The 72,089-nt window shown below is 33.6% G+C and overlaps 2 protein-coding genes, 1 long non-coding RNA gene and 2 pseudogenes across 7 annotated transcripts; 2 read left to right on the top strand and 3 right to left on the bottom strand.

Annotated features, from left to right (window-relative positions):
- The window catches only part of LOC148936385 (uncharacterized), a 4,239-nt pseudogene extending 36 nt beyond the window's left edge, over nucleotides 1-4,203 (top strand).
- Nucleotides 4,204-32,393: 28,190 nt separating this feature from the next.
- Nucleotides 32,394-42,592, bottom strand: LOC105429447 (uncharacterized). 4 transcript variants are annotated; one of them, XM_089078373.1, is made up of 13 exons: nucleotides 41,922-42,587; nucleotides 41,006-41,798; nucleotides 40,631-40,749; nucleotides 40,267-40,541; nucleotides 40,023-40,188; nucleotides 39,771-39,951; nucleotides 39,335-39,693; nucleotides 38,916-39,072; nucleotides 38,561-38,692; nucleotides 35,022-35,139; nucleotides 34,689-34,843; nucleotides 33,364-33,409; nucleotides 32,394-33,258 (listed from the first exon to the last, which is right to left on the bottom strand). In XM_089078373.1, the coding sequence occupies exons 2-13, from the start codon at nucleotides 41,629-41,631 to the stop codon at nucleotides 33,244-33,246; spliced, it is 2,349 nt and encodes a 782-aa protein (XP_088934499.1). In that variant the 5' UTR covers nucleotides 41,632-41,798; nucleotides 41,922-42,587; the 3' UTR covers nucleotides 32,394-33,243. The 4 variants fall into 4 exon arrangements, 3 of the variants coding, with proteins under 3 accessions (XP_088934499.1, XP_088934498.1, XP_088934500.1); XM_089078372.1 differs by having other exon boundaries at nucleotides 32,394-33,409; nucleotides 41,922-42,582; XM_089078374.1 differs by lacking the exons at nucleotides 32,394-33,258; nucleotides 33,364-33,409 and adding an exon at nucleotides 34,503-34,554 and having other exon boundaries at nucleotides 41,922-42,585.
- A 2,303-nt stretch (nucleotides 42,593-44,895) lies between these two features.
- On the bottom strand, nucleotides 44,896-47,092 carry Mpc1 (mitochondrial pyruvate carrier). Its single transcript, XM_089078375.1, has 3 exons — nucleotides 46,596-47,092; nucleotides 46,340-46,440; nucleotides 44,896-45,377 (listed from the first exon to the last, which is right to left on the bottom strand). Exons 1-3 carry the CDS (start codon nucleotides 46,649-46,651, stop codon nucleotides 45,220-45,222), a joined length of 315 nt encoding a protein of 104 aa, XP_088934501.1. The 5' UTR covers nucleotides 46,652-47,092; the 3' UTR covers nucleotides 44,896-45,219.
- A 319-nt stretch (nucleotides 47,093-47,411) lies between these two features.
- Nucleotides 47,412-49,291, top strand: LOC105425725 (uncharacterized; annotated as a pseudogene). The gene is made up of 4 exons (XR_016139573.1): nucleotides 47,412-47,505; nucleotides 47,738-48,155; nucleotides 48,318-48,429; nucleotides 48,513-49,291. The product of XR_016139573.1 is annotated as an uncharacterized LOC105425725 (transcript).
- A 7,268-nt stretch (nucleotides 49,292-56,559) lies between these two features.
- On the bottom strand, nucleotides 56,560-68,106 carry LOC148936384 (uncharacterized). The gene is made up of 2 exons (XR_016139574.1): nucleotides 58,053-68,106; nucleotides 56,560-57,503 (listed from the first exon to the last, which is right to left on the bottom strand). It is a non-coding gene; the product is annotated as an uncharacterized LOC148936384 (long non-coding RNA).
- Nucleotides 68,107-72,089: the final 3,983 nt, after the last annotated feature.

Genomic DNA, 72,089 nt, shown 5'->3' with positions numbered 1-72,089 from the left:
AAAACAAAGAATATATGCCAACTTATCGCGTTTGCGAATAAAGAAACATGCCTAAACCTTAATAAAATCATAAAAAAGGAACACGACAGATCAAATCGTTTAATAATCAGAATAATATCTGTGCATAATTCAGAAAAGAAAAAAAAAGGTTTAATTAATGCAATAGGCTCAATCTCAAAAACATTATTTGGTACGACGCAAATGACGAAAAGTTAATAAACGAACAACTGAACTATATTACATGACACACAACAGGTAACATTACACGCCGTAAAAAATCAAATAAAAGTATTACAAGCGACCATAGCCCATATAAACGACACTGAAAAAATGATACAGACAAACGAATACCTTCTCGCGAATATAATACTACAAAGAAATTGAGAACAATTATTAGCGAGTGAAAAGCGAACTGATATATACGAACAATTCACTATGATTAATACAGTTTTAGCCGACTTAACACGCTGAAGACATCTTAGAATATTTAATATCAATAAAAAAGGGAAATATTACATCCTCGACTAACGCCCGCTGATCATATACTAGAAACTCTTAGAGATGCAAGTTTATAATTATCAGAGGGATGGGACTTTACTTCCCATTTAGAATAAAAGAGAAGTATTGGTCGATAATAGAAAAATCAACTACCGTTTGTGCATACCACGATATGACAAATATATACACTATCCTACAATTTTCTTTAATTCGTTTCCAAAATATAAAATATAAAATATTAAACGTAATTCCATTACCCATTTCAGATCAGGGAAATTCTTTTGCGATTATAGGAATAAATAATCCACTATTAGTCATAAACACAGAGGGACATAGTTATGTAACACTTTCGTGGAGCGAATTACAAAAATGTGTAAAAATCAACGATGAATATTTATGCGCACAAAATTCTCCTATACATCGTGTCAATGCCGATCCAATTTGCGAAATTGAAATTTAATTGAAAACTAAAAAACATTATAACAACTGTAATGTAAAATGCATTATATCAAACAATACTGTATGGATAGCATTAAGCAATTTCCATTCATGATTATATTCTTCAGCGACAAAGCAAGTAATTACTATTCAATATAAAGACTACGAAAAAATAAAGAAAACAATTGAGAACACAGGCAAAATCATTAGAAAATAATTGCAAAGTAGTAACACCAGATACTATAATAAAATCGCAAAAAATATCGCATGAAGCAAAAATAAAATCATATTTGCCACAATATAACATTTTATGATTACAGAATAAATCAAATTTCGAAGATAATATAAATGTAACACCAATAAAAATACAAAAGATTATTCAAAATCCTTTGGAATTAAATAATTTACAAATAAAATTAAATGAAGTAAATGATGATAAAAACGAGAGTCTATTTTATCAATCAAAATTCTTTATTTATCCAATGGCAACTAGCGGATTTACTATGTTAGTTATTATAGGAATAATTATAAGCGTAACAATATTCATATTGCGGAAAAAGAAATGGAGCAAACCTACGAAATGTGTAACCTCAGAATTAGATACAGAAAATGAATATCATCTTCCTAGATCTATCTTCAGACGCAGTAATAGTATACGTTTCTAGCATAAAACAGTAGAAAAACTCTGTTCCTCCGTTTTTCTTTTCCAACGGAGGAGGGGTATTGTAGCTACCACGATAAGTCTTGCATTTCGGCATAGCAACGAATTCGCGCTACGCCAGAAATGCAAGTTTGTGAATTCCTGAACAGCGTGCGAACGAAGATCGATCGCTGCATTTTACCATATATGGCCCGAATGAGGGCTTTAGCGCGAAGCTATTCGAAACCGCGAATATTAACATAAAAACAGCTGACTAGTCGCCGACCGCGGGAGTTCGTTTCTAAATTTCTAACATATCATCTCGATCCGCGATTGAAATTATACTTTATTGCGAATGCGGAAACGTAATATATTATCTACGGGAAGTTATAATTACTATAAGAGAAATAATTTATAATACCGAGAAAATAAAGGGCATTTACAAGAATAGTGAGTTACTGCAAGTTTTTTGTGTACTCCTATCAGCGCTCTTCGTGGGTTTCAATCCTTCAGACGGACCGAATCCCAAATTTTTTCCTTGTTGCACCGAAAGGTACAACAAGGTATCTCCGTCGCGTCCCCGCAGATTCCCCGTATGGCCCATAGGCTGTGATTACTATCGCGATAATTAGAAAATTTATCGGCGCTTTTTGCATCTTTAAGTTGACGGGCGGTTTCATCCGCGGGATGGAGAATCGGAACGATACTAGAGAATGCATCGTTACAAAAGAAAATATAATTAATTGTATTCGTTCATGGATGTGGTAACAGAATTAAAATTAATTTCCATAAGCATAGCACAAACAGCTTTTTATGATGCGATTTCTTGGAAACCTATAAATCATAAGTTAAAGCAATATTTACGGAACCTTTCCATAATCATGATCATTTGTAAATCATTAGTAAAATGTCTTGACGAATAAGAACGTAAAAAACTAATTTACAAAAGATGCGCAATAAAAATCGGCGAGAGTAACAAAAACTTATCATAGACTTGAACAAGATTATTTTTGATCTACCATGAAATGTGACATCCAAAATTATATAAAAAATTGCAGACATTGCCAAATAAAAAAATTAACGTGCGTAAAACTCAAGAAGCTTGTGATAATTACGAATATCCCTGGGTCAGCATTCGACAAAGTTTCAATGGACATTATGATTCTTTGCCAATTACCAATAATATATATATATATTTCCGTTTTTGGAAATATATATATATTCCGTTATGGGAAATATATATTGAAAATACGAGACTTACTCACTAAATACATAGTTGCTGTTCTGTTATCACAAGCTGATTCGCTTTCTATAGCCAAAGATTTCTTAAAACATTTTATTTGTATGTATGTATCACCATAATCTTTATTTATAAATCAAGCCGCTACCTTTTTCACTGAAATAATGAAACAACTAGCTAACAAATTTAAAACCAAATAAGAAGGGAGAGTGTGCGTCACGGCAGGGCCCGACCACGAACCAGTCGTGAAAACTCGTAATTATTTTGCGAAAAAATACCACCTCAGCCAGGAATCGAACCTGGATCTCCTGTTTACCGAGTAGGCATCTTATCCTTTCGACTACCGAGGCATGTGATTATATTTATCGCAAATAACGTGTTTAGAATAACACATCAACAATATAATGATACACATATATACGTATATTACAATATACATATATACATGTATTCTCTCACTATTTAAAACAACTGCTTACTGACTACAATCAAATGATTCCAAACGGTCCCACCACGTAATTAATAAATATTTAAAAATGTATACTACTTCGAATTCTCATTGGAACGAACATCGCAATCGCAATATTTTTTTACATCTCTGTTCATGAAAGCACGGGTTATTCTCTACTTTGTTCAGTCTATGGACGAATTCCGCGGTTGCCCTCTTCAGCATCTCTAATAGAAGAATATACAGATGAGACTTATCAGAATTATCTTGCTAATTTATATTATTTATTAAAAAGGACTCAAGATTTGGCACGGAAAAATTTAATTAGATCAAAAGAAAGAAATAAAATTTACTACAATCGAAGAACAAACCCGTAAATTCTTAAAATCGGAGATCTCGTCTATTTATTAAAAGAATCTATTAGAGGCAAATTGTCCGATCAATATACAGGACCACATGAAATACTAGAAATATTATTTTTAAACATATAAAAATTAATTTAAAAGGAAAGCCTCGAGTCCATCGGAGTAAGGTGAAATTATCACGTTCGGCTCAATTTATTGATCCGAGAGAAGAAAAGCATTCCAAATTATTGTGTTCAAATGTACGGCGGCCCGGAATCCCGAATCATTCCAATATATATATATACACGTATACACATACACATATATATATTCTAATCACTCATTTATTTTCTAGATTATGCTACTTTTAATCTCAATCTCATATCTGTTTATTCAATTCGTCATCGTCAACGCTATTCTGATGTTGTACCCCGGATGGGCTACAACGATAATATTAGAGATAGTCGAGTTCGTTAAGCCTAAGGAATTGGGACTCCGAGCAGGATCAAAAGAATGGAAAGAAATCTTCTTGAATTCACTAACACACTTTCTTTATTTTAATTGGTTTATTTAATAAATGCACAAATTCTTGAGTTTAGTATTTCTTATTTTATTACTTTACACACGGTTAAACGTCAGCGGGCGACTCGGCGCGTATCGCGTTACTCTGGTGGCCGACGACCGAATATGTCACCTGAGACGCTGATAGTACGACTCGCGTGAACTTCGCCGCGCTCTTGTAATATCTTGCGCGATGTTTATAATAATGATTCCGAACGACACGTTATGCTTGATTCTTGACTCTTGACTCTTGACTCTGCTGATTCCGCCTTGTGTAACCGGTTATATAGTCTGATCGATGCCCGATCAGCATTCTGATCGATTGCGTCGATCGGTTGCGTGATATTGATTAATCAATATTACGCTCGATTTGATCATCAAATTTAGGCATTTGCTGATCAGCTTTTTCGCAATGTTCTCGCGATGCATTTCTGCGGTCTTTCGAACGACTGGTCGCAATTTCGGCGATCACACATTTGTGTCATCTTTCGAAAGACTTTTCGAGATTCATGCGACCTAATTTTGTTGCCATGCGGACTACTTTTATTATTGGTTGTAGACCTGGCTACAACACTGACATATGATTGCGGTGGAACTCATGTTAACACCGCAACCATCTCCTTATTGCAAACCGATGCGCGTGATCTAAGGCTGGACATGCCAGTTAGCACTATCGTTTATATACAACTATTGCAACTCTCTACGTATAATCATGCCGAGGTACTTCAATGTAAGATAGAAATATCCCGAACCGTGTATCATTGCGGTATGCATTCGCATGTCTTCATTGTACATAACGGCCAAACGAGCTATTTATTAATTATAGAAAATGTATACAAATACACAGCGAAGGAATGATTAGGAATGTCTGATATTGTCGATAATTTAAAGTCAAATCACACTCACTATAAAAGCGTTACATTAACCGGTAAGGTTGGTATAGATGGAACATGTAAAGGCGCGCAGTACTCTGATTTTTATGGAACATGAGAGGATATAATCGTTCAAACGCAGCTAATTATTTCATGGCGAACCGCTTATGTACTAGTAAATTTAAAATCCAGACGTATAATTCTTAAATCTGGAACAATTTGTAATTTAGCGGATGGACATTGTACAGATTCAAACGATGGTCATACCTTTTGGAATCCTACCCCAAATAATGCATGTAATTTTGATCAATACGATGTTTTATATGAGGGAACAACTGTAAAGTTGCAAGAAGAATTCAATTCCCAATCTGCTATTGTTTACACCCTGAATCCGACACCTAGGATACTTTGTCCTTACCATAATCAAACCTCATACCGTTTGCGGATATAACATTTTAGGAATTGAACATCCAAAACTCTTTATTTTTGAAACTCAGAAGGAAAGTACCTTTAAAACAAAAACAGAGATTGCTATCGATAACCTCGACATATTCGCGTATATAAATTCGAAGTTTATATACGTAGAAAAACATATAAGAAATCAAATTGCTCTCTATCACGATATATTAACACAGAAATGTGAACTGAAAGTTTCAAGTGTTGCAAAACACCTTTTTTCTAGCCACATATTATCTGATGAATTTGCTTATCAATTAATGAAACAACCAGGCTATAAGGCAGTCACCGCAGGAGAAGCAATCCATATTATAAAGTATTAGGTGTATAAAAAAGTTCTGAGCTTTAGATTTCATACAACCAAAATAACAATTTAAATTTTATATATCTCCCGCACTTTTGCGGTTTTAAAGCGTTGACCTTCTAAAATGCCATACGGTTTGACATTTGATGCACATAACCTCAAAAATCAGTAGTGTTCACGATGGCAATAACAAAAGAGCATATTCGATTTTCCATCCACTTCGCGTTTCATCTGAAGAAAAATGCTGCTGAAGCCACTGCAATGATTTGTGCTGCATATGGAGAGAATGCTGTAAGTCATACTACATGTAAAAGATGGTATCAAAAATTTCGCAAGATTTCTGTCTTGAAGAGGAACCGTGTGCTGGACGCCCTCAAAAGATTGAAACGGACGAATTGCAAGCACTGTTGGATATAACTCTGCGCAACTGAAAAGGAGCTTGCAGAACAGCTTGGCGTTACGCAGCAAACCATTTCGTACGTTTACATAATACGATGGGAAAGATTCAAAAGGAAGGCAGATGGGTTCCGCATGAATTGTCCGAAGACAACAAAAATCGGCGTGACACCGCACTCACTTTGCTTTCAAAGTTTCAGAAAAAAGATTTTCTGCACAAAATCATTATAGGCGATGAAAAGTGGATTCTTTATAATAATCCTAAACGTAGAAAATCATGGGTTCACCCTGGTCAATCTTTGACATCGACGCCAAATATCCACGCCAAGAAAGTTTTGCTCTGTATCTGGTGGGATTGGAAAGGTATGTTGTATTACGAGTTGTTACAACCGGGTGAAACAATCACGGCAGACCGCTACTAACAACAATTGACCAATTTGAGCGATGCATTAAAAGAAAAGAGGCCATTTACTGGCCAAGGATGTCGTAAAGTAATCTTGCTTCATGACAATGCTCGACCACATGTTGCGAAAGCGACTCAGGACCATATCTTTGCGTTAGGTTGGAAACTTCTCCCGCACGCGGCGGGAGAGTATAGCTCAGACATGGCGCCTTCCGATTACTACCTATTCCGGTCGCTGCAGCATCATTTGGCTGATACACATTTCGTGAGATTTGAAGAGATACGAAAATTGATGACTTTATCGCTTCGAAGCCGGTGAGCTTCTATCGTCAAGGAATTCGCAAGCTACCCGAAAGATGGCAAAAGATCGTTGATGCAAACGGGAAATATTTCGCTGATTAATATTTTTTTGTTTGTTTTTGAATAAAGATTGAATTTTACAAAAAAAAGCTCAGAACTTTTTTGTACACCTAATATATACTCGAAGCCGTAATACGACGAACAAATTCCTGTTACATTGAATTACCTATCACAGTCCGAAATGCTTCCTACTTTGTTACTCCTAAATCGCGAATCCTTCGTTATGGAACTGCCAAGGAATGTAATCCTTTATTGCCTATCCAATACAATATAGATAGGACCTAGATCCAAGTAAGCCCGGTTCCAATCGCTATGACATCTCCATAAATACTGAGACCCCTCACTACTCTTAGTTGGAAATAATTTTAAAAGTTGGAAATATTTAACTTCACAGTCACTCGCTACTAGTGAAATATACTCTGAACAAGAAATAGAAAAATTACGCGATCACATGTTTCCGGAAAAGTCAGCCGTATTACATACCATCACTCGAGGCTATCGAGTGTACCGCCACCCTTGAGGACAGTCTCGCGAAACGTAACTTGACAATAAGTTGGGCGCTAGGCACGAGCACGTGCTACTTAATCACTTGAGAAAATTGCAAGCATCGATTTTATATAATTAAATCCAAATTAGTGGACGCTAGTGATAATCCAGTAGCTCGGTTATAGATGGTAGACGGGAGAATTCACGGGACGGGACGCGAGAAAGAAAGGCGAAAATATTGTATCACAAGAATAGATTGCATTCACGAGAATGATTTTAATTTCGGCTCGAATAATTACACTCACTTGTCTCGTTCATTCTTTCATGACGCAATAATATCTCGACGCATCTCGAATCTCATAAGGTTAACGAATTATACAAAAAAATGTTTAAACTACGCAAGATATAGCGACGGTATATCTCCCTAAGAAAGACGCGCAAGATATTTTGGAACGGTGCCTTCGCCTAACGGTATCCGAACTCACATTGAACAACTTTAAGATGTTTACATTAAATGACTCGACACGGCAACGCAAAAACGATACATTTAGCTTACTATTACAGCATAGTGTTACGCGGAAACCGTACGTAAATTAGACAAGTAGAAAATTTATTTAGACTTTCCAAGAATGATGAGAGTGAGAGAAAAAACGCTGCAAACGACTCGATAATTATATCGCGAGAAAGACACGCGGCCTGATCGCCGGGCAAAACAACGGTGATGACGCAATAATCCTTGCAGTCGCGGGAAGCGCTTCCTTACGAAATTGTTGCGAGCCAGCCCCGTGCGATTCCTCTGATTCGCGGACGAAATTAACAATTTTACAAAGAACTTTATATAATTCGCCTCATCAAGCGGCAACTCTCACTCGATCCTTAGGTTCGCTCTTTATCGCTCTTGATAACAGGTTCCTGCGTCCACATCTTTTCACTATCGAATGGAAAGTGAAGATCGCTTCCTTGTGAATCCTCGCGACACGGTCACGATCGTCATCCCCTCTCTTAGTATCGATTAGCGCTGTGGCGTGATCAACCGATAAATCGTCGGTTCGCGCGCGGCTCCTAGAGGGCCCGCGTCTTCTTCGACCCCCGAGATTTGAAAGAGATGATCTCTTGGCCTCGAGCTTATGATCCTGGAAGATTCTTCTTAACTAATTCTTCCAATAGGAGGTGGCTATCTCCTCCGCCTCTTTAGTCGGCCTTTCTCGATTCGGGGTCTCCTCGCAACCTCGCGAGGAGTGGCGCCTCCCCTTTTGATTACTCTTTCGCCCCTGCGCTGTTGTGATCGGCAGCATTGTTCCTGTAACGGCGTTACTTAAGATAACGGGAGCCTGGCATATAGAAAAGTCGGCAACTAATTAGAAGAGTAGGACGTGATTAGTCTTTGCACCCGGTGGCGGCATCCTCTTCGTATCCGATTGCCGTTCGTTATTGGGAGGTATGCGGTGCACATGGGCCCTATAGTAGCCATCAACCTCGCCAATTCAGTCTAGTACCGTGAAAATCAGACTCGAAAATGATAATAATAAAAATAAAAACAAAGAGATTCACGCAATTATATATGTGGTTCGCGCTATTCGCAATTCGCCTGCACTCTCCTCCCTCAGAGTGAACGCAGGACCCAGTAATGCTCCCAATCGGAGCAGTCGCACCTTGCGGGCGATCTCAAGGCGTTACATACAGTTACGTCACAACAGAACATGTTCTAGAGAAACCAGGTTCACTAAACAATTTATTAAACGAAGAAGTCTTAAACACAATTTATGAAAATGCAGCATCTAAAATTTGGTCTGGATTTACAATATTCGGGACTGCAACTGCTGGTTTACTTGGCTTATTCATAATCTTCCGAATTGTGAAAACAGACTGGATACAATAGTTCACGGTTATACTATACATTCCGTTTACGGATGTAGTTTGCACTTTTTTGGAATAATTTGCAGTTCGATTGCATATTTATTATTACATTTTGCCAATAGACCCAAATCTACCGAAAGAAATAACGAACCCGATGAGATACAGATTCAATCACATTCTCAAGAACATGAAAACCAGGCGAAGGTCATCAGTCACAATCAACAATATCCATAATACACAATTCCTATGATTCACAATCACGTCTAAACGAAACTGAACGAACCCCTCAATTCAAATTGTAATTTCGGAATTCTTTTTTGGGGGGAGAAGGTGTAACAATCCCGTCGTTTTAATCTTGCTTTCCTTACTCTGTTTTATCGATCTTGAAATATTCTAACAAGAGGCCGATTTGTACAGTTTCCCGAGCAGGATGAGATGCGATAATTGTTATAATTCTAAAGAATTTACTTCTATCAGACATATTATCATATTATATTATATTATATTATATTTATTTTTATTATTGCTATTTTTATATTGTCGTGTTGGATTATATCATTTTTATTTTCATTTATATATAAATCCTATAAGAACTTATAGACACTCATTACAATAGATATAAAATAAAATTCATAATAATTCATCAAATTCAATAATTAAACCAAGGAGCTACGCGAAGAACTAAACATCGGACCTAAATTCGGTACATTAATAAAATATTTGTTAATGTACTGAATTAGCTTTTTTTGTTTTTGTTTTTTTTTTCTTTTTTCATTTTCGCAGATAGCGATTTCTTATTTATTGAACCTGCCATTCTAGATACATGCGCCAAAATGTTAATAATAATCCCGTGCGATAGATGGCCGTTCACCCGTTTTAGCGAGCGTCTTCTTCAGGCCGCGCGTTAGATGAAGAATCGCGAGAGTTTTGAAAATGTGCGGCTATGACTCCAAAAAAAGTAAAAGATTAATTTTTTTTAAGAGCTGTAATAAAGAGGAGTTTGCAGCAAACAGCAGATATATATAATCAATTGCCATACAACATTAGTGCTTCGAGCCGGCTAAGCTAATTACCGATACAATAAGGAATAACAGAGTTTGTAAAGATTAGCGTGACGCGAGAAACACAATGACGGACATCGGTCATTTATTTAAGGCACGAGGCTATGCGAAAGTCAAGATGACTAGACTAAGAACTCAAGTACTGCAAGTGATTGAAGGGGCTGGCGCTTCATTTGACAAACAGCAAGCGAAGATGCGGTTTGAAAAATTGGAAGAAATTCAACATGATTTCGAAATTATTCAAAGGAGATTGTTAGAGGAAATGAATGAATTTACGGAAGATGATACAGCCGAAGAAGAGCTTTTTGAAGAGTACTTTGAGGTAAAATCTTTATTGAACCGATTCATAAGCCAGTCCGCGACAAAGGCATCACTCCTCAAAATACAGATATGATCACGCAACTATTGCAACAGCAAACCGAACTGTTATAGCATATCGAGCAGGACACGGGAGATGCTGCGATCGCCATGATATTCGCAGGGGAGAACGAAGTGTTAACGATTATTCTTACTAAACAAACAGAAATTCTTGATCGCATAGTTAATACAGCGGGTTTCTGCTAACGTAAATGCTAGAATCAAATTGCCCACTATTAAATTTCCACATTTTGATGGGAAGATAGAAGAGTGGAAACGCTTTGCGGACAGTTTTCGTTTCATCATACACGATAAGCTGCATTTATCAAATACTAAAAAATTTCAATACCTAATTTCATCAATCTCGAGTGACGCCGCGAAAATAATCGAAGCTATAGAAATAATGGGGCAGAATTACATAAGCTGCATAGGAACTATTACAGCAAAGATACGACGATCTCCGATCGCTTAAGAAAAGTCATATCCAGTTTATTGGATTTACAATACCCATTGTGACGAGAGAGTCAGCAAGGGCTCTTTGTGATTTGATCGATACTGTCAGACATTTACAAATGTTAAAGATTCTAGGTTCGCCTACTGATACATGGAAACGAATTTATAATGTATGATGAAAACCAGGTTCGATGCAAAAACCTTTCGCGCATGGGAAGAAGAAATGGAGTCAAATGAAGGCGCTAGATTGACTGACATGATAGAATTTCTAAGGAAAAAATGTCAAACTCTAGAGCGCATCGAGTCGAGATCAATCGAAAAAGGCGAGAAGACCGGCAAGGAGAGTGATCCACGTGGTAAAGGCTGTCATATTACAAGTTCAAAGTCCCATTTTTTAACAAAGAATTCGGTAAGTCAAAAAGCAACTTCGTTAACAACTTCCTTGAATTCGAGTAAATCCCACCTTTGCAATGGCTCACACTTTATATATTTTTGTGAGAAATTTTTAGTCTTGTCAATAACTGATCGTATCAAGGAGGTTAAATGATTGAAATTATGTATGTTTGAACTGTTTTAAAAATGATCATTACGTGAAAACCTGTAAAATGGATTCCTGCAGAGAGTGCTCTGAAAGACATTCGAGAAGAGATCAAAGCCGATCCATTACTTAGCAATGTAGCGGTTCATCACGCATCAAACGTAGTTAAAAAAGCGTTTAATTCTTATGGCGATGTAAACGCTATTCATCGTAACGGTTCAAGCGTGCCAATTCATGTACTCCTCGATGGCGCGAGCGAGGCAACTTTTATTACTCAGGCATCTCATAATAAACTAAGTTTGAATCGAGATAGGGTTTCGGAAATAGTTACTGGATTAAATGAAACAGAAAACAAGATACACTATACTTGCGATATCCAAATCAAATCGAGATGTTCCAGTTTCAAAATTAGCGCTCAGTACTTTATCGTGCCTAAGATTACAAAAAATTTGCCATCCGCGCAGATAGATCGAGACAAATTGCAATTACCGCATAACATTGAACTGACAGATTCGGAATTTTACGAGATCGGTCCAATAGACATGTTAATAGACGCAGAATTCTTTTTCACAATTTGTTGGAAATAGGCAAATTAGAACTTGGCAAGAATCAATTAGTTGCGCAGAATTAAAATTCCGAATCTGTCAGTTCAATGTTATGCGGTAATTGCAATTTGTCTCGATCTATCTGCGCGGATGGCAAATTTTTTGTAATCTTAGGCACGATAAAGTACTGAGCGCTAATTTTGAAACTGGAACATCTCGATTTGATTTGGATATCGCAAGTATAGTGTATCTTGTTTTGGATGGATTTTGACAGGATCAATACTAATCCCGTTAAAAAATTTGATTTCTAAACAAAATCGCTTGCGCACTGACTTGTTCACTACAATTGTGCGATGCACTGAGCGATGATTTGAAGAGATTCTGAAAATTGGAACATTACGACAGAGACAAGCGAGCATTGTCGATCGATGATAGAAAATGTAAACAATTCTTCGAGCAAACAACTACGCGCACTAGTAACAGTAGATTTATAGTAAGACTTCCGTTTTGCGATGAAAAGATGCCCATTGGCGACAATAGGAACATAGCGCTCAGGAAACTATATCATTTAGAGCATATGTTTAAAGGTAACCAAATTCGCGACCAATATATTAATTTTATGCGTAAGTGTCTCGAATTAGGATGTCGCTTGTATACGACTCTTCTAATGACTCAAAGAGCATAGTGTATTTGCCCCACCATGGAGTAGTTAAAGAATCAAGTAATAGCACTAAATTACGAGTTGTATTCGATGCTTCGTCAAAGAATCATAAGGACGTGTCTTTAAACAATGCTCTCCAGGTCAGGCCAGTGTTGCAAGATAATTTAATCGACGTTGTCATGCGATTTCGATTCTTTAAAATTGCTTTAACTGATTTACAAAAAATGCTGATTTACAAAAAATGTACCAACAAGTTTTAATCCACCAGTCGAACGTGACTTTCAACGGATACTATGGCGATTTTCATTAGAAGAGTCTGTAAGAGAATATCATGTGAATATTGTTACATACGGACAATCGTGTGTTTCTTACTTAGCGAGTAGTGTTTAAAGTAATTGGCTAAAGAAGGCGTTGAACATTATCCAATCATACTTTGTTGAACGACATTTACGAAGGTCGATAAGTCAGGTAAAAAAGCAATAAAATCACCTATTTTCCCGAAAATTCTTTTTCACTTTTCGACGTAGTCTCCTTGGAGCTCTACATACTTAGTCCAGCGATCCAATTTTTTGAGCCCTTCGGAAAAGTAGGAAGTCTCGAGGCCTTCAAAATACGCATCCACAGCGATGACCTCTTCATCGGATGAAAATTTCTTTCCTCCGAGCCAGATCTTGAGATTTGGGAATAGAAAGAAGTCACAAGTGGCCAAATCAGGAGAATAGGGTGGATGGGACAGTAATTCGAATCTTCATGCAATTTTGCGACTGTGAATGTATGAGCTTTGTCATGGTGAAAGATAACTTTCTTGCGCGCCAATCTCGGCCGTTTCGTTTGCAGTTCTTCGTATAAACGATTCAGAAGTGTAAAATAATATGCTCCTGTTTGTCCTTTCTGTAAATAGTCAATGAAGATGATTCCTTGGGAATCCAAAAAAAAAAGTAGCCATTATCTTCCTGGCCGATAAAACAGTCTTCGCCTTCTTTGGCGCACATTCACCAGGCGCTGTCAACTGCTTCGATTGCTGTTTTGACTCGGGTGTATAGTGATGGATCCAATCTCGTCTACGGTCACGAATCGACGCCAAAGGTCTTGTGGATTGCATTTAAGCATCGATAAACATTGCTGCGAAATGTCTTTTCGCATGCGTTTTTGATCGATCAGCAATCGCGGCACCTATCGTGCACAAAGCTTTTTCATTTTTAATTCTTTGTGCAAGATATTATGTACCCTATCTACTGAGATGCCTACAATCTCAGCTGTCATGCATCTTCATTCGGCGATCTTCCATGACGATACGATGGATTTTTTCAATCATTTTTGGCGTAGTGACTTCAACTGGACGTCCGGGACGTGTTTCATCTTTGGTTGATGTCCGGTTTCTTTTGAATTCATTAATCCAAAAATAAACGGTCTTCAACGCTGGTCCCCATGAACTTCGTCCAATTTTTAATCTGCGCAGCTGTCCACTTCTTTAAATAAAAATGTTTAATCACTGCACGGAATTCATTTTTCTCCATTTTTACAACTTATGTTAGGGTTCTGCCGTCATGCTCACTTCCAACATCTGCTACATGTAAACTAAGCGTCGCTTTTGACTGAAACTTAATATGAGGCAGTTTGAATAGTGTTACTTCCTGGCCATATACTACACAGTTCATTGTGGCGCTATCTCACAAAAATTTATCTGACTTATCGAACAACTCTTGTATATAGATGATATAATTTTTGGAATGGATTCAATTGAACAAGCGCGTATTTTACAAAGACAGTTGACTTTATTTACGTATGATTTAGTTGACTGAATTTATTGCAAACAGATGGCTTTGAAGCTTACAAATGGTGCTCGAATTCCGAAAACGTTCTAGATGAAGTGTCTTTAGATCTGCGCGAATCTAATCTGATTGTAAATATTGATGATAGTATTAGAACATTAGGAATCGAATGGTATCCGATTTTGAATGAATTTCATTTCACAGCTCAAATAACAGTATATGCGTCCATCAAACATAAAATTGTCTGCGATTAGTAAGTTGTTCGACTCTTTAGGATTAATCGGTTGTTTTGACAACGGCCAAAATTTTAATGCAGGAACTGTGGGAGATCAAGGTTGATTGGGATGATCCTCTCCCAGCATCGATTCTAGATAAGTGGAGAAATTTCCAGAGAGAATTAAGTGAAGTGCATATTATACGCATACTCATATTAGTATTTCTTTATTAGAAAATACTCGCTTTTTTTATGTTAGGGTTCTGAAAGCGCGTACGGCGCTTGTATTTATATAAAAATTGTAAACAAGATTGATGATACGATAACCGTTAGGCTGCTATGCTCAAAAGTAAGAGTAACTTTTCTAAAGAAACAATCTATTCCAAGACTAGAATTGTGCAGCACATTATTATTAGAAAAATTGATTGAAAATGTACAGCGAGCAGTTCGAATAAGGATTAACAGTATGCATGCGTGGTCAGATTCAATGATTGTGTTGTACTGACTGCGTGGCGATATTTCTCGTTAGAAACCCTTCGTGTTCAATCGCGTAATGGAAATCATCGAGCTCTTATTTGCGACGAATTGGAAGTACGTGAAAGGCATTAAGAATCCTGCTAATTTAATATTGCGAGGAGCCACCCCGGATCAAGTAATGGATAGTCGTTTATGATGAAACGGTCTCCAATAATTATCCAACATTAATTTGCCGCCGCAAGAGGATGAATCAAAGTGCAAGCTCGATCAGGATGTGCTTTCTAAGATAAAAATCGAAACTAAAAAGGAGTAAAGATTTTGTAATCTAAACATGCAATACTCAATCCCACCAATGGAGATAATACATAAACTTGTTCAAGATTGCTCAATACTACAAAAATAGAGCGGTCTCTCGCTTATTGTTTTAAATTTATCTCCAATTGTCGAAAGAAAGCTGGTAATAAAATTTTGATCAGATTAACGCTTCCTGAACTGATTTTGGTCCATCAAGAGATAATCAAATATCGCAATGTCTCCACTTTCAGGATGATTTGAAAAATTTGCAAGATAATCGTAATCAAATTTCGAAAGGACAATTTAGTGCGCGTGGTTACTGTCCGCATAGCCAGTCTTTAAACGCGCCATTGCTAAACTTTGCAAACTGTTGGTAAGTGACGCGATATATAATGAAGAATAATAGCTTATTCTTGATGGGCAGGATATTAGAAAAGAAGAAGTGTTAGTGTATCGAATTTTTTTTTGTTTTTGTTTTCTTTTCTTTTCTTATTTTTGCAGATGGCGATTTCTTATTTATCGAGCCAACCATTCTAGATATTATGCGCCGCGAAATGTTAATAATAATCCCGTGCGATGGCTGGCCTCACGTTTTAGCGATAAGCGTCTTCTTCAGGGCGCGCGTTAGATAGAGAATCGCGAGAATTTCAAAAGTATGCGGATGCGATTCTAAAAGGAGTCAGAACTAATTTTGTAAGAGCTGTAATAAAGACGAGTTTGCAGCAAACAGCAAAGTGTAATCAATTGCCACAACAATATTTTTATCAGCGTCGAGAGGAATCACTTAAATTGGCTTAAATAAGATTATCGTGATCGCAATTCGTTATTATTCATATTCATATTTGAGACTTATGAATGTGAATGTAAAAGAGATTTATTGTTTATCATTCACATCGATTCGCTAGCGAGGCAATATTTTAAACAAAATTAAAGAATGCGAATTATAAATTAATTCATTCGCATTACTAAGCTATGCTTTAAAATTCATATTTACTCGTGTATTTCCGATTCATCAGCCCACTGATAAGACTGCTAGTAAAACATGAATTAAACGAATCGCACACGAATAACGAATAAAATCACGAAATAAATCACGAACACTGTGAGAGATTCAACGACCGACAAATCTTATACGAAGAGCGAACTGCGACTTACGAAGCGCGATTCGCACATAGTCTGACGCTAATTTTATTCAGTCGATCTCATGGATGAAGCTGATGTCGCGGTTTCCTTCTTGCGGTAAATGTCGCAAATACGCGAGTTCTGTTATGTAATATGCGATATGTGTTTCTTCTAACGTGAGCCGTAATATAAGAATAGCGATTAACATTAATGATAATATCTCGCGATATTGAGAGTAATCAACCTATATATATAAGCTGATTACTGTGTTTGATAAACTTAGGATATATATATATATATCAAACACATATATATTTTTCTTCTTATTCTTATTACTTCTAATCTTGTTATCTTTATTAATCCAAGCATCTTGCTCTAATTATCTTCAATTGTTTATTGCAGTATCGCTTATAAAATCATGTATTTGAGTGTATATGTGTAAAAGTATACTTCTGCATTGCGTTGAGCTTAGATTCGTTGATTTGATAGATCAAATGATCATACAGATCAATCATTTGCCTCTTTGCGGAATGCAAATTTTCATTCATGAAAGAAGCCGTACTGCCATGTCTTAATATGATCTGATAAAATGATTTACACATGATGGATAAGAAACTGCTAATAAAGAAAACGTCGATAAGGCAGTTCATCAGTCCATAAAAAAAGAACATAAATTATTACATGTTGCATCACAAAATATACTCTCATTTATATTCAATTTTAAAATATGCAAAAATTATATCAAACTTATCAAAGAGTTTAACGTATCAAAAGTCATCAAAAGAAGAAAAAATGAAAAAGAGCGAGAAGGGTTTTTAGAAAAAAAAAAACGTTTTTAAAATTTTATTCGATAAAATAAAAAAGTCATTTATAAATTTTCATTTAAATATTATTTATTTAATTTTTATTTAAATATTGTCCTTCATTTAAATTATTTATCATTAATTATAATTTATATAAATTAATTAATTATAATTTATATAAGGATTTCTTTGCATATATACAGTTTGTTACAATGACCATATCGCAATACGGCATTCCCGAAAATATTTCTTTGCGAATATTCATTTATGATAAATTGTAGATCCGTGCTTGTCGGCATGTACGATCCGAATTCTGGTCAACGAGATTCGCGAATGAGTGCATCGTCCGAAAGTGGAAGATCTGCTGTCACATGTGTAGCCTGTTCATTTATCATGACGTTGAAAATGCTCCGTTCTTTAAACTTACTCGCGAATTTGTAACAATATGAGACAATTACATGATTGGTGTTTTACATAAAGCGCATTTCAATGCATCTCTTCAATGCAATTTTATGCTAATAGCAGCATACAGGAACGTGAACAAAGTAATCGAGTAATGTTTTTATCTTATCGATCCGGTGAAGTTCGCTTTGCGTGTCTGAAAAAATGGACAATATTGTAAAATATACAACATTGCCAAGTGTAACTCTTCGCGTTGTATAAATAAATAACGTATATACTATAACTACTATAAATTACGTTACTATAAATTACGTTACGTAGTCGTATATATGCATCGTGTATACTCAAAACTTTGTACGAACATCAGAAAATTTTCTTGTAATATAAAAAAAACTGTAAATCACAATTTTTGCAATTTTAAACATCGCTAAGAAACCAATACATGCGCAATTTACTGCGCGGCTAGTCTTTAAGAGCACGAGGAGCTTTGCGCATTTGCTGAGACACGCAAAATTTAAATCCTGAAAAATTTTTATCACCGTCTGCAAACACGATCAGTCGATTCGGGGAGAGACAAAATAATAAAGAATAACATAATAGAGAAAAACGTAATAGAGAGAACATTGATCTGCAATTATTTCATTGAATTATGTGACGTCAACAAGCATGCTCGCCAATCGCATGTGAGACACGAGTGAACACTAAGGCGAAATTGGCGAGCGAACGGTATCAGCGCAAGCACAATTAAAATTGATTTCGCGATCGTGGACGATAGAAGAGACCGATCCTTCACCTCCAATAATGACGATTAATTGTGAACGTCAGGCTTTACAACGTCATACGATAAATTCTGATCGAACTACTTAATAGCGATTAAAGGACCGACGAACACAAAGCATTCCTTTGCACGTGATCTAAAAAAATATGTATACGAGGGTAGTGAAAAGTTTTGAGCCTAACATAGAAACAAGTATTTTTTCGGTCAAATATAGTTTTGTTTTTCAACATAATCTCCTTTTAAGTCAATACACTTTTCTCATCGATATTCTAACCTCTTTAACCCCTCCAAATAGTAGTTGGCATCTTGCTTCGCAAAATAGGCGTTTACGTATGCGATGACCTCCTCGTTTGAGGTCAAATCTCTGTCCTCTGTCCTCCAAGCGAAACTTTAAGCTTAGGAAACAGGAAAAAATCGCTGGGGGCCAGATCTGGTGAATACGGTGGGTGGTCAATCAATTCGAAGTGCAGTTCGTGAATTTTGGTCATGGCGACTGCCGAAGTGTGAGCAGATGCGTTGTCTTAATGGAACAGCACTTTCTTCTTCTTCAAATGCAGCCGTTTTTTGCAATTTCTGCCTTCAGCTTATCAAGTAATGATGCGTAATACACTCCCATTATTGTTTTACCTTTTTCAAGATAGTCGATACACACAATTCCATGACTATCCCAAAAAACAGTCGCCATTACCTTCCCAGCTGATGGAACCGCCTTTTCGGAGCAGGTTCACCCTTTACAGTCCACTGTTTTGACTGTTCTTTTGTCTCTGGAGTGTAGTGGTGGATCCAAGTTTCATCTACAGTTATGAATCGACGCAAAAAATCTAACTCGTTTCACTTGAATCGCTCCAACAGAGCCTTAGAAATGAGCCTTAGAATTCATTCGAATTCGTTTTTGGTCCAAAATGAGCAAGCGCGGCACCCAACGCGCGGATAGCTTGCGCATAACCAATTCTTCAGTCAATATATGACAAACGCGTTCTTTCGATATGCCCGTAGCCTCTGCTATCTTTCTAACTTTGATTCGACGGTCGTCCAGTACCATTTGGTGAACATTTTCGATGTTATCAGCGGTGGTCGTAGTTTTTGACCGTCCCAAACGATCATCATCAGCCAAGCTAGTACGACCACGTTTAAATTCAGCTGCCCATCTTTTTACGGTGGCAAATGATGGGGCAGAGTCCCCGTAAACAGCGTCCAATTCGATTTTAATTTGCGCAGGTGTATTGCCTTTCAAATGTAAGAATTTAATCACGGCACGATATTCAATTTTTTCCATTTTTACAAAAACACTGACATCGACTGACACAAACGACTGTCAAACAACAACTGAGCGTCCAAAATGGCTGAAATTTTTACAAAAATCTTTCAAAGCATATACTATTGTAGTACTAGAAGGTTTTGACGAGTAACATCATCTTCATGTTAAGGCTCAAAACTTTTCAGACTATCCTCGTATGTTTGCATGTCAATCTTCTATCAATTGATGAAGATATTCTTCGCATTCCGATCCTAAAAAATATCATTTAAAGATTTATGATTTTCTGCCTTATAAAATGTTATATTTGGCAAATGTTTCAGAATTTCTAGTTTTATAAAATTTGTACAAATTTCTTTTAAATTTCTTTTAAAAAATTGATTTTGGTTGTAATAGATGTATCCTCGTTTCTTCAGCTTGGAAAAATGCATTAAATACATTTAAAAAAAGTAATATATATTTTAAAAATAGCAAATATGCTTTTGTATTTACATTTGCATTTGACGCAACAAATTTTCTGCAGATGTACCTTTCTCGTTCACGATCATTTCATTCAAAAAATGTTGTATTGTGTTCCAAGATTGAAGAAGTCTGTCGATACACGCGTGGTGAAAAAGTCATCGTGTATTACATAACTTTACAATTTTGTGAGTCCTTTCTTCAAAACATTCTTTCAACTTAATTCGGTGAAAATAGACCATCGCTTAGGACTACAAGTTATATAGTTTGTAATTCTTTTCAAGAATTCCTCACAAGCTTGAGGTATCTTAACGCATGCTAATGAAGCGGAATGGCATGGACATGATAATGTCAATACATTATTGCACATCTCTCTTCCAATTTTTTCTTGAAAGGTAAATGTTTTCCGACCATAACGGACGCATTGTCGCATGACAAGGCAACAATATTTGAAAAAGATATTTGTAATTTTCACATTTCATATTTAAATGCATTAAACAATTTTTCCGCGCTGCAATCTGTTGCATCGATATCAATTAATTTTCCTAGTTGCGAATGAACTTCTAATGTTTTAATATGAACGTATCAAATGTGAAATGTCATCCATTTTTCACTAGAAATATTTGTTGATTCATCTATAAAAATAGAAAATTTTATATTTTGAATATTTTCTATCACATGATCCATCCTCAGACAGCCATATAGATCGATGTTTATAAGATATCGCAAAAGTATTTCGCATAATATTCGAAATACATACATGATATATCGAGTATATACTAATAATTTATTATGTCCACGTTACCTTATCCGTAGACGTATTACCGTACCCGTTTTCGCTGATAATTTATGGAGATATACTGAATATATCTACAGTATGCAATTAGCTTGTCTAGTATATCCTCAATATATCCCACGTAGCAAGATGTCGACAAAATTATGATTGCGTTTCGATATTGACTGCTAGTACTGAAAATATATAATATACGTGACACCCCTTACGGAAAATAAGTGGAAAAAATTAAAAAATAAAAAAAAAATGAGAGAAATTGATGAAACATCTTTTATCTCCTATCACCGCATGTTTCTAAAACCGGTCATCCACTTGGAGATCCTGCTCGATGTCGCTTAACCTCTGTATTGGAATGAAACCTGCTACTGAAATGATAATATAAGTAAATACAAAATTTTTATATAAAATATGATAGATCCGGTTAATGAATATTACTTATTGTTGTATACATAGTCCCAATTTTAAAATCTCGATTGCATATGTAATTCTTACAGATAATTACATAATTACATATATAAAGCTGTGAACCTATATTATCCCAGATAGCTAAGTATGATATAGCATATTGAGCCAACTAATGCATTGCATGTGTTGCTATATATTTACCATATATTTGCTGACATCGAAATAGGACACGTAACGAATACAACAATATACCTGGTTATGGATGCAATCAGTTGACGAAATTTTAAGAGCTGTAACGGTGCACCTTTCCCGATGTCACGGATTAACTCGTCGGTGTTACTCACCCTACAAGATTCGAGAGAAAGGGGAGATCCGAACTTACTAACAACATAGCAATTAATTAAAATATAATTTATTGAGAGACTAATCATATATACAAAGGATAGGTGGGTGCGCGCGCGCGCGTGTGTGTGTGTGTGTGTGTGTATGCGAGTGTGTATTCAGGCGCAGTGTAATATTCCGCACGATAATATTTACAACGATAGGCGGAAATACAAAGCTTGCAAAGCGGAGTAACGGTATCTACAGAGATTGCAAAAGCGAAGTAGCGATAGCGATAGACTTACAAGCTATGTACACGGCGCAAGAGAGAAAACGCGGGAGACTTACAAGTTAATTATGTACAAGTCCAAGTGAGGGCAGTCGCGCGCGCGTGCGCAAGCACGCTACCGGGAGTCCCTGGCTTCGGAGAGATAGCACCCTTCTCCGTGGTAGTGTCAGGAAATCGGGAAGATCAACACCGGTGACACCTTGGCTTCGAAGAGGTAACATCCTTCTCTGTAGTCTAGACAGAAAGTCAGGAAGACCAACATCGGTAACATCCTGGCTTCGGAGAGGTAACACCCTTCTCCGTGGTCTAGGCAGGAAGTCAGGAAGGCAAAGAAATCTCGATCGAGGCTCGGGAACACCCTGAGTGGTCTCGCTCGAGACGGGAACTGGTGCCGACTCGTCCGACGAGCCGGCTTATATACCGCTGCCCCTACCTTTTCGATTTTCCTCGGTGGGGGGAATTTTCCACGGTGGGGATTACACGGGTAGTGGCGCTCAAAGAGCGCCGGACTTGTAGTCGGTCCTATAATTAGTGACGGCATGCGTGCCGTCACTAATTATACAGAGCAAACGGTCAGCAATAGTAATATGTTATGTTATCAGCAATATATCAACAACATGTCATCAACAAATGATTAATCTTGAGCCATTATATATGTTTTGTTGCCATCATGTTTTCATCATGATGCTCTTTGAGCGTCAGTACTCGTGTAATCCCCATACCATAGGGATTTCCTCCCATCGAAGAAAATCGAAAAGGTAGGGGCAGCTGGAGCGGTATATAAGCCGGCTCGCCGGACTAGTCGACACATATTGCCATTGATTTGTTATTATTAAAATTATTATTCCATTGAGTTCAATACGACAGACATAATGCTGTTTCACCTTATCCCGAATTTGTTTAAATTATAGTTGTTGCAATGACTTTCGACTATATGATAGCAAATTTTAAACATTTTGCTATCTGGGATGTTTAACGAGAATTATTTTTATAAAAATTATTTATAAATTGTTGTATGTATTTTGTTTATGAATTTGTCAATAATTGTATTAAATATAGGAAATATTTTTCTTATTTATATATTATAGTTAATTAAGAAAGATAGTAATTAATAATGTTATTTCATTCATTAAGAATGATTTAAAAATGACGATTAAATGACAATATATTTATGACGATAATATTTCGTGACAAATGTTACGTTTTTTTTACGTTGTTTTTTAGTACGTCGAATGACGAAAAATGACCTTAAATCATCGTCATAATGATATCATCTTGCTACTTGAGATATCTTCACCAGTATATTCCAAGATGTCTTCAATATATTTACATTATATCTGGAGTATATCTGAGATATTTTGAGTAAATTCAGTATTATTTCAATAATTCAATATATATAGAGCAAAGTTTATTTGCTATAGTCTGAATATATCCTGAAAATATACAACAAATGATATTCTACACAGATTTTATACGAATAATCTTAGTATATTCGGTATGATCACAGTACGTTTAGTATAAATACAGAATATTCGTATATAATGTGCTGTTAGGGCATAAAATTCTTTAATATGATTGATTTTTACTCTTAGAGCCCTACAATTTTAAGTGCATAAACCATAATAAAGAATATTACAACAATAGCAGAACTTCTTTTTCTACTGAAATGCAGGCAATCTCTTCAAAAGTATCAAAATTCGAGACTAAAATTACATACGAAGAAATATATGCGAGATTAACTGCGAATATACGAAGGATAAAATAGGGATATTTTGAGTAAATTCATTTTGAGTAAATTCAAATATTATCTCAGTAATTTAATATATATAGCAAAATTTATTTGCTATTTTCTGTGTATATCCTGAAAAGAAATGACAAATGATATTCTACACAGATGTTATACGAATAATCTTAGTATATTCAATATGATCACAATATATTCAGTATAAATACAGAATATTCGTATGATATCATGTGCTGTTAGGGTCTCAACTGGACATAAAAAGTCCATAATTATATTCGTACATTTTTGTCGACTCATAATCATACTTTTCAAAATGTTAGGATCTTTCTCTACATCTTTAAAAATATCGAGTATTATTTTTGCATTTTCATGTGAAATATTTTTTTTAGTGATTAAAGCAACAAATCGAATCTCCGTAGATTTTTTCCGCTCTTCAAAGGACGAAAACGGTTCGGTAATTTCTATGTTATAGTTTTCATTCGATTTGCTTGTTATTTCATCAAACTTTTTGCAATTGTTCTTATGTATTTTAAATTCTGCGTAACGGTAAATTTGTGATAATCCGCTAGCAATAGCTTTTTCGCTATATATAATACTATATGGCTAGTGGAGCAGTTTTCCTATAAGCGGCAGTAAACCCAATACTGAAGGATAGAAGATGGACAGCTATTGGAAAGAGTGGGAGCAATGTTCAATAATCGTTAATGCACAAGCGTGATGACAAAATAAACACATCTTTTTTTTATTAAAAGAACTAAGGCTAAATAATTAGTAATAATTAATAAGAAAAATGAATATGGAAAGTGTCTATAATAGTTTTTACTTACTAATAATAATAAAATAAAATAATAATAAATAATAATAAAATTCAAAATAATAATTCAATTTCTTTTTTTTTTGTTTTATTTTATTACAAAGATGACAATGTTTAAATATACAAATTACTGATTTTTATACAAAATTAGCTTAGTGTATTTACTTCGTAAATATTCGTTCTTTGTGACATTTGTTTTGCTTCTGAAAATAATCGAATATTTAAATATATCATTATAATAGATTTACATAGTTGTGTTCGGTGATTATCCTATATCATAATATGATCACGCATATTGTCGTTATCGAAAGGAATTCCTATTTGTCTAAAAAAAATCATTATAAAAAATATCATTTAATAAAAATCATTATAAAAAATATCATTTAATAAAATTTGTTTAATATTTATAGTATTCATACAATGCGAATTTTGCCGAATAATTTTCTCAGCTATGAGACAAATTGAATAAACATCTGGTGCTGGTATTAAGTGAGGCTCTCTATTCTTAAGAACTGCGAGCAATAGTATATTAATGCCCAGCAATTGTAATTTGCAAAGCGAACAATCTGTTATACTGTAAATACTTTTACATATATAGTCTACTATGTACAATATGACATTTTCCACATACGCAGATAAATTCCAAAATACCTTAATATAACCGTGAGCAAAATCAACATTTATGTTATTTAAAGAAATAGTATCAATAATAGAACATTTTAAGTTTTTGCTCGATACATGTAAAATTTCCACATTATCGAAAAGACAGTTATCATTTTCTATCTTTTGATTTGCGATAAACCACCAGCAATAGTTTTTTCGCAAATCGTACATGATGCAAATGAATTTGCATCACATTGCACTTTGCATAACCATGGCTTAAATCGCTCGAGCTCTAATCATTGCTGCTTAAATACATTCGGATGCAATGGTTTTTGTTCAAAAGTTACATTTGTTGGTGATATGTTGATATATTGCTGATAACATACTACTATTGCTGACCGTTTGTTCTTAAAATTTCGTCAACTAATTGCATCCAAAAGCAAGTATATTGTTGTATTCGTTACGTGTCCTAATTCGATGTTAGCAAATATATGGCAAATATATAGCAACACATGCAATACATTAATTCGCTCAATATGCTATATCAGGGGTCGGCAAGTGGGCTCGCGGGCGCTCAATGTCCACGGGCAACAGTCAAGCGCGCTGGGACTAGCGTAGGCAGCTAGGCGCAATAAAGTGAGGAGAGGGGATAGCAGGAACGTCTGTTCGTTGAACGTGCTGTTCAAGGAGTAAAAAAATATTGTGTTGCACAAATTCAGACCCAGAATTAGCATAAATTAATAACTATCTATATTTTAAATAAACAATTTTTATCAATAATATTAAATAAACAACTTTTATAACATTTAATTAATATTTCATAGTTTTCTGATATTATACGATATATCACATGTTATCGTTTTTGGCACAACTTAAACGAATGATTGCATTCAAATGTGAATCTGTTAACTGTACGCGTAATCGCGATTTATTTAATTTCATAATAGAAAATAATTCTAATTTCATCGTATTCAATATCGAGAATCATCTCATTAATATAGAAAATAATTGTTCACATGAATATGTAGAATCGAACATATTCATTATTTTTGCAGCACAAGCATGTAGTCGAGGAAAACGTTCTTGAGATATATTAGGTGTACAAAAAAGTTCTGAGCTTTTTTTTGTAAAATTCAATCTTTATTCAAAAACAAATAAAAAAATATTAATCAGCGAAATATTCCCCATTTACATCAACAACCTTTTGCCATCTTTCGGGTAGCTTGCGAATTCCTTGACGATAAAAGTTCACCGGCTTCGAAGCGATAAAGTCATCAATGCATTTTCATATCTCTCCAAATCTCACGAAATGTGTATCAGCCAAATGATGCTGCAGCGACCGGAATAGGTAGTAATCGGAAGGCGCCATGTCTGGGCTATACTCTCCCGCCGCGTGCGGAAGAAGTTTCCAGCCTAACGCAAAGATATGGTCCTGAGTCGCTTTCGCAACATGTGGTCGAGCATTGTCATGAAGCAAGATCACTTTACAACGTCCTTGGCCAGTAAATGGCCTCTTTTCTTCTAATGCATCGCTCAAATTGGTCAATTATTGTTGGTAGCGATCTGCCGTGATTGTTTCACCCGATTGTAACAACTCGTAATACAACACACCTTTCCAATCCCACTAGATACAGAACAAAACCTTCTTGGCGTGAATATTGAGCTTTGGCGTCGATGTCGAAGGTTGACCAGGGTGAACCCATGATTTTCTACGTTTAGGGTTATCATAAAGAATCCACTTTTCATCGCCTGTAATGATTTTGTGCAGAAAATCTTTTTTTCGGAACTTTGAAAGCAAAGTGAGTGCAGTGTCACGCCGACGATTTTTGTTGTCTTCGGACAATTCATGCGGAACCCATCTGCCTTCCTTTTGAACCTTTCCCATCGTATGTAAACGTACGGAAATGGTTTACTGCGTAACGCCAAGCTGTTCTGCAAGCTCCTTTTCAGTTGCACAGAGTTTATCCAGCAGTGCTTGCAATTCGTCCATTTCAATCTTTTGAAGGCGTCCAGCACGCGGTTCATCTTCAAGACAGAAATCTCCTTGCGAAATTTTTGATATCTTTTACATATAGTATGACTTACAGCGTTCTCTCCATATGCAGCACAAATCATTGCAGTGGCTTCAGCAGCATTTTTCTTCAGATGAAACGCGAAGTGGATGGAAAATCGAATATGTTGTTATTGCCATCGTGAACACTACTGATTTTTGAGGTTATGTGCATCAAACGCCAAACCGTATGGCATTTTAGAAGGCCAAATGTCAACACTTTAAAACCACAAAAGGGCGGGAAGATATATAAAATTTAAATTGTTATTTCGGTTGTATGAAATCTAAAGCTCAGAACTTTTTTGTACACCTAATATATGAATAAAATTGTACGATGTCAGTCATTGTATAAAAACGATTTTTAAGAGCAGTGTCACATTTTAAATCTATTAATTCTAATTGTATATCTGCGGGAACAATATTAATATCGATAGTAAAAGGTGTCATAAAAATAAGTCTTCTTCTAAAACATGCATTTCCCTAATCCGACAATCAAATTCATTATGCAATAATTGAAGTGAATTTATATATTCTTCATATTGCTTATCTTGAATGTGCATGGCAACAACTGTCGAGATTGACATTGATTGATTCATAAATTAAGTTTCATTTCTAATTTGATCAAACATATGAATAATTAATTTATCTTTGCCTTGTAAAGAGTAATTTAATGTATTTAAATAATTAGTGATATCGCAAGAAAGGCGAGATTGGCAATCCAGGAAGGCTGTGATAGTTCAAGCACAGACTTGTCTTTCTTTTCTAAAAATATAATTATTTCTTCGCGTAAATGAAAGAAACGCTGAAGAGTTTTACCTCGACTAAGCCATCGTGTTTCGCAAAAATAAGAAATATCGGTATAATCTGACTCTAAAGAAGAAAAATTCGCGAAATTGACGATGATTCAATCCAATAGTTCTAATAAAATTTACAACTTTGATTACAATTTTCATTACTTTGTCATACTTTAAAGATTTTGCACATAATGCCTCTTGATGGATGATACAATGGATCGAATGTATTTCTTGTCTTATTATGCTAGTTTAGACTTTAAACGTCCTATGAAGCCCATATTGTGTCCAATCATTGCTGCAGCACCAGTAGCAACTGAAGTTAATTTATCCCAAGATAGATTTATGTTTTCTATTATTTCTTCAACGTTAAACAATATATCTTCTCTAATCGTAGTACCTTTCAAAGGTATTATATTTAAAAGTTCCTCAGTAACAGAGAGGTTGCTATTTACATCACGAATAAAAATTGCCAATTGTGCAGTATCAATGATATCAGTACTTTCGTTGAGAACTAATGAAAAAGCAATAAAATTGTTTGCTTTTAGTATCAATTGTCGCTCGAGATCTTCAGCTAATTTTTCAATGCGACGTACTACAGTTCGAGAAGAGAAACTAATTGATTTAAATTTATTGATATCATTAGGATATATTGTTTCTGCATTCTCAATTTCTAAACATTGTTTGACAAATGGACCAATGTTAAATGGACGTGATTCACGTGCAATAAGATGAGCAATTTTGTAATTGGCATACAATGCAGGCTTACTTAATTCCGATTCTTCTTCCTGTATTATAGAATAATACCTTTATTAAATGTAATGTACCTGATAAAAAGTTTTTTATGTAAAAACATGTATATATATATATATATATATACGTAAATGTACATAATGTACATAACGTACATAAATATATTTTTTACAAAAAATTAAGTTTGAAGAAATAAAAAATTGCCCATATGTAATCAAAATGTCGCACTCGCGGCGGGTTCACTCGCGTCACTCTCGCAAGGAAAGGAAGAGACGGTTAAAAAGGAAACACACTTTATTAAACACTAAGCACAGGAGCGATAACAAGAGCTTTTCACAGTTTTAATAATAATTTGCCGCGACACAGTTCAAACTCGCGCGCCGCGCCGACGACTCTCTCCACCAAAACAACCACTTGACAACTGCTTGACGACCGCTTGATGACCGCGTCGGCAAGGAATGATCTTCAAGTTAGAAATGTATGAGGGTAGCGTCGAGCGGAACACCGCTCGGTCATAACAATATATATTCTTTCAATCATAAATATATTAACATAAACATGATTATATATGGGCGATGTTTTCTCATTTCTTCAAATTTCACTCGTTGTAAAAAAAAACAATGCAAATTATTCATTCTTTTAATTATTTTTTTATGTAAACTATTGAGAAAACAGGCCTTACGCGGCAAAGCTAGATCTTAGTGTTTATATATGATTCTAAATTATAATATTTAAATTTCGATTAAACATACTCCTTTTGCTAAATTGCGAACACTCGCGAAATATCTCCCAATTAATAGAATTCTCGATATTTCCTCGATATTCTCGATATTTTCTTCACATGAAATGTGTACAATGAAAAATATTATCTCATACTAGGAATCAAATCTGGCACTCCCGCTTTCCGGGCAGGCGACAAATTTTTTATGTCTTCTGATTATTATTTTTTTTATGTCAAACAAAAATTTTACAAAGGAAGGAAACTAATATGAACATATATGGATATATATGGATATATATATATATCTCGTGTATAATTTTATATATATATATATATATATAATTTATACATGTTTATATGCATATATTTTTTTACGAAAAATTTTTTACCGGGCATAATTAAATATAATGAATTAAATTAAAACTGATTACAGTAAAAAACGCATATTTTATATTATAATACTATGTATATTATGAAAATTACTTTATTGTTGAAAACAGCTGATTTTAAATCGTGCAAAAGTTGAATTCGCTCCGAACCTTCTATCTTGTCATAAGTGGCTCCATGTTTTGTGTTATAATGTCTTTCGATATTATATTTCTTTGAATTTATAATGGTTCCACAGATCAAACATTGCGCTTGATTATTATACTTGATTATGAACCACTTCTCTTCTCATGAAAAACTGTCCGAACTTGAATTTAAGGTACTTTTCTTACTTTGATTATCCATTACAAACGTTAAATTATAAGATCGCAAATGTGTCTGACTGTTCTAGACAAGAGACAATTTGATTATATTCTTGCTTAGTTACTTTTTTTTTTATTTTGAGCATTTAGCAGATTAATGTTTAGCAGATGTTTATTTTGAAATTGTTGGAAGTTTTCTTCGCAGAAAAAGGACTATTCTTCTGGATTTAAAAATATAATTTTAAAGCGCTAAGTTCTGTTAAACGTGATATATGTATTCATAATTTTATGATTGTATTGTAAGTTTATATTTTAATACATTGTTATTGTTTAGATTATTGTTTTATTTCTTTGTTATATTTAAATTTTCGTTAAACATATTTAAATGTATTAATTATACAATTTTTAATTTAGCACAAATTTTGATAACTTACAATATTTAAAAATAGAGATAAGTATTTTAATTAAAATTTTCCTATAATGAATGCTTATTATTATTATTAGGACAATCAAAACATGCTAGAGCATATTTCTTTATTTGACTAATAAAAAAATTAATTAGATAAGTTGAATTCATAAGAATTTATGCATTTTAAGTCCTCTATATTACAATATATTTCTGTATATTTCATCTTTAAACGATTTAGCTAAACTGTTATAAAAAAATTTTATGATGTTACAAAGATTCAAATACTAGTAGTTTAAGACTACACTATCGTTTATATATACACGCAACACTATTTTTGTAAATGTGAAATGCGGAACTTTATCCCAAGGTATTAAAAATATTAGATACACTCCTGAGATGTGCACAACAGGCGGGCACTCGCAGGCGCTTGCGGGCGCCCGTGCCCAATTTCAGCGTTTTGCCGATCCCTGTGCTATATCATACTTGACTATCTGGGATCTTCACCAGACCTCCTCCTTGAATCAGAGCTTAAGCTTTTATGTAACGTGCTGTTTACAAGTATCAAAAACGAAATAAGATTGTTTAATGCAATTTGGATAAAAATATGTTGTATTTAATATCATAAAAATAAAGTATAACTATACAAATTGTTGACAGTATGATTTACGCTTTTAGAATTTTTACTTATATATTGACCAAATTTAATTTTTATTATATGTCAAAATTTTAATCTGTTAAGATATGTCATTTATGTGTTTCTGTTAGGGGATTCGTTTAATACATTCTCATATTTAGAAGCATTCATTATTTCTTTTGTTTATACGACGCTTAATTACATATACTAAAGAAGACTCTGTGAATCGAAAACGTTTTATATTGTTCGTTTTTTTAAAATAAAGACTTTGTTTATAAGAAATTAATGGTTGATTCAATAAATTGGAAAATAATTATGTGAAGTTTAAAAGCGTAACCACCGTTTCAAAAAATATTATAAGAAATACATTTATCCTGCCCGAAAAACTCGGGAAAACTCATCCATTATTGTTGAAAGCTCTCGAGATAAGCTACAAGAATATGTAATAAAAAATAGGGGTTTTCATTAAAAAAACATTAATGACCTTGACCTGATTTTGACAAGGTCACTCAAGGTTAAGTTCATAATTCTCCCTTCAAGCCATGCAACTTTCGTTCGAAAAATTTTTCAAAAATCATCGATTCGCGAGATAATCGACCATATCACTTAAAATGAAACACACACACGCACGCACGCACGCACGCACGCACGCACGCACGCACGCACGCACGCACGCACGCACGCACGTACCCACACCCACCCACACCCACCCACCCACACCCACCCACTCACACCCACCCACTCACTTCCCCCCCCACCCACCTACCCCCCCCCCCACACACACACACACACACATACCCCATTTTATATATATATATATATATATATATATATATATATAACATTTGTATTTATTCCTATTTGTATTTATATAAAGTAGAAATTATTTTTTCTATAATTATGTATATATGTATATATTATAAAAAGATATTAATTACAGTATTAAAATATCTTATATAATAAGCGTAATATTAACAGTAGAGAAATTTTCAAGCAGATCATCGCAGACTGTATTAACTTTGTCTACATTTTATTCTGGCAGTAGAGCTTTTATCAATATAATTTGACAACAGATTATAATCTGTCATTATATTTTGTTAACATATTTTATTTCTTATTGTTATATTGCTGATATCTTGCCAATAAAATTTGTTATACATACTTTATAAAAGCTATTTTTGATAAATTTGGTTACTTGAGTTTTCTATTTCTATTTCTATCATAGGTTACTTTATAATAAACTTTATATATATATATATATATATATATATATATATATATGTGTGTGTGTATATATAATTATTATATTATTATATTATTAAAATATATAAAACGTTTAAATGATGGAAACGAACATTAACGAACATTATGTTATTATTATGTTTTTGGAGGAAAAAACTTAAGTAATGGAAATTGAAAAATAAATTATTATAGTTTTGGACGGATTACTGTTTAGTTATATAACAATTAGATTTTCTAATATAATTAATTGCAATTAAAATTGAATATAAATAACAAGATAAATACATTCTCACATTTAAGATTGTATTATTATAAAACTTCAAAATTTTTGTATAAATTCTCAAATTAAAAAAAAATACAAATAGAAAAATATACCAAATTATTATTGCTTTTATCGTTACGAATCGAAAATCTTATTTGATAATTCATAATTTACTTACATAATCTTATATCTCTTTAATAATTACTAATTTAACTTATTATGGACGGCTTCAGTAATATAGTTGCTGAAATAGCAGTAATAAATATTTTATCTTATTAAAAATATTTCATATTCTTTTTTGAGTTGGGAAAAATATTATCAGAATTGATAACAATAATATCCAACTGACTTGAATTGACGATGCACCAGCCAATCGACATTTGAACATATCGTATCTAGAATAAAAACATAATATGTATAATATATATATCATTTTATATATATATATATATATATATATTATTATGTATATCCTTATGAAATCAATAAATTATAATAATTATTAATTAAAAATAAAGTGATTTGTATATAAATATAAATAAATAAAAATTTAAAATCTAATAAATATTTAAAAAATGTGTATTATGTGTATGATTTATCATATATAATTAAATATATAATATACTATATAAAAAAATAAACTATATTATATAGTATATAATAATAAAATATATTACATAATAATTTAAATTTGTCTAAAATATAAAATATATTTATAAATATTTGTATCCTAAATATCTCGAAAAATATAAGTTTTATAAGTTTTTATAAGTAAAGTGTTTCGAGCAAAAGTTAGGATTTAAAAAATCTATTTACTAATTTTATTAGTTTGACCTTAGATGGACGAGCCATTTAGAAGAGAATAAATTAATAAAGAAAATGTATAATTGCTGTTAAAAAAAAATGGTGACAATATGCAATGACTATCTTTTTTGAAAAATAATTTACTAATAAAATGTATTTGCTTTACATCTATTGATCCATCTCATTATTCTGTACATAAAAGTATTAGTAAAAAGTATTAATAAAAAATAAAAAGATATAATTGTCAAAAAATGAATAATTTACGAGATAAATCATACTTTATGTCAAATTTCATGTCATATTCAAACCTCATAACTCAAACAATATTAAAAAATTTATAATGTTTTGCAGAGCTCTCCAGGTCAGCTACAAGAATACATAATTAAAAATGGAGATTTCCATTTAAATAAATAAAGTTGACCTCTATCTGTCCCTGGCAAGCTACCCAAGGTCAACTGATCAGTAAATAAATTTTTTTTAAATCCTGTAACTTTTACTTGAATCATTTTTCTGCAAAACTTACATTTCCTCGAAATATTCAGGGGTCTCAATCTTTTTCAGACGCCGTGTATATTTAATGCACATTAATGGTACGCTTTATGATAACACCCCTCCTTCTCTCTCCTTATTACCCTTTTCACTCACTCGTTTCCCTCTTCCTCTCTCTCTCTCTCCCTCCTTCCTTTCTCTTTTCTTTTCTCATTCCTTCTCTCTCTCTCTCTCTCTCTCTCTCTCTCTCTCTCTCTCTCTCTCTCTCTCTCTATATGCGCGCAAGCACATATATGTATGTATTACATTAGTAATTAATACTTTTAAGAAAAGTATATAATCTTTAGATAATGGCAGGTTGCCATTATAAAAAATAAATACCTGGTATTGTTGTCATTAACGATATTATTAAATTCAGCTTCCACTAATTGTCCATCATAATATGTAATTAAATCCTCAAATGGATACTCAAAGCCTTGCTTACATTCACATTTATATCCACCTGTCTCAAATCCTCTTCCAAGAATAGGCACACACTGCAAAAATTAAATGTTTAAAATTTATTTATAAATATTCATAAATAAAATTACATTAGTTTGATAAAAATCATTTTGATATACATAATGAGTATTATTAATTTTTAAGATATTTTGGATTTGCATTACGTAAATATTTCTATATATCATTATTCAAATACATAAAATATTAACTTACGTATGATGTCTTTCTATCGCATTTGTGTGTATCTTTAAATGCATTTGGTCGGTAAAATTTATCATCACATTGATTTATATCTACTTGAAGCATATTCATGGTAACTGCTACAACACCTCTGTAAATATTTTACTATTAAATATGGATCTTCGTTGTTTTTCTTTTATTACAAAGCTGATTCAAAGCTGACTTTTATATTACAACAACATGGTTTTTATATTAAATTTCTATAGCATCTACACATATACAGGGTGTCCTGTAGCATGTATAACATCGCTCGTGAGAAGATAGACTGGAGCGAGATAAATGAAAATGTCTTATATCATTTTGCGATATTCGCAATAATTTTCGAGTTATTAAATATTAAATATTAAATGTTGCACAAATAAAAGCGCGCGGAGAGAAAGCGCTCGCCCGCCTGACGGCCCATAGAGCGGCCCAGTATAACGACAATGGCCATCCGGCGCTTGGCGATGGAGTGCGCGCGGCGAGGGAAAGGATAAAAGCCACTGCTCACGCTTCCTATCCCGTCCTACGGATCAGGTGGGCGAGTGCTTTTTTTCGCGCGCTCTTAGTTGTGCAACTTTACACATGTTACAGGACACCCTGTGTACAAATATTAATACGCACGCATGCACGCATTTTTCCTGGCTACCGAGTGCGGATGGGGGAAATCTCGATTCGTTGCGATAAGAGATTGCTGTGAAATAAGTTAGGAATTCAAGGAATAAGCAACCGTCTGCAGCGGACAGTAGGATACTCCGACTATAAACCAAACATGGAGAGTAGCCTAGCGAGGAAAAATTTTATGGTGCAGGAAGTCGAATCCTCATTATTTTATGAGCGTTTATTAAGAAGTGAGTAAGCAGGTTCTAGGGCGTTGTTATCTGACGATTGCTGTGCGGTACCGGTGATAGCGAGTTTAGTCGCTGCAACAGCTAATATTATAACACACAAGAGACAGCAAACGCTAGAAAAGCTTAGAAAGAAGATATCTGAGCTCCTGGAATTAAACCTCATAGCAACGTACACAGCGAGATTAAGCGGCTCGTAAGTGCTATTAGCATCTGTTATAAAGTGTTTTTCAAGGAAGATACCGCAGGTATCTGCGAAACTCAAAACTAAGGCTGAGAGTAGACTCGGAAATGAAGAATACTCTTACTCCGAAGAAGAAAATTCGGATTCCACCATCTAGTACTAAAAAAGAAAAGAGAAAGAGCCCAAGGTAAGGACAGAATCTCCATCCTTGTCAGTAACGCCTCAAGAGCCCGCGATATCAAAAAGGCCGCAGGAGCAGTAGAAAGGGCAGGTGATGGAAAAGTAAATGAAGCGAAGGAAATCGCGTCTCAAATCGCCTTAATTATTAAAGCTAAGCAGTCTTATGTAGATATCCTAAGGAGAATAAAAGCTGAGACATCACTAGAAGAGCTTGGATCAAATATTTTCAAAGTCCGGAGAAACATTGTGATCTACATTGAATCTACTATTGCAATTGAATCGCACATGTATCTGAACTAATATCAAAATTAAAGTCATCTGTGGAAAATATCTTGAGACAAATGGCTAAAATAAGAATGCTGACTAACAAAGTACAGGTAGAAATCAGGGACAACGGTGTTCATCGTTGAGCGGGCCTTTCGAAAGCCAAACTAATTTTTAGCCAGGTCACCCCTTCCACTAATGCACTCTTGCAGTCTGTTGCTGATGATGCTCTCGAGAAGCTTCCCAGCCGTGTCCAGCAAGATCAGTCGATAGGATGACGCGATTACTTGTGGTCTACTATTCTTAGACAGAGTCAGACATTGCCTCTTTATTGTCTAGGATAAACGCCCTCCCGCAAACATAAATGCCTCAATAAAGAGATCCAGATGCAGATAATTCTTGTCATCGACACAACTTGTAAGGCATTTGAAGGCAAATAATGAGAGAGAAAAGCCAAAAAGTACTGCGCTGTGATGACTTTGGACGTAAAAAATGCTTTCAACTCGGCGAGATACATATTTGAGGCGTTGGAATGCTTCGACATATCATTGTACGTCAGGGGAATCATCTCTGATTACTTCAAAAACAAAGTATTGATGTATTGTACGAATAATGGCATGAAGAGCTATGAGATAACCTGTGGAGTGCCACAGGATTCAATGCTAGGCCTATTATTATAGAACATTATGTACGATGGTGTATCAAAACTCTATTTACCGGAAAGTATAATGGCGGTTGGCTTTGCTAATGATATTACGATCGCCGTGGTAGCGAAACGTCTGGAGAAAGTGATGCAAATCGCTAACGGCTATAATCGCTATTGGGCATTAGTTGACGTCAACTGACCTGCAACTTGCGGATAAATTGGAGATGGTACAGATAGAGTAGAAAACAGAAGGAAACCTTAACGATTAATGATGGCGAAATTCAATCGCAATCATCCTAAAAATTCTTAAAAATCATGATCGATCAGAGTTTTTACGTTTACTTCAGCGTTTTTACGTTTACAACATCGTGAGGACAAAGCGATTAATGTGACCGCAACCTCGTATCGTGCCGAATATAGGTAGCCCAAAGGCAAAGTCACAAGCGACTTTTGTCATCTGTGATTACTTCCATTATGCTCTATACCGCCTCAGTTTGAGCTAATGCAATGAATACGGAGGCTTACAGGAAAGCGGCGGTTCGAGACTAATCGTATGATTTCGTATTCTTGTAAAAAATACCAGAAAGTAAGATATTTGTTCAATAAATCACGTATAAAATAAATCTTGAAATAATGGTACACTGCTTAGCTATCAGAAATTATCAAATCACTAGATCTAATTGTTTCTGATAGCTGAGCAGTGACTATTATTTCAAGAATTATTTTACACTTTTACGTGATTTATTGAACAGATATCTTACTTTCTGATATTTTTTACAAGTTTTAAGAAAATATCATGTTTTTAAGGGAAAAATACAAGATAAAGCTATACAACGCAAGAAACTTTTTACGTCATTTCTCGCCTCTGATGTCACACAACTCATATCGCGCCGCGAGAGAATCGAGCCTTAAAACATAAAAAAATAAATTAGTAAAATAAATGAGTAATATTAAGAATAATTTAATAAAAATAACTTAAAAAATAATTTAAAAATTTATTAATACATGTTAATATAATTATCTTTTTTCTTTTATTTATATCCATTTTCTATTTATTTTGAATGTTTCAAATTGCTGTAAAACATTTCCAATTAGTCATTTATGTTAATTTATGTTAATTTTTTCAATTTTTTAAAGTATATCTTTATCAAGTTAATATTTATTATTTGCCTATAATTTACTATGCGACTTTTTAAAGGTCTTGAATTCCGTCATATTGCATACATTTGTCGATCAACGGTTTCGAACTGTTTAGTGTCACTTTGATCCAAGATTAGCGTTTGCTACTTTGATAGTATTCATTGATCAGTCAAAACGGATTGAAATAAAAACGTTAGAACAAAAGCGATCGAAGCATTCAGTACGATTTAATTGATCGCATCCATAATCGCGCATTAATGAGAATACTTACTTAAATTCTAGTTTCTCTTTTAAGCTATCCCAGCCGAAAAATGGGGATGCATAGGTAATTAACCATTTTTGTATCTCACCCTTACAATCGAAATATGGAGTTGTCCAATGTCCATGGTCCAGGTTTGCTGCCCTACATACAATAATCAATTTATCATGTTTCCATACATTAGAATAAATCGTATTTTAAAGATTCGATTTTTTTTTCCTTTTCCCTCCCTCTTTCCCTCTTCACTCAAGTCTATATAATCCTTTTATATTTTATTGCTTTATATTTGATCACTACTTTGGAACATATTGATAAAATACAATTGTCATCATGTGAATTTTGTACTAACAATTTGCGCACTTTTTACCTGTAATAATTTGGATAATGTTCGAACTTTTTTAAATATTCTCCAGTTTCATTAAATCGAATTTTTATCTTCATATAGTACTTTTCCAATTGATCAAAATTCGTCGCCCAACGTTGTTTTAAAGCTTTAAAGTAACTTTTTTTTGTGTATACTTCATCTACAATCATAAAGATTATATTAAAGTAAAACATAATAAAAAAATCTAAAAATATTTAAAAAAAATGTAGTGTTTAGAAATGTAAGTGTTAAAAAACATTTATGTATATTTTTATAGAATAAAATATTAGAATTTTAAATAAAAAATAAAATATTAGAATATATTTTGGAACATATTCTCAAATTTAAATTTAAAAAATTTGAATAAAAATATATTCCAATTCTGAGTTAATTTGTTTATTATATGAATAATTTCATTTTACCTGTGTCACTTAGTCTAGCCAAATCATCAAGTTTAAATTTGCGCGTATTTAATTGTTTTTTGTAAGCGAACGGGGCAAAGAATGTTCTGTTAGTAAATTTATTACGATCCCAAAATGTGCCAGCTGACCATATTTTTGTATCACCAAGTACTAGAGCCAGTGTTTCTCCCATCATTTGGTCTTCTGTGAGTGGTCTGTCGGCTACTCTTTTACCCGAGTAAACTTCTAAAGGATCTGATACTTGCAGGAACGCGCTGATAAAATTTGCCAATCTGGTTGCCATTTTCGCTTCGTTTTCGAAGAATTCTTCTGCGCCAAAGCTAATGTCTCCGCGTAACATTAATTCTTCTGATGTATAACTAAAAACACAATTTGAAAATACTGAAATTGAAATATCTCAATAATAGGGAATGTACAAGGTGATAAAAAGACATACTTTTTGCAAGTGTGCGAATTCATACCCAAAACAAATTTGAGAGCTTGGTCTATGTTCATCCTTATATCATGAAGCGCATCTGGACCAGTCGAATAATTCTTATAATGATGATACTGCTCGAGATATTTTTTTCTGATATATGGTTTTGCTTTCTCCCATTGTACTGGCATTTTATGAATCCCTACAGAATGCGATTTTTTTTTTAATATTAAATACCGTGATTGCAAATAAAGAAGGAAAAAAATTGCATACAGCCAATTCGTTGGCAATCAAAACCATTATAATATTGTTCTTGAGTAGCTCTCTCTAGTATTTCACCGAGATAAGGTCGTCGTACAACAGTCGGTAATCTATAACCCGGTTTACATCTACATTGATACCCGCCTCTTCTGAAACCCCAACCATGTATTGGTTCGCACTGCAAAGAATGTACAAATCAATTATTAACTAACAAATATAGCTCGATTTATTTATATTACAGCATTTAAATATATACCTCTGTAGTATCAGTCTTGCATCTTGCAGTATTAGCAAATTTATTGGGACCATCATTCCCACGCCCTTTGGGGCATTGATTTATATCTATTCTGTCAAAGTCCATTTCCATCACTGAAACAGCAGTATATGTTGGATATTCAATATGCCTGAAACCAGTGTGCCGTGGATAAATATCCGCTACAGGTGATATTGCAGCTACAAGCCACCGATTTGATCGACCACAATCAAAATATGGTCTAGTCCATTTCACTGGTCCAGGATATTCATCAGCACCTGCATAAAATCATAATGAGAAATAAAAGCCATAATAAAAACATAAGTTTGATATTTCAGAGTAGCTTTTATAATTCTTTTATTTTTACCAGGTGGACCATGAAAAGTATATGTTTCATTGGTATTGTTGGCATAACGAATTTCAACTTGATATGTTGTTTTAGTGTCATGTCTTTTCTCTACATTATCTGGTAACCATCTCTTGTACCTACAATTTCACAAAATAAATTTATTGCAAAAAATAAATAAACAGAAATACTTTTAATATTAACCATAGAAAAAAATTTTAGACAAAAATTTATAAGCTACACACACACACACACACACACACACACACACACACACACACACATTTGTATATGGATGCATATGTTTATACATATATGTATGTTTATATATAGACATATGTGCAATTATTTCTATTAAAGCTTTTGGATGCAATAATTTCTATTATTTTCACATACCATTCATTTATACGATAAAAATCAGTAGTATAATCATCACTAAGTCTAGTAACAGGAAACGCTCCTAAATCTTGTATAGTGAAGGTATTTCTTGTGGATATTCTCTCCAGATGTATAGGATCATTGAAGTCATCTGCTCTAAAAGTCCGTGGTGCAAATCTAGGAAAAGTTTTATTGAAGAAACCTCTGTAGGATGGTGAATAAGACATATTGGATGAGAAATAGATAGCTGAGGCATTGATATATGGATTGGCAGAAACGTCTGCAACTGTAGAGAGGAAGTAATACATCATGCCTGGATCATAAGTATCATTGATTGCCGGTCGAATAAAGCGTGACTGCAAAATATAACTCCAAAAAAAACTCCTGCTGAGTGCCATGTTGTGAAGATGTAGCAAAGCTGTACGATTTGGAAATACTGGATTGATATTGATGTCTTTTATATCAGGTAAATGCGATATTGTATCATCTGGCAAATATAGATCGCCAAGATGCTGTATTGGACAATTATCTTCGTTCACTTTATCCATCCGCATGCGGATTTCATCAAAAGAATCACGAGTTTGCCATTCATACTGACCAACTACAATGCCTAATAGGCAATATAACCAGCAGACAATGATCATTATTGTTTGGAGAATTTAATAGCTGCTCCCGAAAAATGTATATATAAACACTGTCTATTTTTTTCGGTCAATTCCGATCATAGTTGCCATTAAAGGCTTTTAATATAATTCAGTGTGTATTTTAGCCTTTCTTCTTTCACTGTGTTTCGTTTTTCTCGTGTTCGTAACTAGAGTTCGTAAAAAAAATTTGTTATAATGTTTTTCTATAGACTAGAATTGTTTTATTACATATAGGTTTTAACATAATTATACATTTGTAAAAGAAAGAATTGATTTTTGATTCTTCTTACCTTAGATGAAATAGTCTTAATCAGTGTCAGAGAAACACGCCCAACCGAACAATTCGGCTGCGTTCCGATATTCACTGTCAGTATCGAAACTCTATAATATACGTGACCTAAACTATATATTTTCAGTACTGGCAGTGAATATTGGAACGCAGCCTTTATGAATTTAATTTCTTCAGGATGACGTTCCACTATATCCATAGACATCAACATTGTTCGTTTTGTCTTTGGCTGCGTTCCGATATTCATTGCTAATACTAGAAATACATTTGTATTTAATACAAATTTTCTTGTTACTCTAGTTACAACTTTATTATATATATCTCTTTTTAGAATCTGCGTAAGGCTGTCTTTTATTAAAAGGAAAAATTTCAATATTTTGAAGCCATTTTTTTCAAATAGTCTTCTCTTTTAAGTGAAAATCTAAAATATTAAAAATTTCGTTTCCATCATAATCTAAAATTGCATTAACTACTATTTATGTTTCATAAAACATATATATGTTTATTATAAATGTAAAAATTACTTAAATAGACTAATACCATCTTTTTTTTATTACAACATTTTTTGATGCAACAAGATACTAGCATTTTTACAGAAATTAATGGTCATACACACACTGACACTATAAGATTCAAACGGGTGGGCTCATGTTGCAATAGACTACTCATAGCGTTTGAACAGAAGAAAACTTCTAGGCACCGGCCGTTGTGAATGGCTGTGGTCAATCGCAACGTAGTCAAACGGGACGCTCCCTCTCGAAGCAGATTATTCGATCAAATTATATAATATAATTGTATAATAATAATAATAATTATATAATATAATATAAATAACAATATAATATAATTTGCACTAGAAAAAATATTAAGCCAATTGTGACTATGAAAGTGTTTAACGAGGTTTGTCATTCAATGTTTAATGACAGCGCAATGACAGAACACATTTTGTAGCAAGATGTGTTTGACAATCATAAAACGAAACTTATTAAAAGCATATATAATTGTAATTTATGTTAATTTATTCCATGAGGCAAAGTGCGCTACCAATTCAATACACAAAAATTATATTAAGTTTACAAAATTGATTCATTTTAAACAATAAAAATTATTAAAATTAAAATTATCAATAAAAATTATTTTCTTGTGTTATAATGGTATATGTTAATACTTATTTAACATTTCACTATTATATCCCTATATAATATCATTTATGACAGTTCTTGTCACCTATTGTTCTTCACATCACACTATATATTGCCTATAGTATCTGTCAATTTCGATGCATGCGCAGAAAGGACTAGTATTACTCGGATGACACCCGTTTGACCACATCCCGATTGATCACTAGCCAATCATAGCGCTTGAACAGCGCTTGGAAAAGACACCGGTCCCTGTAAGTGATTAGTGATCAATCGGGACGTGGTCAAACGAGTGTCACCCGTATTACTCGTATATCTTTCTCTCTCGCACATACTTTGGACACACTTTCGGTGCCAATATTGCCCCTTCATGTCTATATACTCAAAGAGCTACAAATCCACTACAAGGCCATATCAGACTAGCGATTGAGCGGCTGCCGGTTGACGATTCTATTTCAGCCAATCACAATGTAGCAGATCCTGATTATCAATGTGATTGATAATAGTAGAATCGTCAACCGATAACCTTAGCCGAGCAACCGCTAGTCTGATATGGCCTTTAATCAAATTATGTATTTCGATTGTATAAAAGATTTGATAACCACTATTTAAAAAAAAAATAAAACCCAAGTAATATCTTTAATTTAAAAATAATAATCAAATTATATGTACATCTTTCTGTCCATTTAAGACTTCTTTTTCTAACTCAAGTAGTAATTATTTAGCTTTAAAATATTATTATATTACAAAATTGCTTTACTCAACTTACGTTTTTATCACAAAGAATTAAGAAGTAACAGTACAAAATAAATAATAAAATTTTATTTAAATAAAAAAAGTTTTATGTAAAAATAGTTGGTGCTGCTCAAACCAAATAAGGAAAATAAGAATGTAAAACTAATGATAAAATTATTTGAATGTCATAAATAAAGACAAGATTTATTATTTAATATGATAATTTTATATATATAATTTTATATATTTATATACAAATATATATATTCATATATATTTATATGAATATGAGTATATATTCATATATATATATATATTATGATCATATTGATCATATATATATATTCATATATATATATATATATATATTCACATATAGATTCACTTATTCATGTTCTTTTTAGAGGTCTCCTGATTTTCAACAGTGGGGGATTAATCGATTTCAAATTTGATTTTCGATTTATAGTGAAGGGATGAATTTAGATTTAGCTTTGAGTAGGCTACGTTGCAAGATTATTGATTTAATGACGTAATTCGCGATAAGCATTGTCTTGAAATTAAGAAAAAAATAAAAATTATTCGACATGAAAACCTAGTCTGCCGATGGAAGCCATCTATTGTCTATTTGTTTGAAACATATATTGGCTGTAATTATTGTTATTCTTCATGCGGCATCTAGCGTTTTTTCAAAATTATTTATCCGGTTATTACGATAAATATTACGTGCTCGAATGAATAAGGCATTCGCACGTTAAGCGATCCAGGTTCGATTCCTGGCTGAGGTAATATTTTTCATAATAAAATAATTTTCAATAATAGGGGATTAATCGATTTCAAATTTGATTTTCGATTTAGTAGGAAAGGGGTGAATTTAGATTTAGCTTTGAGTAGGCACGTTGCAAGATCGTTGATTTAACGATGACACGTAATTCGCGATAAGCAGTCTTGAAATTCAGAAAAAAATGAAAATTATTCGATATGAAGACTTAGTCTGCCGATGGAAGTCATCTATTGTCTATTTCGTTTTTCCATAAAATGGAATTGAATATTTTTATCGAATTAAAGTGGAAACTTTAAAATAAATATTTATCGAGAGAAAACTAATAATGTATTGATATTTATTAATCATCAAAAAACAATTTTTATATTTATATGGTTTAATATTTATTATACAAATTCAATCTAATGCCAATATAATACTAAAAATTATTTATTTTGAATATTAAAAGCATTATATACGATGTTTTCAATACTCAACATATGTAATTAATCATTATCTTCCAGTATTAAATTATGCTATCTATATATATATATATATATATATAGATGTATATAAAACATAATCTTTCATTAATATTCTATTACATAATATTTCATTAAAATTCTATTACTTTGGCAAAGTGAACGTTATGTACCTTTTATGAATCACTGTTCCCTTTTACTAAAATAATGATGCTTAATAAATCTATAACCTTGTGTAATTTGTGCACCTTCATTGACAAAATGGCAGGCAAATAGAAGCATGTTGCGTGGCTGCACCTTGATTGCAAATCTCATGAACATTGCTGAGTATAAACATAAGGCTGAAAAATTAACATAAAATTTTTCAACTAGACCAATAAAGGATAAAGTTATAGAAATTCCTATAATTCTTATAATTTTTATCAATCCTACAATAATATAAAGTAAATAAATATTCATAATAAACATTTATTTTCTATTGTACCATTGAACAAAACAAATAAATTAAAAAATTAAACAAACAATATAATTATGTAATATTAAGAATATATTGAATTATATCTTAACTATAATATAAATGATCAGTTGTTCTCAAATCATGATCCAATCTAAATCACTATTTAGACTTCTAATAAAAATATTTCTTTTTTTATTTATATAAATAAAAGAAAGATAATAATTTAATAATTTATTTCTTTTTATTAATTATAAAATTTTTATTTGTTTATAGAAATAATAAAAAACAAATGTCATAAAAAATAAGAATATAATCTTAATTCGTGCAATTTATTGACCTGACTTGATTATCATTATCCTGTATATTTATTCCAGATAAAATATAGTTTAAATACATAAAAATATAGATCATTAATAGTTTTCTAATTTTTTATTAAATTATTATGAATCTTATAATGAATGTAAACTAAATATAAATGCAAATTAATAAAAAATAGTTCCATATGTAATAATAGTTACAACAAATCAACCATCTGGTCAGTTTTCATTATTAGATTTTATATTTAAAACTGTCTTAAATATATTAACATAAACTAATCATACTAAATCTTAGCATCTTAAGACATTTAAAACAATCTCAAAAAAACAGACTATAAATATAATCGTATAATCAAAAACTAAAATTCAAAAGCTATAAACAAATAAAAATCATTAATAAGTTATAGAAAAGATAACAAAAAAGAGGTATAGAGAGATAACATAAACAACATTTTAAAAAAATACTTTAAAGTTTGTTTAAAACAAAAGATAGTATATAAGAATGTTTAGTAAGAATCATTAAACTAACCAAAAGTCATTTTACCACTGATATACTTGGGATCTCTCTGGATATCAGAAATAGCAGCAATTGGTATTGCCCAATTGGCAACAGGTCCCCAAAAGTGCGTGCTAGAAAAAAAATATTATTTACAGATGGGATCTGTATCTAATGTGTGAACATTGAAAACGTGCATTGTCAGAATATAAGTAATAACAATATACCATATAAGTAATAACAATATTAATAATAAATAAACAAATGTTAATGAATAATCATTACTTACCTCATAAAATAGTCGCGAGTTTCTTTGCTTTTTAAGATTTTCATAAGATGATTCATTTTAAATATGGTATTTTCGTAATAAAAAAAAATTGTCTACGCAAAAATTCAATAAATGTGGACAAGCGCACATATATACACTTTGTTCGAAATAATATTTCTGCGGATGTGCTGTGATGCGTGAGAAAAAGAAAATGGGGCCAGCGACGTTAATTGTGCCAATTGTTACTCTTGTTATTAAAGAAAATCTAAACAATAAAGTTGTACGGTTGCATAATTATAGATGAACAATTTTGGTTATGTGTAATAGAATATTTGTAGAAACATAAAATGTATAACAATAAGTTTTCAGATATGTAATGTATATCAATACGTGTATATCAGTGATCAATTGAGCAAAATTAAAAGTTATATTGACTCCAGGCAATCAACTATTTCGACTGCTTCTGCATTGAAATATAATAGATTTGTTTTTTTATTATTGACCTGTACTACAGTATATAGAGTAGCGCAACTCGCTATCGGCACCTTTGATGTTGGCATATATGAAATTGAACTGCACATGCGCGAGCTAGAGACACTATGGTTGCGTTCCGTTTCGCGCATTATGCGCACGAATGACATAAAAAACGTTTCATTCAATTTGCGCATAAACAGCGCTTAGAATCCCCTAGATCCCCACCACCTGCAGCGCATAATGCACGCATCAGCTCAAGTTCAAGCTGTAGCAGCTTATGCGTTCTATGCGATTGTGTAATTGCATATGGCATTGTGAAAAGTGTTGAATTCTAGTTTTACATAAAAGTGTCAGTGTGAAGATATGGAAGAGACATTATTAGAGTTCCCAGTCTTCATTGAAGAGCGTCATCACATTATTTCTTACTCTTAGGAAATAATTAATAAAGTTCAAACAAGTAACATTTAGTCGAATATATTTGAAGGTTATATAGATTACAACAAATACAAGTAGATCATTTCTTATGGAAAAAGCTTTTTGACAGTAGTGAAAATACTCAATTGGGTTATTTTTCGGTTTTTGAATTAATATTTCCACTACTTCCAAAAGTATTTTTAAAGGGACTATATTTTTCTATTTATTCAATTATTGGCTGTAAATATAAATTATATTAGGAATACTTGTTACAGATTAAAAGTTGCTGCAATCGCTTGTAAACAGAGAAATCAGTAAGCAGAATAATTCTATTGACTTCTCAAGTTCTTTAGAAATTAGTCAGCCTTCATCAGCATTATCTGAAAATGTTGATTCCGAAGAAAATGATTGTTCGACGAATACAAAAGGACGTATGGTCTAATGCTGCAGTATATTTACTATTAGAATTGTATCGGGAGAAAGAATCCGACTTCAATTCGGGATCTAAAAGAAATGAATGCTACTATTTGGGCTGAATTAGCAGAAAAAATAAGAGAAAATTCCAACGGAAAATATGTTGTAACTGGGTTGCAATGCTCTGTAAAGATGTCTGGTCTTAAAAGGACATTTAAAAACATAAGCGAACAAAATAAAAAGAGTGAAAATTGTCGGAATACATGGGCCTTTTATTCGGTAAATCGGTTTCTTATTTCTGTAAATAATGTATTAGAAAATGAAATACAAATTTGATACTGTTAATTTTATATGTAATCTATTTGAATTTTATAAATAATTTTTTACATAATTGATTTATATAATTTAAATAAATGCTTTTACATAATTATAATTTTGAAGGTGATGAACTCAATTTTTGGGAAAAAGACTTTTGTGATGCCACCTACGATTGCATCAAGCGAAGGTCCAGTTAAGCCAACAAATGTGACAGAATCACCTTCATTGCCATCTAGTAATAATAAAGCAATAAGATTTCAATTCTTTATACATTCTTTGTCTTTGTCTGCATGCTTTAATAATTAATTTCTATTTTAGATCCAAGCAAAAAGCGAAGAGTTGAGACTGTCCTGAAGAATTTCATTGATGATATAAGACAAGATAGGACACAGCAATGACCAAAAGAGAAGAAGAGAGGAAAGAATGTGAGAAATTAAAAGCACAGCGGTATATCGAGCGTAAAGAAAAACAAAGAAAAATTCATGAAGAGAAAATGGAGATACAAAAATCATTGATTGAAATTATGAAACTTTTAATTGAAAAGCAAAAATAATTTTGACACCTCTATATTTATCTATAGCAAAAAGAAATAGTCCTATAATTTCCGTAATGGCATTGTTTCGGTGGTATGCCCTACATTCTATTTTTTATGTGATAGCTAGTTTGTAACAAGTCTGTGATCTATCGACAATATGTACAAATGATATTAATGTAATAAGCGATATTAATCTAATAAGTGATATTAATGTAAGAAGTGATATTAATTAATTAGTAAAAACTATAATATTTTTAGTTATACTCCTTTACGAAGAAAATATTTTTGAAATCAATGATATCATCCTATATGTATTTAATATTTTAAATATTTACATTAAAATAATATTTAGCTTATGTTATTTTGTTTTTATATTATTTTTAGTTTTATATTACGACTATTTTGAAAATGAATTTAAGTTTTATGTTTTAATTACTAAGTTAAAACTTGGCGTTCATTTATAATTTTATATTTATATAGTAAAAACTTCAATACGCGAATTATAATTTTAAAATGGCCAAAGATATATGGATTCAGAATAAAATAACTGAACAAAAACAAACATTTAATTTGTTTTTTACTTAATTATTACTTAAATATATTTTTATTTTTATATATACACATGTTGTTCAGTATTACATATATTTTAATGTTATATTTTCCTTGGTAAAGCATTCATAATTACATTTCTTTTAGCATTTCCTAATTCAACTGCATTATCATGTAAAACAGGTATTTCGTCTTCATTTCTATATATACCCATCAGTTCAATTATATCGTTTTGCAAAATACAAATGTATGTAATACACAACAAGCCAAAATAAAAATAAATTCTGGAATTTTTCTAACATCTGTTAAAGGTAAACAGTCTAAGAGAATCCTAAAACGAACTTTCAGATGACCTATTGCCCGTTCAATTACCATTCTCAGATGACAAACAATAGTTAAAATTTTTTTGCGCATTTATCAGATGACCATTATCTCTAAAAGGTACCATAACATGTGGATGGATACCATATGCAGCATCTCTAATAATATGAGAATTATTAAAAAAATATATTGGAGATAATTGAAGAAAATCTGCCACTAGTGAGTTCCGAAAAACTCTTGCATCATGCACAGATCCTACATGCCCAGTATAACAATGTGTGAATAGTCCACGCGACTCACAGACAACTTGTACATTAATTGAATGAAAACCTTTCCTATTTATGTACGAGTCTGGATCTTCTTTTGGAGCACGAATTTTAATATGAGTTCCATCAATAATACCTATCACGTTTGGAAAATCACAAACTTGTTCAAATTCCCTTATTATTTTTGTGGCAACTGCATCTTTGGGCCACTGAATAAACTAAGGAGCAATACAATGTAGAGCATACGTTACTCGTCTTAATTCTCTGAATGCAGTTGCTTTTCCAATTCCAAATTTCGTCGATGATTATATTATTGTCTTCAGACCTGAAGATAATAATATAAATAAAATATTATTATGAAATAATTAATAATTTTTCTATCTTCTATCATGTATGTTTAAACATTAAACATTGGTTTTAATTTAATTTACTATTAATTATTAATTACTAATAATTTTTTGTTTTCTTTCTTTAAATTTATATTAATATAATATTTTAATATAATTAATATAATATTTTATGTATGAGATCATACCTATAAGAATCAGGAGTAGACATGAACCAAATTGCAATAAGAAGTTGCTTTTCGGCAGAAATAGGTTTTCTTCCAGGCAATATATTTATGGCTCTTAGTTCTGGTCCAATTAATTGTAACACTACTTCAAATGTTTCTGGAAACATTTTGCAAGATATAAAACTACTATAATTTCTTGGCATTGCTTTAAATTGATAAATAAAATTGAATATAGAAAATAAGTACTATGTAAACGATTTATAAATATTTTAAAACATAAGTCAGGTTGAATAAAAAATATGTATGTAAACATTCATTTTCACCGAAAATGTTCTTTGAATACGCGCCTTGTGTATCCAGGGATGACTCTTTCAACAAAATCTGTTATTTTTTTTTTAAAAATTGTTATTTAAAAATTTCTCCACGAGTTTCATTCACCATTAAAACCGAATATAAAATTTCTAAATCATTGATGCTCAAATTGTTCTCATATTCTTTGTCACTATAATAATCATCAGAACTCCAAATGGATGATTCACTACTGTCACTTTCATTAACATCATTAATTAAAAACATTGTCACACCGACAGCACAGTTTATTATTGTGGAATCCATCTTAATTTCACACTTCTAACATCGTTCCGTTTCAAAATGTACATCGTGCGCATAATGAAATGAAACGCAGCCAATGCGCTAAGCATTGATTATGCGAATGATGCGTGCTATGCGTGAAACGGAACGCAACCTATGGGTGCATTCGTTTATACAGTCACTATCGCAGATGTCGTTCGTTTATTCCGTCTGCGAAAGTAAACTGCAGTGCAGTTCGTCGTTCGTTTACGCAGGGATCTCATCTGTACAGCTATCTCGGAAGTTCTGGGGGTCGATCATGTAACTTTTTCCCTAGGGCGGAACGTGAAAAGTGAAAAGTTTCACGAACTTATCATGTACGATTTTGCGTGAAAGGTGTGAAAAATGAAAAGTAAAAAGTGAAAAATGAAAAGTGAAAAATTTCATAAAGTTACATGATTGACCCCCTTGACATTTCACGTGAAACTTTTCACGTACAGTAATTATGTATGTAGCTTGGATGCGTGGAAAATGAAATCATGAAACATAGTTTCATAGATTTTATAGTGAATGAAAATGAAAATTATTTTATTGGTACAGTATTATATACATCTTTTAATAACCAATTGTATATGTATTACGTATACTTAATCCTAAGTGTCGGTCCACAATAAGTGATTTAAGCTTTAAAAAGTAAGAAATTGACCAATTATAATCAAATATGAAAAGAATACTCGACTATGATTAGTCAATTTCTTACGGCTTAAAGATTAAATACTTATTGTGGACCGACACTTACGCAACTCTAATCTTCTCTCATTCCGAAGCATATTTAATTCCCTAGATTTCCGCCACCAAGGTACATGGCGAAAAGTTCACGTGAAAAATTTCACATTTTCACATTTGAGAGGGTTACATGATCCCGCAAAATCCTACATGATCGTAAGTTCACATGAAACTTTTCACTTTTCACGTTTCCGCCCTAGAGGAAAAGTTACATGATCGATCCCAAAAATGAAAAGTAAAAAGTGAAAAATGAAAAATTTCACGTAAAGTTACATGATTGACCTCCTGCTTTGGATGCTCTGCTTGCAGTATTGCGTAAACGAACACCAAAATGAATTTTATTAAAATAAGAAGCGAAAAGGGTCAGAAACAAATTAATCCAAGTAAAATAAGAATAATAAAATATAATTAAAATAAAAATAAGATGAAATAAAAAAAAATAAGAAAAAGTAAGAATAAAAAATAAGAATAAAAAAAATAATAAAAATAAGAAGAAATAAGAAAAAATAAGAATAATAAAATATAATTCACAAAAAATTAATATCTAACTTTTAAGTAAAATTTATAGATTAAATATTTTTTATAATATCCATTATTTATATCAATTAAATTTAATATCAATAAAATATTATCTTTTATACAATAAAAAAGTTTTATTACATTTTAATTATTCGAATATAAATTTTCGAGTATAAAATTCTCTTTACCTATCATTCAAACAATCGGCTCAATTTCTATTGGAAGGTATGATCCGTGCAGTTATTCACGCAGTTATTCGTTCGGTAAATTTCAATCACATGATAAGTAGATGAGAAAGTAATGAATGCACAAAACACTGCATAAACGAATGCATCCTATAATAAGAGATTCGTTACGAAAAAGCAATTTTTGATTGGTTCGCCATCTTGTGGTTATTCCCATTTATTTTCAAATACATTAATTATATTAATCTTAAATTGTAATATTATAATTTAAAAACATAAGCATTTTAAAGGTAATAAAATGTATATATTTATAAAATTTTATTTTACATAATTATATTACCAATTTATTAATATATTTATTAATATATCATATTTATTAATATATTTCCTTTAATATTAACAATTTTTAATTTATACTATTTATTTATCTTTTTTTTCGCTATTTATCTTTTTCAACACAAGAGCAAAAATTAATATTAATACTGTTACTATTATACTACGGTTATAACGACACCCGACTCACCCCCCCCTCAATTACTAACAACTTAATATTATATGAACAATTGTTAACAGTAATAAGCGTCCCCGACCGATCAACCGTCGGGGCGCCGACACGGCGATCCGTCCGCGATCCCACCGTCGAGAAAAGCCCGTCGAACAGCGGACGCGGCAAAACCGATGATCACGCGGCTTCACGTGCGCGCCGCGTGAGACAACAGATACGCGATAAGGCCACCACCGCCGGCCCCGCTACCGACCGCGCCACCGAACATCCTCGCGGAATTCCCGAGCGTGTTCGGCGAATTATCGCGGAGATTCCGACGAGACATCCCCCGGAAACTACCCCGATCCGAGTCCGGCCGACCCGTTCCCGACGAAACCCGACCGATGGCCGGCTCGGGTATATTAAGCGAGTCCGGGAGATAAACGAGACCGATTCCCAGCGAGACAGTGACCAGTCCGACACTGCTCTCGATATTCCGAATCCTCTCCAGCAAAAGCGATCTAGGGTGCTACCTATCGTGTCAGGAGCTTCTGGCCGATCGCTCCTCTAATATCCACCAGCGCACAAGTACTCACAGGTTGAGGAGCTTCTCAACCTGGGCTCCACAAAGAAAGCCCTTGTGCACATATTCCTTTGACGAGCGAGAAGCAGGGAGCTTCCTGCATTCGAGCCGTCATAAACCTTGCACACAGCTGATCCGTCATATCGACACTCGCAGCTGATCCGTCAAAACAAACCGGCCGAGATCCCCGCGCACCGTCGCGCCTATCGAAGAACGCGACGAAATTCGGCGAAACCGACCGCGAGCAAAAACGATTGTGTATAATACGTGGAAACCGCGCGTCTTTTCGCCGTACCAACGGCGAAATACCTGTAAATATTGTAAATATAAAGACAGCTAGTCAGGCGTTGTAAATATAAACCTAGAAATATCAAAAGACACGATAATTTATTTCTCGTACCGAATCCTGACAAAACCGATCGACGCTATCCTGCAAAACCGAGCGACGCGGAGATAGAGACGTTTTACGGTTACATTATAATATTTTTAATTTTTTGATACATAATTGTCAAAATGATCTTCTATGAAATCAATAGAGCTATTCACAAAGTTAGCCAGTGAGAGAACCCATCGCGGAAAAGCATCAACACTAAACTTCGAGGAAATTTCGAGAGATGCAAGTATCGATGTCATGCCTTTTCTTAAAAAGGATTATTATACATTGTTGTAGCCAGATCTACAACTAATAATAAAAGTAGTCCGCATGACAACAAAAATAGTCCGCATGAATTTCGAAAAGTCTTTCGAAAGACGACACAAATGTGTGACCGCCGAAATTGCGACCAGTCTTTCGAAAGACCGCAGAAATGCATCACGCGAGAACATTGCGAAAAGCCTATCAGCAAATTCCTAAATTTGATGATCAAACCGAGCGTAATATTGATCAATCAATATCACGCAACCGATCGACGCAACCAATCGGAATGCTGATCGGGCATCGATCAGATTATATAACCGGTGACACAAGGCGGAGTCAAGAGAATCAAGAATAACGTGTCGTTCGGAATCATTATTATAAACATCGCGCAAGATATTACGAAAGCGCGGCGAAGTTCACACGAGCCGTACTATCAACATCTCAGGTGACATACTCGGTCGTCAACCGCCAGAGTAACGCGATACGCGCCGAGCCGCCCGCCGACGTTTAACCGTATGTAAAGTAATAAAATAAGAAATACTAATCTCAAGAATTTATGCATTTATTAAATAAATCAATTAAAAATAAAGAAAGTGTGTTAGTGAATTCAAGAAGATCCCTACATTCTTTTGATCCTGCTCGGAGTCCTAACTCCTTAGACTTAACGAATCCGACTATCCCTAATATTATCGTTGCCCATCCGGGGTACAACAACATGATTATTATACATGATTATTATACATATTTATTATTATTATAAACAAACTTTATAACAATATAAAATAAAATTTAAATAAAAAAATGAACATTCACCCATTTTTTATATTGATTTATCAAAATTAATTAGTTTATGATTATATTTTGCAATTTTAATATCTTTATTATTTATTAATATATTATCACGCTTTTCACGTGTTTGTAATACACATGCACAATATACTTAAATCAATGCACATGCAAAGTGTAAAAAAGTATCGCTATTGGTTAGAGTGAGATGATGTATATTTCTTTCTCGTAGGATTTAGTCAAAACATGACGAATCAGAGTCTCTGATTGGCGGATCAGAATCGTCAGTTTCGGATCAGTCAGTCTCTTATTATAATGTCTCTAGCGCGAGCTAAGTAACCAATCATAAATGCTCTTCGTTTCTGCACTAGATTTCACTAAATTGTTCTATCTTGCTTCCACAAAACTTTAAATATATATCTTTTTCGTTTTAAGTACAATGAATGTATATATATATTAGTTACAAAAAATAAACTTTAGGTTTGTTCTTTTCCTCTACACTGCACTAGTCATAGATATACTAAATACAGCTTTCCCTATCTTTTCCATTAATCCTGGTCTACAATAGGTGATTTAAACCTTAAGCTATAAGAAATTGACCAATCATAGTCGATTATTCTCCTGTTTTTCGACTATGATTCATCCATTTTTTATGGCTTAAGGTTTAAATCACTTATTGTAGTGTAACGTCCGCAGAAAATTAAAACTTGCGGACGTTCATCCAAAATGACGTAGTGCAGTCGAACTTAGGTTAACGCATGCGTAACTTTAAATATTAAGATATAAGATTCTAAATATTGAGATTTTAAATATTAAAATATATAATTTTAAATATTAAAGTTTGAATATTAGGATATAACTTTCATCATTCTATAGTCTTACCATTTTATATATATATGTTCCTCTTTTTTTTTATATATATAATTCTTATTATTATTAAGATAATCAATGGTAAAGCGAGAATTCATTTTCCTCCGTCTCGCGATAAGACATAATTTTATTTTATTACCATTATTATTGTCTTCTTTTGGATGTATAATTTGAAAATATAATTCTATATAATTCTATAACTTAATTTTCTTTTCTCGAATCGTCTCCTCTTCGGTTCTCGATGTTACAATTGTAGAAGAGACGAGAGAGACGCGTTCGATGACCTTTAGTTTACACAAAAGGGGAGGCTTAGCGCACTCAAATATTTCTAACGTAAACTTTCAAACGAAGGGTCAACTCGGAGAGCCTTTTGTTGCGCAGCAAAATTTAACCGACGACGAAAATGAATTAAATGAATTCTCGTTTTGAATAATAAGATTTACTTTTAAGCATTAATGATATCTTCGAAAATATTAGGTTTAGTTTTATCTTTCTCCTTTCTCTTTCTTTTACTTTTCCTATTCTCTCACAAATAATTGTAGTACAAAATAAATGCTCAGTCGAGGAGTGTTTTGTTTGCTTCTCCCCTTTGCGCCTGGCCCTACCCTAGACGGCTTGGGCGCGGACGAAGCAGTGGTGAACGAACCTCCGAAGAAGACAGTCGTTACCAAATCGTCAGAGAGTCCAGTCACTATCTCAAACCGCTGAATCTTATAATTACAAAGGAAAAGTAAAGGAAAGGAAAATGAAATCACTAGAATTCTAATTTAACATTTAATAACTTGCCTCTAACAATTTAAGGTAATCATCATTTCTAATACTATTTGGAATATTATTTGATTTTCTTATATTATACTATTCGATTTATTTATATTATATTATTGATTTTCTTTTATTATATTATTTGATTTTCTTATACTATTCGATTTATTTATATTATATTACTGATTTTCTTTTATTATATTATTTGATTTTCTTATATTATACTATTCGGTTTACTTATATTATATTACTGATTTTCTTATATTACATTATTTGATTTTCTTATATTATATTATTCGATTTACTTGTATTATATTACTGATTTTCTTATATTACATTAGTTGATTCTCTTATATTATATTATTCGATTTACTTATATTATATTACTGATTTTCTTATATTATATTATGTGATTTGCTTATAGTATATTATTGATTTTCACTTCGTTTTAATATCATTATTTATATGAATTTCGAAGATAACTTAGAATTTAATTATCATATTCACATCTTATCTCATTATTATTATATATTTCATATTTTTTATATTGATTAAGTTGTATTTCATTACTATCATTATATTATTATTATTATTTTCTTTATTATTATTATTTTAATGTAACTATTTATTCGTGTTATATTTTACAATAACCCAAGAAATCATTCCTTTCTGTCATATTAAATAACTTTGGATCGTAATTTCATAACTAATTACACCAACAATCGTAACTTTACAATACAATATCCCGATTATTATATTAATAAAACATATTTCCGCTCGGTCGCGGGCTCTAATTCGAAAATATATATTATAATCGTATCCAGCGCCGCCATTGAACATAAATACACTAGATGTCCTTTCCCAAATTCCATTAACCGTTCTACTCTATCTCGGGACGTAACAGTAGACCAGGACTTATGCTTTGAATTCTTATTGTAAAACCTGCTTTGAGGGTTACGTATCATTTAATTATTAGAACAAATCGCGAGCAATGCTTTTGAAGCAGAACACATTTGAATATATGCATATATAATAGAAATCATCGTTAGATTTGAAATATATTATACTAATGCGATCGAAAGTATGTCTTGCTACAAATTCGCAATACTCATCATGAATATCATCTATTCTTCTTTAATATTCGTTTAATATCATTGTTCTTGTTTAAAAGATTGCACTTATAAACGTATAACAGAATATCTAATCTATATTATTACATGTAACGACACGTTATATATTTATTGATATTATTCTTAAGTGCATAAATTATTATGCAAATTATATATGGTTAATATAAATATAATTAAATTATATTTATGCACATACATTATGTGAGCATAAATTCTCTCATACGAACGAGAAAAACGTTCAACTAACGACAAAAAACATTATGTTTTCTAGATTAGACAATTTATCATGCGTTCATGCGTGCAAATCTCTTTAAAGCTACAATATTAAATTAAAAATTAAATAGGAATGAATGATACTTACGAGTAATTTGCGATAATGTAGCAAAATACATTCTTGTCCCCATAATAGCATTGTATTTGCTTTGTGAAAATAATTCCCACTCATATGCACATTCTGTCTGTCATACGAAAATACGTTCAACTTCAAACACACGAAATCCATGAATGTTGTGTATTCTTGTTCAATTGATTTAATATTACAGTTTTGAAGTGAAATGACCACATTCGTGATCGTATAACCAATTATTTAATCTATAAAACATCACGTATAGCAACATATTACTTTCTCAATATCTCAATAAATTATGTCTATGTACATATTATATCATAAAATTAGGTGCGTACCGTTTCAGATACTCAATATTAAAACAAATATTAATCGAAGATAAATGTTGCGTATAATGGTTGCGAGTTTGAAACGGAATTCAGTCTCATTCGTATGATAAAATGCACATATAAATACAAAATACATATACGAATGCATATATGGTAAAAAAATTGATACGATAAAAAGACAGTATGTTTTTACGTGTGATATTTTCTAGATTAGATAATCTAGAAAATCATATATTCATGAGTTAAATTTCCTTTATAGTTGCAATATTAACATTTACTGAAAATTACATAAGGATACATGATCATAATTGTGATTTTGTATAAAATACACTCCCATCTACATTAATAGCATATTGCATTTAATATATTATAGTATATTCTATCTATGTGCACAAATATGGTATATTCTATCTATGTGCACAATAATCTGCCAGACGAACGACAATACATTTTGCTACTGTAAGAATTGGACGACCGTAAGCGGTCATGAAAGAGATTCGGAATATAAACAACTAACAGTGAGGAGTCGTCGCGGTCGTGCAGACTAAGTGTCTTGGTAATAGACGAGGGATCCCGAGTCAGGCTCTGTTTATTTTTCCGAATTTAATAAATATCTTTCACTATAAACTCGGAAAGTTAAGCATCATTTATGTTTATTTAATATTCGGTTTAATATTGCAGCTTTAAAGCGAATCACTTTAATTTATAGTTATACACAACTGGATATATACATATACGAATAAAAACTCACATTTTAATTGAGACAATTAAAATGTAATATGTTATGTTATACCATTAAACGATTTCTGTAGCGAGAATTTATAGCGTAATAGACTTTCTACATTAAAGTATTAGCAATGGATCATAAGTCAGAAATTAAGAATTGACCAATCATAGTCGACCAATCATAGTGTTGTTATTATACTTAATCTGTGTGTGGTCAATTCTTAGTTTCTGACTTATGATCCATTATTATTAGCCTATTGTAGAAAGCTTATTGTAGAAAATATAAAATTAAAGTTTTAAACTTTAAGCCAGAAGTTATCCAATCCCGATCAATCATTCTTTCCATATTTTACAGTGATTGGTTAATTTCTTACTTTCTGAAAATTTAATTCTTATGCTTTAAATTTGTAATGACTGTATTGTAGTTTCTGCATTATTATAAAATTTACTTTAATATTATGTATATCATAAGTGTATCTAAGCTGAAAGCACAATGAAAAATATAGACAACAAAAATAGGGAACTGGCAGAAGGTTCGATCAATCAGAAATAACTCCGATATTCTTCACAGCTACTGATTGGTCGAAATCTATTACCTGTTGCTTCTCTGTTCCTGACTACGATCAATGTAATAAATGCTATAAATGCTTCAAAGCGTTTGATTGTCCAATCAAAGAATTTTACTAATGCACCAATCAAAAAATGCTTCAAAGCATTTGTAATAAGCCCTTGTATCCCCTATTCCTTTTCATTGTGTCTCAGACTTTATAAGTACAAATCACAAGCAATGCAAGTTTGCAGCGAAATCTCATTCATATGACAGAATATATGTATACACATGTGAATGTAAATTATTTTGACTTTTTATTGATTATTTCAAATGTAATGCGCGGTTGAATACGAACGAGAGTATATTTGCTCCAAAATTGAAATATTGAATATCATTTATTCATGTTTAACATTCAGTTAATTCACATACAGCACAAATTTTGCTGTTATGTTGCAGCAATATTGCTGCGATATAACAATATTGCAATAATTTTTCTGTCATATATTGGAAAATTTATGAGATATGTGTTACAATTTTGGAAGAAATTGCAGTCATGAATGTGTGATAGATTATCTAGCTAGGAAATATCACTGTACAATCAGTGTGTAATGGCATTATGTTTTCATTGCTTCAATGTCTTCTATCAGTATGTGTACATTTTCTATATATGTACTCTGTCATACGTATGAAAATATGTTTCTATGACTAACAATTAGTAATCATTGTTGATAACATTTATCCCTTAACATTTAATTTAATATTAGAAATTTGAAGTGCACACGTCTTCGTTTTTATGACACTCATACACAGCGAAAAATTTGCCTATAGATTCGCTTATTATGGTTTCTGCAGATAAGCTATAGCAAAGATTGTGGCGTCCTATTTGCAGAGGGAAAGGTCTCGTCAGCGCATGACCAAAGCCTGCGTTCAGCAATAAGAGCTGCTTAATAATTGCTTTGAATGGGATTATATTCTTAGATCTAGAGAAATCGTCCTATCTTAACTTAGATCTAAAAATATAATTCAATCAGCGCAAAACACTTATTAAGCTGTTTTCTCCACTGAACACAGCCATTGCGATTCGTTGATTTACTCATTTTTAAAATTTTGCCGCTTAATATTAGTAACACTAAAAAACAAAAGCTGTTTAAGCGTTTCATTATTCTGGCAACTCGTTTGTAGATTATACATCTTTCATACGATTGTACTACAATTATTTTATTAAATTTTCGTTATCCGTTTTTATTTCAATCTATTAATTTAAGATGTATGCAATAGTTAAATTTCATGACAACGTTTATTATGTGTGCTGTTCGAGCTATATTTACAATAAACAAAACGTTACAACAGTCAAATACAGTAATAAACAGTTATTACAGTTATTAATAAACAGTTATTACTCTACAGAGATATCCTGCAACTGTTATAGTAAAAAAGTAAATAGTAGCAAAAAAATAAACAGTAAGTAAAAGAATTTTATGTGTTAAGTGTTGTATAAAATAATATAATGTAACATTACACTAACACAGAAGAATAAATATTTAGTCAAACTATTATGTTTTAAATGTAAAATTATTTGATTCAATTTTATTATTTTAATTTACTTTATTCTCAAGATGATTTTATGGAAATAACATATCTCTTTTTTTTTACAGAACGAAATAATTAAACACAAGTATTAAATAAAATTAGAAAATTAAGTAAATATAATTAACGTGGAAAAAAATAATTGTTTTATTTTTACAGATGATGGAAAATTATTGAAACAATATTAAAAAATTCATTATTAATTCAAAGAGGTTTATTAATTCAAATAAACCTCTAATATTGTTCTGATCTATCATTAGCAATAACTATGAAAAGTTTGCAAGTGGTAAACATATGGTTAATGATAATCAGAAAATCGTTTTTACATTCTGTGATGATTTTGTATTCTTATTTTATATTTCGTATTAGCTTTTCTACTTTATATGGAATATGAATATTTAAATACTATATATGATAAATATTATTATTTTTTTTAAATAGATATTGACAAAATGATACAACAAAGTTCTTATAATATAAATATGAGGAACAAAATAGATACATCAGATATTGATTATCAAAAAAATATTCAGATAGATATAAACGGTAAGTATATACTTATTTTTTATTATAATTTTATTGAATATGAATTATGAGGTCTATTTAAACTATTGTTACACTTTAATAAATATTAACACAGCAGTAAAGATGAAGAAATTTGAATAAAAGTTTAAATAATATGTTCAAATTGTAACTGTCCAGAAAATGTTTATGGTACTGCACTATGTAAATTAGTTAGAAGCACTTTATAAAATTCTGTAGGGGTAAGAAAATAATCAGGAGTAAATTATAAAAGCAACATTGACGTATTAGATTTTTCAGGAAAAGCAAACAAAGCCATAATATGTGATAATCCAAATAACAATAAGATTAATATCTCCAACTTAGAAAATAATTCTCAGAAAAACATATCTAATGATGATAATGATATCTCTAAACATCAAAGCTTTCAGCAAGATATACTTGTATCATATGGTATATAAATATTTATTTTTTTCTAAATTATCTCATAAATACTAATTATTATAGATATGTTATATATGATATAATATCTATATATTTTTAATACAATGTTAATTAATTTATTACAATATTTTTATTTTAATATAAAAATAATTTTTCCTGAAAAGAATGGAAGGAACGAAATGTATATGGATAGTAAAGATTGTGATACTCAAGAAAATGATGAAATTCCAGTATCTTACGGTATGATAATGCTAAAATAACTTTTTAAACATAATCTATTTTAAACAATAAAAAAATTTGTACACTATTTTTTAGTGTTTGATGTTGACACAACACTTAAAGATTTGCTTAATTCGAATGAAAATATTGAAAACGAACATATGGAAATCTTAATTTCTTGTGAGTAATAATTATACACTATACATAAAAATTTTCACGTTCATTAATTTGTATATATTTATTTACTTTCTCAGTTGCTATAGATAGAGTATTATATAAATAACAATATTAATAAATAACAATATTATAAATAACATATTAATGATTATATCTTAAACACGTTTTACTTGTGAAATTAGTAAAATATGCTTTAATTATTTATTATGTAATACAAAACATACTTATTCTTATATTTATAGCTATATATAATTGTTCTATATCTGATAATATGGAGAAATATGTTAGAAAATTAACATTTAACTCTATTAGTACGTACAAATCAAGCATATAATGTAGGAATATGTAGGGAATGAAATGTAAGGACATATCTATTTACGAGACGTGAAACAAAATATAAAAAATATAAAAAATATTTCAGAGACATAGTAGTAGTGACTTAATACATACTATTGTTTATAAGGTTGTAACATTGATTTCATTCAAAATAAGATTCACTGCTTTGTTACGTTAATTTATTTTGCGAAGAAATATTTTTGCATATTTTTGAGTAATAAAATGTTTCAAATTATTTAATTTTCTCTTTGCAAATAATGGTCTTTTGCGTTTTCGATATTCATATTTTAGTAGTAATTAAGTTTTTTGTTTTTGTGTTCTATCTAATTTATTTTACAAAAAATAATATTTATATCCAAAAGACATAAGAGATATACCTATGTTATCTGCATATGTAGGAGATATACCTGTGTTATCTGCTGATGTAAGAGATATATCTGTGTTATGTCAGCAGCATACTGTCAATGATATGATATCTATATTATATCTTATATATTGTTACGTCCGGGGAACTTCACGAATTTTTCTCTTTCGGAAAAAGATAACGGCTGCTAATCAGAAAATGAAGCGCTTCGAACGATCTAAAGAAACCCTAAATAAATACACAAAAATTCCTCTCGAGATACGTCTCACTATAAAAAAAAATAATTCTTGCGATAGACAGCTTTGTCGGCACTGACAAGTTTATAACATATCAATAAAAATAAAAAATATTAACAAAAGCAAATTCCTAATGGATAAGAAACGCGTCGGATCGTTCGAGGATGACACTCCCCAAATTGGTGGGGAAACTAAGGGAAACGCCAATCAAGAAGAAACGATTAGCGGCCGTTGGCGGCCACACCAATGATTGATTGAGGGTATGGAATGGGAAAATTTTCACTAACTAATTCCATCATTTGCTAGGAAATCTGGAAATATAAAAACAACCACAATTCACAGAACACCGCTCCCCTCCTTCCTCTATATTCACAATTTTTCTAAACTATTATTCGACAAGCCAACGCGGAAATCCATCACGCTCTCAGATATTCCCACTCCTTTGGAACTTTTAAAAACCACGACTTGGAGGCGGATCGCTCTCTTCTCCCTTCACATCGCCTCACATTTTGACGGACGCGACTATCCGAGGTTGTCGCCAATTTTTTCAGTTAGGATTTGTGCGCGATACTTTTATTCACATGTGATACGATCCACGATCCAGCGTAGGCACCACACTTCTCGCTCATCATCAGCACCCGTCACGACAAAAATAAATCCATTTTTATTACCCCTTTCCCGCGGTAGATTGGCTGTTTGGTTCGCGATTTTGACATAATTGCTTTCTTAAAATTCTTCAACATTCCGAATGGGCAAGCCGCCGATTAACTCGGTGAAGCTGCTTTCCCTGATTTCTCCACATACTGACTTGGCAAGCCGCCGATTGACTCGGTGAAGCTACCTCCCCCGATTCCCCAACATTCCCACCTGGCAAGCCGCCGATTGATTCGATGAAGCTGTCTTATCACGATTCCTCAATTCTTCTATCACTCTCACCTCACTCTCTCTCTCTCTCTCTCTCACACCTAACTCTTGTATTTATAGTGAACCAAACGAATGCCATCCCGAACAAGCGAACGAAACAGGCATTGCGATACCGTCGGGAGAAGCTCAACAAACGTCGAATTCGTCGCGAAACCGGACACGCCGACGAACTCGCGGAGCGCTTAATCGAAGTAGAGCCGAGACTCTCTGACATCTCTCTACATCAATACGCCATCGCCTTTCGCTCCGCGGCAGACTTTGAGAAACAGTGCACTCCAGAGCACTTCGACGAAGTGGAAAAATTCTACGACCGTCCGTCAATTTCCCCGCTCTCCCACCCATCCACCTCCTGGAACCTTTTACATTAAAAGAAAGTTTAAACCCGACAGCCAGTTTTGGGATCAAATATCAAAACACCAAGTTCATGATATTATTCCTATGTACACTTCCCGTGACCCTCTTCCCTACCTTGTTCCAGTGAAGGCTTTCCGTAGCGCTCACCCTAATCCCCCGCCATACCTGCAACCCGATCCCATCGATATGTTCGCGATTACCAATTTTTTGCCCCAGTTAGAATAATTGGGAATATAGATATCAGATTTTTTTATTTATTATTATTTGAAGTTCTATGTATAAAATTTTTGTAACCACTACTTCCATATTCAAATGTACACAGTAATATTTGCGTCACTTCGTAGAATCTTAAAATTAACATATTGTATTTCCTTTTTTTTATTATTAAATCATAGTTAACTCGAATTCCGTCTTGATTTATTTACCAAAAAAAAACTTGACCCCGAACCGTTCACGACTCCCTGAAGATCGCACGAGGTCCATTCCTGGTAAAAGAGATTCGGTTCTCTGACCTAAAACGGACCACCGATAGCGCTGGCGCAGGTAAAGGTTATAACGTCACCGACGCTGACTCGATTCCTGTCCCCTTAACGCGCGTTCGACTCGCGGATCGACGTCCTCACGACCTCATGACGTCGATCTGTGAGAGCAACAAAGGTTTCGTGTATCCACCAGAGTTCTCCTCCTCTTGACGGAAGGTATTACCTTTCCTCTAGAACCTCGGATATAACAGAGCTAGAATAAATTTTGGGGGCTCGTCCGGGATATAAAAAGTGCGATCTTTAGCGGGAATGAGTACGAGATCAAGTTCGAATAAGTCCGAAATAGATGAACTTTATAAATTCGGTTTAGAGAGTGGCGGTAAACTCAAGCCAGGCACATCGAAAACGACACACATCCACTCCATACACCCCACCCCACATACACACACATCCACCCCATCTAAATTCCTCGCTTTCAAACACGTCACCTTTTTTCTGGAGGACACTTCGATAGCGGAGGAGCGATTCAAAACTGTTTGCGAAACATTTGAATCTAATATTCCCGCACGCGAAACGTCATCAGTTAATAATAATTCTGATAATTTTGACGAAAAAGCAAAAAACCTAGAATCTTTAAAAATGATGCAAAATAATCCTTTCGCTACGCTAAAGTACGCCGTCGGAGCCATTCCATACTTTGATGGACAAAATATTCCATTGAATTATTTTATCGAGGGTTGCGAAGAGGCGAAATCTATGCTTCCTGATGAGGCTGAGCCTCAATTTGCTAAAATCATTAGAACGCGTATAATCGGAGAAGCACGTCGAACCATTCAGGATCAAGACTTTAACAGTATTGCCCAAATCACTAAATATTTAAAACAAATTTACGGTTCTTCGAAAAATGTCTATCAACTACAAGGGGAATTGGGATGTGTCTATCAAGGGAACGACGAAGACGTAATAACATACGCGAATAGAGTGAAAATTTTAGGGAAGCAAATACTCGAAGCATATTGAAGCTCGGGACCTTCTCTTCCCGAACAGAATATTAAAGATTCATTAGAAAGGGACATGTGTAAATGCTCAAGGGATTAAAACCAGAGATCGAACAAAGAATATTAAGAAACCCACAGATGGATGTTAAAGCAACCGTAGCCGACGCGATACGCATAGAAAGAGAATTGCGCGCAATATCAGATTTAATACGGCGTGGTAATATCGCAAAAATGCAAAATATTAGCTTACAACGCGAAACTTGCCAAATTTGTTATAAAGACGAACATTTAGCCAGTAACTGTAGAAAATTTATTCAAAATTCATAGCAGAATTACGAAATACTAATTTGTAAAAAACGTGGTCACGATGCTAGTAAATGTCGAATGCACGACCCGCAATCACGTCGAACTGTTAACGTGATACGAGAAAATACGATTGTCTGTCAATTGTGCTTTAAAACCGGTTATAACGCGAAGTCATGCCGTAGTACTAATCAAAACAAGCCTCTCTTGATTTGCCAGTGGTGCGATAGACAGGGACACTCAGCTAATAATTGCTGGAAAAAGCAAAACGAACTACGCGCGACAGAAAATAAAGCAAGAATTATTTGCCAAAATTGTAATAATGCAGGGCACACTGCTAGGGATTGCAGATCCAGAATGGATTGAACTACGAGCAATAATAACACACCATTTTGCCGATATTGCAAAACGCAAGGGCATCTCCTTGAAAACTGCGAGTTGCGCATCGCAAGTAATAATCGAATGGCAAAGGATTCAGTAAACTCCAACGGCCCCTCAAAGCCGGGCGTGCAACAGGGGACCGAACGGATTCCACGCCCGTTGACATCCTCGGCGCCTCAATAAAAAACGCTCCGAACGCTCGGTCAGTAGCGGTAAACCTCGATAAACATAGTCGCGTGCCGACCGTTCAGGTAGAAATAAGAAGAACAGTCCCTCACATAACTCTTATGTTAGACACCGGTTCTGGACCTAATATAATTAAGAAAAATTTTATATCTGACTGGGGATACGCATTAATTATTCTAACATTCTAAAATTAAACGGAATAAATGATTACCCAGTCTTTACTCTTGGCGAAACTACGCTAACTCTTTTTGACAGTAAATTTCCACATAGTACCCAACGACTTTCCGATACCACAAGCTGGTATAGGCAACGATTTCTTTAAACAAACATAATCGAAAATTGATTACGCACAAGGATGTATAGATGTATCCGGTATCCCAGTACCTTTTCTCTCGCCAGAAACTATAGTGGTATCACCCAGATCGGAATCGTTATTTTATGTAAGAATTGGCAACCCTAATGTCAAAATTGGATGTGTACCGAAATTGAAGATAACTTACGGAATCTATCTAGGGGACACGATCGTGGAAAACGTTTCGAGGAAAGCATACTTAAATATCATAAACATACGGGACAAAGAAGTAGAAGTCAGGGTGCCGATCATAAATCTTAGACCTCTGAATGAGATGATCGACCTTTGCGAAACCAGAATAAAGACGTTAGATTATCAGAAAGAATTAACAAATTCCTTTCCTCCAAGAATTAACAAATTCACATCCAAATTCCTTTCCTCCAAGGGAAACCAAACATATTGATCGTAAAGAAGAATTGTTAAACGAAAATCAAAATAAAAATGTAATAAGTAGAGAGGAAGACGAGATTATGAATATAAATGACATTGAGATTGTTAATGAAAATAAAAATAAGAATGAAAGTGAGAATGCAAAGACGAAAGAAGACGGAATTATAAATAATAAAGAAATTAAAATCTCCATAAATGGAGATAAAATTAATAAAAATTTAAAGGTCGAAAATAAAAATGAAATTAAAATGAGAGGAAGTAAAAAGAAAAATCTTGATCTAATTTTGATACTCAGCGAGATGGAAGTTACCAAACCTCGTCCAAACCTCCTCTGAGATATCCTTCCATCCCAAAATCCTCGGAGAGGGAAGTTACCAAACCTCGTCCGAAAATTAAAAAAATTCTGAGTTTCTTGGAGATGAAAATTGTCGAATCATTTCAAGAGATAATTCTGGAATTGCCGATGGAAGTTTCCGCACTTCTCGAGCATTTTCCAGCTCCATCGGTTACGAGGAGGAAAATTATCAAACTCCACTACGTAATCCGACACGATCCTATCTAAAGGAAAACGACAATATTAATTCCTCAGTCTCATTAAAAGGTGTTAAATTCCCGAGAGTTGGGATGAAAAACGAATGGAAAAAATGAACCCTTTCATATTACCGCCAAAGAGCTTATGGAAAGGATACAAATAAATAAATCGAATGAAATAATTCTTGGCAAATTAGGAATGAAAAATAAAGAACCGTCTTCAAGAATTTTTAAATTAAGACAAAATCAATCTTAAGAGATATTAGACGAATCTACACGCAAGCGCAAATCAAAACATAAGGAGAAAGTTATACAAGGGATACAGAGTAATAGCAAAGGAAACGGGGCTAGAATGCTTAATATTATCGAAAGAAAATCAAAAGGATAGACTCACAAAAATTATAGAATTATTATGACTAGAGCACTTGAATAATTATGAAGAGGAGAATGTGATAAATCTTATAATTAATAGTCAAGACAGGTTTCATATACCTGAGGAAAAACTGACGGCAACTAATGTTCTACGACATAAAATATCAACAACAGATGACCAGCCGATAAACACCCGTCAGATTTCCGCAAATTCATAAAGAGGAAATAAACAAACAAGTAGAAGAGCTGCTAGAAGGGGGCATAGTAAAACCTTCACAGTTGCCTTACAATACGCCCATATGGATTGTACCCAAGAAAGAGGTATGGGTACCCACTTGGTGGTCACCAGTTATCGTCGCCAATTTGTGGTGGCGTGTTGTTGGCTGTTGAAGTGTAGCTGGATGTTGTGCTTGGTGGCGTGGATGACGATTACATGTGTGCGCCGCGTCTCGAGCGTGAGTGCGGCCTGCTGCACTGCGTCGGTCGCAATCGGCTGTGAAAGCTAGTTCTCGGTCCGAGGGGAGTATCTGTCCTCGACCAGCTGTGTGGCGGACCAACGATGTGAGTGTCAGCACCAAGCAAAGCGGAAGGTTTAGCAGCCAAGTGTCGCTATACGTTAAATAATAGGAGCGCAAGCTGAAGGATATGTGAAGGTTGCATGCACGTTAACAATCAAGGAACGCTGAGTTAATTAAAAGCCATTATATTCTTGTAAACGCAAAGGAAAGTGTTACAAAGGCAGGCGGGACGTAGTTTGGATCCCGCGAGAGAAACGTGTGGGCGACTCTGTCTCTGCGCGTGCGCGCGCAAGTTCCTGTAGCCGCTCCCTGCGCCTCTCACGAGCCCCGGCTCCTCCTCGGCGCGGCCGGGGGGTGAGCGTTGGAAGCTTGACTTGGGCCGGTGGCAGTCCCGTGGTCTGCGTGGCGGCTTCGGTGTAGAAGCGGCGAGTGTTACGGCGCGGCGGCCGATGCTGCACGTGGCCGAGCTCGATGACGCAGAGTTGCCACGGCCTATCCTGTTGCGCGCCGAGTTCCAAGGAGCGGCCAGGAGTCGGTGGTCGCTCGGGTGCTGTTGCGCTCGAGGAAGTCGAGGGCCTCGATGCGTCCCCTGCGGACGGAGTCGGTGGCCGGGGCAGGCTGTCCTCGGAGGAGGAAGCCGACCCGAACAGGTCCAGGAGTCGTTGCTTGCAACGACCGGTTGGGCGCCTGGCTCGTCGTCCGGCGATTCGTCCTTCCTCGTCGAGGCACGGCGAGGGAGGTGTGTGCCCAGGTAGCGACGTGGATGACTGCGCGGTTGGCGGCGGCGAGCGTTGTGGTGCCGGTGACTTCTGGATGGTGGGCAGCGTCGATCGTCCCGGGGATGACGAGTCGTCGTGAGCGGCCCCTAGAGAGGAGGCACGCCGGCGGAAGTCCTCCTGTTGCGGCTCCCCGAGTCATTGGAGATCGGCGTGCTGAGACTGCGGCCTGGAGCAGGTCGCCGGATACGGGCGGATTGAGCGGCGTCGCTGGCTGCGAGAGTCCTTCCTGGGCGTGGTGTGGCTGCGGTGATCACGGCCGGCAGGAACACGTCCGTAGGAGAGAGAGGCGAGGTGGATATGGCGGCGTTCACGGCCGTCAGAGGTAAAGGCGAAAGGACCTGGCAGCGTTCACGGCCGTCAGAGGTAAGGCCGGTATGGCGGCGTTCACGGCCGTCAGACGTAAGTCGGAAGGATATGGCGGCGTTCACGGTCGTCAGAGGTAAGGCCGGTTTGGCGGCGTTCACGGCCGTCAGACGCCCGAAAGGGTATTCGCGGCGTTAACTGCCGCGGGGAGTACGACCGAAGGTTGGTCGGTGATTTCCAGCAGGCCGAATGCCACTCTTATATAGCTCCGCTGTAGCGTTTCAGACACGAGAAAGTGATTTGTCGATTCGCCATCTAGTGGCGGGCGCGCGAACCACCGTGCTACGCGGGACTGCGCGCGATGGTGTGTCGATGGTGCGTTCGCGAGGCAGTGACCGCCACAAAGGATTCTCAAGGAAATAAACGATGGAGAATGGTATTAGATTTCCGGGCATTAAATGACAAAACTATCGGAGATGCGTATCCACTATCAAATATAATTGATATCTTAGATCAATTGGGAGGAGCTCGATATTTTTCGATATGCGATCTAGCCTCAGGATTTCATCAAATAAAAACGGATCCAGCAAATAGCCATAAAACCGCTTTTACAACACTTTTTGAGTATTATGAATTTGATAGAATGCCATTTGAATTGAAAAATATTCCCGCTACTTTCCAACGATTAATGGATTTAGTTTTATCAGAATTTAGTTTTATCATTACAAGGAAAGGAACTATTTGTTTATATGGACGATATAGTTATTTACGCGTCGTAATTAGAAGAGCATGAAAGAAAATATAATCTTTTAATAGATAAACTATGCGAAGCAAATTTAAAATTACAGCCCGATAAATGTGAATTTTTAAAATCAGAAGTAACTTATTTGGGACACGTTATAGGCAAAAACGGAGTTAAACCTGACCCAAAAAAATTAGAGGCTGTACGATTTCTTAGACCCAAGACACCTAAAAACATTAAACAATTTCTAGGACTAACGGGATATTACAGACGATTTATCTCTAATTTTTCTAAATTAGCAAAACCCTTGACAAATTTATTAAAAAATGACGTACGTTTCGAGTGGACACAAGAACAAGAAGAATCATTTGAAATATTAAAACAAAGATTATGTGAAGAACCTGTGTTGCAATATCCTGATTTTTTAAAGTCTTTTATCCTAACCACCGACGCTTCCGGAGTAGCCATAGGAGGAATATTGTCGCAGGGTGAAATAAATAAGGACCGACCAGTCGCGTATGCGTCTCTAATTGATAATGAATTAAAATACGATACATACGAAAAGGAAACGCTGACTATATTATATTGTTAAACATTTCCGCCCATATTTATACGGCCGAAAATTTACTTTAGTCACAGATCATAAATCTCTATTATGGTTTAAAAATGCTCAAGATACCAACATGAGAATATTACGATGGAGATTAAAATTAGCCGAATACGATTACGATGTTGTATACAAAGCAGGAAAAACTAACGTAAATGCCGATGCGTTATCCAGAAATCTGGTGAATTTTGAAAAAGTGAACTGCAAGGCAATTATTGACCGGAGAATTTTAAATCCCAACGAAGCAAAGATGCAGAAATAATTTCTAAAATGTTAGAAGAATGAGGAGGAAGAAACAGAAGAGGACGAAAACTTCGAGTTATATCTTTTACATGACGAG

Source organism: Pogonomyrmex barbatus, unplaced genomic scaffold (genome assembly GCF_055798465.1).
Source record: "Pogonomyrmex barbatus isolate J1 unplaced genomic scaffold, ASM5579846v1 scaffold22, whole genome shotgun sequence".
In the NCBI taxonomy this organism is placed as follows: domain Eukaryota; kingdom Metazoa; phylum Arthropoda; class Insecta; order Hymenoptera; family Formicidae; genus Pogonomyrmex; species Pogonomyrmex barbatus.
The sequence above is the reverse complement of the archived record's forward strand: the minus strand, read 5'-3'. Positions and strand labels throughout refer to the sequence as shown.

What these genes read in the sequence shown, in the direction of transcription:
- Mpc1 (XM_089078375.1), bottom strand. Translation starts at nt 46,651, where the DNA reads ATGAATCATCTTATGAAAATCTTAAAAAGCAAAGAAACTCGCGACTAT. An exon ending in ACTCGCGACTATTTTATGAG is followed by an intron (nt 46,441 to 46,595) that starts GTAAGTAATGAT and finishes TTTTTTTTCTAG; the next exon opens with CACGCACTTTTGGGGACCTG. An exon ending in CAGTGGTAAAATGACTTTTG is followed by an intron (nt 45,378 to 46,339) that starts GTTAGTTTAATG and finishes TTAATTTTTCAG; the next exon opens with CCTTATGTTTATACTCAGCA.
- LOC105429447 (XM_089078372.1), bottom strand. Translation starts at nt 41,631, where the DNA reads ATGATCATTGTCTGCTGGTTATATTGCCTATTAGGCATTGTAGTTGGT. An exon ending in TGATTGCCAACGAATTGGCT is followed by an intron (nt 39,952 to 40,022) that starts GTATGCAATTTT and finishes CGCATTCTGTAG; the next exon opens with GGATTCATAAAATGCCAGTA. An exon ending in GGCTAGACTAAGTGACACAG is followed by an intron (nt 39,073 to 39,334) that starts GTAAAATGAAAT and finishes TTATGATTGTAG; the next exon opens with ATGAAGTATACACAAAAAAA.